This window comes from Temnothorax nylanderi, unplaced genomic scaffold (genome assembly GCF_030848795.1).
Source record: "Temnothorax nylanderi isolate EJ_2023f unplaced genomic scaffold, tnyl_v1.0 TNYL_tig0321_pilon, whole genome shotgun sequence".
In the NCBI taxonomy this organism is placed as follows: Eukaryota; Metazoa; Arthropoda; class Insecta; order Hymenoptera; family Formicidae; genus Temnothorax; species Temnothorax nylanderi.
In genome coordinates this window covers 197-72285 of record NW_027249383.1, presented here as the reverse complement: position 1 = coordinate 72285, position 72089 = coordinate 197, and the positions used below count along the sequence as shown (strand labels likewise).

Below are 72089 nucleotides of genomic sequence, written 5' to 3'. Positions count from 1 at the left end.
GGGTGAAGGGGAAAAGACACGAAAGCCTGAGGCGTCACCTCTCGTTTGTTGTGGGTTAAGTGAATTGACGCCGGACCAAGAAAAGCGTCTACAAGAATTTTTAGCGTCTCAAATTACGATTAATTCGGACGAGCTCGGGGCCACCACGTTAACCGAACATGCTATCGAGGTCGGAGACCACCCTCCTATTAGACAGCGTTGCTATCCCGTATCGCCGAAAATAAAGGAGGCTATCTACGACGAAGTAGATCGGCTGTTAAAAGCCGGTATTATCGAGCCATCTCAGAGCGAGTGGTCGACGCCGATCGTGATGATCAAGAAGCCCAACGGGACGTACCGTTTTTGCCTAGATTTCCGGCTAGTAAATAACGTTTCGAAAAAGGACGCGTACCCGTTGCCGTACATGAACGGAATTCTCGATAAACTGCGAAAAGCCCGATACATTTCGACCATAGATCTGAGCCAGGCCTACTTCCAGATTCCGTTATCGAAAAGGAGTCGGGAGATCACGGCTTTCGCGGTACCGGGAAAAGGCCTTTTTCATTTCAAGCGGATGCCGTTTGGCTTAACGGGAGCCCCCGCAACCTTTCAGAGATTATTAGATCGGTTGATCGGACCAGAGATGGACCCGTACGCGTTCGCGTATTTAGACGATATCGTGGTGGCTACCGAAACGTTCGAGGAGCATCTCGAGTGGTTGAGCCGCGTTTTCAAGCGTATTCGCGAAGCGGGCTTGACAATAAACCCCGAGAAGAGCAAATTCTGTCGCTCTCAGGTGAAGTATCTAGGATTTTTGGTCCAACGGGAGGGGTTGAAGGTCGACCCCGACAAGACCGTTACGATTAGGGAATATCCCGCGCCGCGTAACCTTCGGCAATTGCGGCGGTTTATTGGTATGGCGTCGTGGTACCGCCGTTTTATCCCGCGGTGCGCTACTCGCCTAGAGCCATTGACACGGCTACTCAAAAAGAATCAAGCGTGGGAATGGGGCGAAGACCAGATAACCGCGTTCGAAGCAATCAAGACGTGTCTCACTTCTCCGCCTACCCTGTCGTGTCCAGATTTCAGCGTACCCTTCGTGTTGCAAACGGATGCGAGCTCCGTCGGTTTAGGCGCGGTGTTAACGCAGCAAATCGATGGTAATGAACACGTGGTGGCTTTCGCGAGTCGAGCCTTATCCGACGCCGAAAAGAAATATTCGACAACCGAACAAGAATGCCTCGCAGTCATATGGGCGATTAAAAAGTTTAGGCCGTACCTGGAAGGCTACCGATTTACTGTCATCACGGACCATAGCAGCCTCCGGTGGCTACATAATTTAAAGAATCCGACCGGACGTCTAGCGAGATGGGCTCTCGAACTCTTAGAGTACGATTATAGTATCGAGCACCGAAAGGGTGCGATGCACCACGTGCCAGATGCGCTCTCGCGAATTTACGAACAGGACGTTGAGTTGTGCGCGGTCGCCGCCGTCGAGGACGAGTGGTACGTAAAACGATTAAACGATGTTACCGAACACCCGCGTCGATTCCCGGGGTGGAAAGTAGACGAAGACAAATTATATTTTCGCAGACCCCGCCCTGTCGTAAGCGAGACCGTAGTTGATTTAGACCAATGGAAGCTTGTCGTGCCGAAGGAGTCGCGCGAGGAGATAATACGCGAGAGTCACGATCCGCCTCAGGCCGGACACTTGGGCGTAGAAAAAACGTACCGCCGTATCGCGATAAGATATTATTGGCCGCAGATGTTTAAGGATGTCGCCCGGTACGTGCGCCGGTGCGATACCTGCCAACGAACCAAAGTGGAACAAGACGTTCCCGCGGGATTAATGGGTCAGCGAGTAATCGAGGCTCCGTGGACGGTTATCGCCGCGGATATTATGGGACCGCTCCCGCCCAGTAAATCGGGGCACGCGTATCTTCTCGTGGTTCAGGATTTATTTACAAAGTGGATTGAGTGCTGCCCACTCCGTAAGGCGACCGGCAAAAAGATTCGGGAAGCGATCGAGGATCTCGTCATTTTTCGTTGGGGCGCGCCGCGCGTGCTGCTGACCGATAATGGTACCGAGTTTCTAAATCGCGAAATACAATCGTTGGCTGAGCAATATGGGTTTCACCATTCGACGGTACCGCCGTACCACCCTCAGGCGAACCCCGTCGAGAGGGTTAACCGGGTTCTCAAAACAATGATTACTGCCTTTTTGGGACGAGACCACCGTGAATGGGACCAACATATTCATGAATTTCGTTTCGCGTATAATTCCGCGTATCACACGTCGCTACAAGCGACACCGGCGTTTTTAAATTTCGGGAGGGAACCACAGCCGGTCAATGTATTCCGCGGCCGAAACGGGGCGGCCGAAGTGGAACTCGCGGACCCGGAAAAGTGGGGCGAAAGGATGGCGCGAATCCGACTACTGCGGGAATGGATCGTGGAAAACTTGGAGGCCGCGAGACAAAAGCAAACGCGGTATTATAATTTGCGTAAGCGGGATCGGCAGTTTGCGGTAGGCGAACAGGTGTTAAAAAGACAACACGTGTTATCGTCCGCCGCACAACACGTTTCCGCGAAATTGGCCACGAAATTCCATGGCCCTTTTACCGTTTGCAGGATTCTGTCGCCAGTCGTGTATGAACTCGCCGATTCGTTAGGCAACTCGGTAGGAAAAATCCACGTTAAGGATTTAAAACCTTATCACGGTTAAGTTTTTGTAAATAGAGTGAGATCCTTGAACCCACCCCCAAGACCTCCGCTGTTAGTTTCCGAATTTGCGAAAAACATCACCGTTAGAGTGATCGTCGTATCCGATATTAAGCGTTGCCGCGTAAGCCCGATAATACGTAGTAGAGCCGCGATGGAAGTAAAGTTGCGCTCCCGTTCTGGGGTCGGCGCGTCATTTCGCGTTGGTGTTAGAGTGCTCGCCGAAAGCGGCGTAGCGAACTTAGCCACGGTACAAGCCGGCGTACCGGGCTACTAAGGGGTGCATCCCCGTTGTAGTCGACGCGTCCTAAGAATAGAAGGGCGGTCGACTCTGACGAAAAATCGTCGACGCGTCCTAGGAATAGAAGGACGGTCGACTCTGACGAAAAATCGTCGACGCGTCCTAGGAATAGAAGGGCGGTCGACACTTAGCGTGGTTAAATCGGCGACGCGTCCTAAGAATAGAAGGGCGGTCGACATTTGACATGGGTTTAGGCGGTCGGCACCAAGCGCGAGGCAACTAATCATCGTAGGCCATCGTAAAAGTCCGACTTGCGTCGTGTCGGTACACGAAGGGAAACGGTCGAAACTTGCGTTCCGAACTACGATTCCGAGGTTCTTGCGACGCGTAGGAAGGGGACTAGAATAAGGACTATTATTTTTGTGTGATTTTTTTTGTGTTTTGTATCGTCACATCTTGTGTTGGTCTGGAGCCCTTCGCTGGAGATCTCGATCGCACGAGCGCTCTCACGGTAACCCCGGGGAGGCGAGTGGCTAAAGTGGAGGCAACCGAGCCCGGTATGCTCCCTCTTGGGGTGGGGTGTTGTGACGTTGCAGTTTCGCTGCATCGTTGCAGCGCCCCGCCGCCGTCACAAGGCGCGGGTTTCGCGACCTTTTCACGCCCGAGGACGGTTCAACGAATCGATGCGAGATCTCCAGGGGCATATTAGTCATTGCGTTACGATATACTGATCCCTTTTATTTTGTATTATTGCGTGGCGCCTCACCGAGCTGAGACTGGAGTTCCTGAGAGGATACAGAGGAAGCGGACGCGGAGTCGACGAGAAGGATAACGGCGAGAGCTCGGACGACGGAAAGCGGATCGAAGCGACCCGCGGGCCGCCGAAAGCGACGGAGCGCAGGAACACGCGCGCGGCGCGTGAAACAGCGGCGGGCGGACCCATAATGGCAGGGCCCCGGGACGCCGGGGCAAAAATCAGCCCATCTGTCCTCCTCACACTGCTGACCGGATTCCGGGATGGATGGCCACCATTCCCGAACCGGTGCGGGAAGGAACACGGAGGCAGACACGTCCCGTCCGCCGCCGGGAAGAATCCCGGAAAAGTTGCCGCGCGAGCGAAGGGCCGTTTAGCGCCCTGCGGAAAGCCGTAATTCACGGCCCTACGCACGAATCCGCCGCGAGCCTGCGAGCTCACCCCTCATTGGTCCGCGCTCCAACGTCGCGGGGCCGCGTACGCCCGGGGTGGGGTGCGCTATCGATTCCGCCATCGAGCGAAATTTCGGGAGCATTCGTAAATCGTCCTCGGTAATCGACGCACGTCGAGAGTCAAGTCGCGGTATTGTCTCGCATTCCGGAGCTGAGTACGACGTCCGGCTGCTATCTTAGCGACCCTTGGGACGACGGCGAGGACCCTCGGGAGAGGATCTTCCTACGGTGAGGTTGCCTCGGTAACATTTCATGTAAAGCCACGACACCGCTCCCCGGGTCACGCTCTCGCTCGGGAAAATTCGCGATAATTAGCGTATTCGCCGACAAGGCGTATTTAGCGATCGATAGCGAGAGCGAGGGGCACCGGAATGGTCTCGTGGCCGTGGGATCGCGATCGAAGTATACGAACCTCTGGAGATCGCGGTAGGCGCGTCGATGACGACGTTCGATATCGCGAATGCGCCATTTCTCGCGCCCTTCACGTCCACGACCGCGTGTCTCGTTAGGCGTAGTATTTCGCCCGGTCGAGCCTTAGATTCCGTACGCGTAACTAATGGCGTCAGAGGGATATTCGCGTTGGTGTAATTGCGTTACTCACGATTCGCGTTCGGACATTTAGACTATCCTCGCGATATCGGCTGCGTTGAGAGATTATTCGCGGAAGGTTGTGGTTCGCCTTAAGATACCATTCGCGTCGACCTAATGTTGCGTCTCGTTATCCCTCGCGGTAATTCCGTATCTTTCTCGCGTTAATTCGAGTATTTCGCGTTATGCCGAGTGTCTCGGCGCATCATTTTTCGCGTTGGACGATCGCTGACGATCGCGTGTGTTGCGTTCGATCAGAATCACTGGCGTAATCTCAGTTCTTGCGTTAGGATAAATCGGTCATTTCGCGTTAGTTATAATATTGCTCGCGGTACTTCCGTATATTTTCTCGCGTTAGTTTAGTATTTCGCGTTTCGTCGAGCGCCCCGGCGCCTTTATTCTTCGCGTGAGGATATCCCTGGCGATATCACATGTTGCGTTCGTTCCTTCTTGCGTTGGGACGTTACTCGCGTCGCGTTCGTTGCGTTAGTTTAAGATTATTCTTTGCGTTAGCTTAAGATTATTACTTGCGGTAGATTAAGATTATGATTTGCGTTAGGTTAAGATTATTTGGCGACAGAATCCCGGCACGGGTTTGGAAACTTGCGTTCACGCGCTCCAAGCGTGGCGCATTATAATTTCGCGGTATTGCGCGCTATTATTTCGCGTTTATTTCCGTTATGTCGTAGTCCGTCGTAATTTGTACCGATACTTTATGTTATTTGCCCGCGAAATATTCTACTATTATTAGCTGCGAAATTGTATGATCTCGAGGATTTTGTAAGTTTAGTTTTCCTCACACGTTTACTGAGTTAACGTAATTTTCCGTTTATTTCTGGCGTCCGCGTTATCATATTTGGTATTCGAAATTTGACGCCCGCGTTATCTACCACCTGCTATTTGCTTTTGTTTTGAAAGCCACATTGGCATTTACTGTTCATCCGGGGATCATTACAGAATAATGTTATTCTTTATTTGTTAATGGCTTGAGTTACGACATTCTTTAGGCGTCACCCCGCCGAATACTGCGGCGCACGTCCCGGACCGCTCCGGGAGTGAAAAAGTCGTGACAATATATATATATATATATAATAACAGCTTATGACATAAAATTAGGAACAATAACAGTAATACTAATAGATTTATTACATCAAGTTTATATATATATTGTATAATTGTGTATGTGATTGTAGAATTCCAAAAGACATTCAGCTTAGAAAACTTTGGCTAGATCGCATTGGTTCAGCTATCGACAATGTGGGAGCAAATTCCTATGTATGTTCCCTGCACTTCGACGATGTTGATTTCGACAGAACTTCCCTTTCTTGTGTCAGGCTTGGAAAGAATGCACTTCCAATGGTATTCATTTCTACTATAAAGAATTTTTAAATTACTTATATCTATATATCATATAAGGTAAATAACATAACTGCATAATTACAGATATTATCTATACAAGCAGCTGACACTACTGACACAAGCAACAGTAGTGATCAATTAGGTGGTGAGGAAACACAAGAACAACCCCTGCTAGAAATGAAAGAGGATTCACTTATTGAAGATGTGAGTGAGGAACCATTAGCGAAACGGCGCAAAGAAAGTTCTGAACATTTGGAGAAACTCGAGGAGGAACTTCAAGGTAATAAAATGAAGTAATGAGTAATAATGATGATTTATGCACTATAGAAGTTAATCATTTTTATTTATTGTGTAGAAATTGAGGTAACATCCGAAAGGAAATGTTTCATGGCAACTACTCCAAAACGAGCCACAGTAGGTACATCTGTGTCACCATCGTTCTCCGAGAATTCTCCTCGGAAAGTTTTCCTGAAGACTGTTTTAGAAAATACAAGAGTGATGTATAAACAAAAAATCAAAGCTCTCCAACAGGCTGTGAGAAGAAAAAATAAACGAATTGCGCGGATGCATAGCGTATTAGTAGGCTCTTGTCGGTGACGACAAAAACGAGCAATGTAATTTAATAAATATTACGAATCGTGGGTACTTGACATATCCTTTTCGAGATGTTATCATTATTTATCAACGGGCTGAGGCGGCGGTACGATGTGCTTTAAAAGAAAGCGGTGGCAATCGTTTACTCAAAAAATTTTACAGAGTTGTATTTAGCTACTTTTACCTTAAAATCGTTTATTGGCAATTCCAATGTTTTTGTACATTTAACACAACATTGTGCAAGCCACACGGCATTTGAAAACCATGCCTTGTTGTTAATGAGAGCGATTATCAATAAATATATTAATATTAGATTGTATTCAATAGGACGTTCAATTACTAAAGATACTATGTTAAGCGAAAGACACGCGGCTAATAAACTTATTTTATTCAAAGGACAGTAAAATATTTAATATTGTATTTTATTTTTTAACAATTGGACGTTCAATTACCAAAGATACTATGTTAAGCGAAAGACACGCGGTTATTTTTTAACAATAGGACGTTCAATTACCAAAGATACTATTTTAAGCGAAAGACACGCGGCTAATAAACTTATTTTATTCAAAGGACAGTAAAATATGTTATATTTTTTTTATATTGTATTTTATTTTTTAACAATAAATTGTTATCTTTTTTTATGTATTATATATATGTATTTTAATAAATACAATTGTTTTCCTTTTTATCCCTTTTTTTATTTATATTCACTTATATTATTCATATAAATATATATTATATTATTTTTAAGTAATATGTTATTAGTTGTATATAAGTTATATATAAGTTATACGTTATTTAATTTATACGCTGATTTTGATAATTTTTATTATTGATTATTTTGTTTTTCGGTAAGAAAGCATTCAAAGTCCTATTCATAGTTAGAACTTATATTTAAGATCATCTTAAGTTTATCTTCAGATACTCCGTAGCCACCTGAAATGATCCGTACAGCATTTTAACTTAAGATAATCTTAAATATAAAATGAGTATGAATACCATCTTGCTCGTTTCGTCACCCGTCGCCGCCATCTTGGTTGGCAATTTTCGTCCCACGTCTCCGGCTTCACTACCCCTCTCTTACGCTCCATCCAGATATTCCTACATCCATGATTATAAAGAAATATATAACTTTACCTTTTATTTGAACATTGAAGATTTTGTAAAACAGGTGCAACCTGTAACATAAATTATAAAAGAATATATATCAAAAAATATTCCTAGGTGCAATTAACATCCCCCCAGCGGTCGGGGGAGGCCACCGGGGGCCCTTAGGGGCCCTTAGGAGCCTTTCCCGATACGGGTACTTGCGCACCCGGGGACCCGAGCACACCTGCACCGTAATCTCCGTCAGTCTTCGGGCTGGCGGAGACTGGGGAGTCCTTCGGGACTCGCGAGGTAGGCGACCTCTATAATAAGTTCGCCCGGCTCGGACGGGGCCGTGAGGGAGAAGCCGTAGTCTCCCAACCGTCCTCCCAGGGGTCGGGGGCGGCCTCTGGAGGTCCTCCGGGGCCTCTGGTGGGCGTCCCCGATGCGGGTTTGGCGAACCCGGGGTACCCAAGCTCGGGCAGGCTGGGCTCGTAAGGTGAGGAAGCCAACCAGCCTAGGAGAAGGAAAACTCCGAAATAAAACCAAATTCTTAAAATTATGAGATGTACAATAAGAAACAGAAGAACGTACCGCCCCAGGGTGACCGGACACCCAGGGGCCGACGAGAGGGGGGTAGCGTCCCAGCCCCCCTCCCGTCGTCATCGAGCGATGGGCGACCCGGTGGGTCCGGGGCGAGCCCACCGGGCGAAATGGCGATCGCCGCCATTTCCACTGGGAGTGAGAGTGGAGAGGGTGATGGGCCGTGGATGACCTGACCCATAAAGGGAGTCAGGGACAGGGAGAATTCCGCGGAAGCGGAGTGGAGAGATGAGTGGTTGGGATGGTGGAAAGGAGTTTTGGAGAAAATGCGAGAGAGGGGAGTTTTGAGTGATGGACTAGCGGAGATGGTGGTGGAAAAGTTGGGGATTGACCTGAACGCGGAGGAGACCCACATTCAGGTTGGTATGGAGATGATGGCCTTGGTGGTGGAGGAATTGTGTAAGGAGGGGAGGAGGAGGAAAGATGTCTCGCTGAGACAGGACAAGCGGATCGCTGCTCAGGAGGCAGAAATAAGAAGGCTGAGGGGAGAGCTGGCGGTGGTTGGCAAAAACCCCCCAGAAAAAAGGGTGGACACAAGGGACGCGTGCACCCAAATAAGGGTGCACGCGCGCTTAAGAGGGAGGGCCCTGGAAGCTTGCATGGGGGAGTTCTCCGAGGGGGACCCCATGGAGGTGGAAGGGGAACTCCAAGCGGTGGAGAAGCGGGACGCAGCAGTTCAGGCTGCGCCCCGCACCAAGAGCAGAGGGAGTGACCCCCCTGGAAAGGGGGCATTCGGGGATCGGGGGCTCGACGCGGGACTTAGTTCCCGCGTCGATGCCCTCGATCATAAGATGGATGCCTTGGTGAGGGAGATGTGCTCCCTCACCAGGCAGAGAGGGGGTGCTCCTCTGTTCTTTACATTGTATCTGCTGTAACTAATTAACAATGTCCACGTCACTTTGCAACGGTATGACGCAGATAAGAACAGGTGACGAAGAAAAACCACCCAGATTTCTCTTCTGCGCAAATACTTGCTCGCGCTTCTTTCTTCTTAATTGCAACAATTGGTTTCTGCGTTCATCTTTCCAAAGATTCTTCTCAAAATGTTTAGATGACTTTCCGATAACATTCTGTTTATCTATGCAAGAAAAAATAAGATATATCCTCTTATAGCGTTTTTCACTGGCAGAGCTGGTGCGCACTCAGTGCACATTAAAGCTGTTGTACACTGATTTAATCTCTAATATTCAAAGTAAAATGCAAATATTTCGACTGATAAAATACCCAGTACATATTTTATCAAATAATGCAATCATGATTTAACCTGTTTATACTAAACATACACTTTACGTTGGTTTGTGTACGACGGCTTTAATGTGCACTGAATGCGCACCAGCTCTGCCAGTAAAAAACGCTATTAGAAATCAAAGAACGTTCTGCTTAAAACATTAGCATATAGAATTCTACATTAATTACCTTAATCTCACTCGGTCTCTCGATCGTTCAAACGATGGCTTGGCGCAAAAAGACAGGAATACCACCATGTTTCTTGATCTTTTCGCGATTTTCTGCCGATGTTAAGGCCCGTATTCATAGCCAGTTTTATAGATGTTAGCCTTACATTTATCAAGAGACACGGTAGTGTCTCGCGCCAAGTACGCGCGGAGCGAGACGCACCGTGACTCTTTTACGCGAACGCACGAGTTGCGAGTACCCGAGATTTTAAGATCTCAATAACGAGTGAACGGATCAAATTCTAAGTAGGCTTGATCGATAGCTTGGGTCGATTTACGAATAAGAGTGTTTTTATTTTTCCGCTACGTGCCCTACGAGCGGAGATATTACGATGCAAAGTCCGAAATGGTAAATACAATTAAGATACGTCATCGTCGTCGTCGTCGCCGTACGGTTGCTTTTTTCCTCGATAGATGGCATTTGAGAACTTGTCGAGCGATCCCCCGGGTCCCCTCCATGACAGTGTTGCTACACTGAAAAGAGACAGCATATACGCGTACGTGCGTGTTCGTCGCTCAGTGCGTTCGCACGGACAGCGCGCTGTTACAGTGTCACTTCGACTACGGTCAACGTGACGCTACAAATGATTTGGAGCGTTCTTCTTCTCCTTCTTTCTTCATTGAAAGAAAAGAGAAGAAGAATGCTTCGAAGCATTTGTAGCGTCACGTTGACCGTAGCCCTCGTCACTTAATTATCAGTTATCAGTTATTATAACCTAGAAAACATATCGCGTTCGCGCGTAATAACACCGTGGTCTTTCATCGTTAAATACTACGATCGGATCGTTTAATTCCGAATATCGGTCGCGCAAGGATCGAAGTGTCACGAAATTAGAATGGGTCTCACAAGAGACGAAACATTAGCGGGTCGGATTTATTATCAGTGTAGTGACAGTCGTGATCGTCCCAGATATACCTCGACGCGAAGAACTCGTCGGATCCCTGCCAGGTTTGTCAATATTAGTCTTCCATATTAAACTCTTTACGGTCAAATTGCAAGAGTATTGTTTAATAAAAAGGAAAGTCTATTTTCGATAATAATGTAACTATCATTCATTTCTGTAGATGTCGAATTATGAAACCCTTGTAAAGGTGCTTCTACATTTAGCCAAACACTCAGAGCCAAAAAGTTTTGTCCAAAGAATCAACATATATTTATTAAATTCTTTAGCTTGTCAAGTAGAAGGTAAAGAGACAAGATTACTCGGCAAACTGGGTTGTGTTAAAACTATGTTAAAATTGGTCGAGTACAGAGTGGAGATGAATATATTTGATGATGTATTAGAAGTTGCATGGTCAACTATGTGGAATATGACAGATGAAGCATCTATAAATTGCCAACGATTCTTAGATGAGGAAGGCATGGCACTCTTCCTCAAATGCGTACAGGTATGTCTTACATTGTCTTACAACATACGTTCGATGGTTGAAACACGATATATTTAGCTTAAGCTGCAATTTTTGTTTCTACTGCAATATAATATTCTATCACGTGTCTAGCAATATCCACATAAAGAAGAACTGTTGAGAAATATGATGGGTTTGCTCGGCAATGTAGCAGAAGTCGAATATCTTTGGATCCATCTTATGCAGGAACGATATGTAACCGTCTTCGCCAATCTGTTACGTTCTAATAGCGATGGAATCGAGGTTTCGTATTTCCCTTTTTCTTTCTCTATTTTTTTTCTAATGTGCTCACAAATATATATATTTCTTGATTTATATAGGTTTCATACAATGCTGCTGGTATATCGGCACACATGGCATCTGATGGAATTGACGCTTGGACAATAGAAAAGCCAACTCGTAAGGAGGTTCTTAAATATATAATGCAAGCGATTGAAAGTTGGGCTTAAATGCAGAACGTAATATCAATTATCGCTCGTTTGGACGCCTGTAGATGTTTGATTATTATATAATATATATATATATATATATATATATATATATAATTTAGGATTTAAAAAAATATATATATTGTAAATCGATAAAAATATATTTACAATATATTTGTAAATTATGTACATTTAAATTATTTACAATATATTTTTATCGCATTTTGCATACAAAAATAATTTCGTGCAGACCAAGACAAATTTTATAGAAACTACTGCCTATACCTTAAAATTCCACGTGTCGATCGTGAATGAAAAAGGGAAGGTACAAATAACCGAAAACAGCACAACACAATGTATTGATGAATAATAAAGACTTATTGGTTTATTAATTTCGACAATCTTTTTTTTACTACAAATTTTTTTTTCATTTTCATATTTTCCTGAAAAGCGTTTTGCCTCATTCTCAAACGGATGTAATATACAATTGCGTAAGACAAAATATCAGAACCATGTTCTTTACATGGGAAAGCAAAGTTGTATGTTGCTAACACGTCTTCGAGAGTTAAATTAAAAACATCTAAGCGTGAGGCATGCTTTGCGAAACATGCTTCAACATGCCGTATAAGATCGAAAAATTTTAAATTGGGATGGATCAACCCACCACGAGACTTCATAGTAATGAGTTTAGAAACAGAAGATGCGCAGGCAGAATTTGACCCCACAGCTTCTTGACAAGTCTTACATGCACCATATTTTTTTAGGACCTGCTTGCATAAATATCCTGAAAGTATGTGCAATATAATCGGGTTAGTATGTTGACAAACGCAAAACATGTATACTAAAAAGCGAAGAAAGTTAAGCCCCTTGCACAATAGGCGATAGCGATAGCAACAGTGACAAAGTTGCTGACAAAGCTTTGTCGCTGTCGCTATCGCTATTGCTATCGCTATCACCTATTGTGCAAGGGGCTTTACAAGCAAATCTAAGCATACGTGTTGTTATATTATGTACATGTATGCTTAACTTGTCCTAATTGCTTTACTTGTCTTAATTGCTTTAACTTGTCTCAATAAAAAGAAATGAATCGAAGATGAAGAAGAGTCCACTTCAATAGCGATTGAATTCGATATCATGTTGTATTCAGATTCATGATTTATATTGTGTTTAGATGGAATAATTTTAATTCGGACCTATTATATTTACACATACACTGAGAAACCTATTTCGTTGAATCAACTAAATCCTTGTTTGGATATGGGGAAACAAATTCTTTAGTTAATATAACAAAAATTTGGTTCATATAACAAAAAACTTAGTTATGTTAAAAAATTTTTGTTATGTTAACCAAATTTTTGTTATATTGTTACGCGCGCACTCGCGAACGCGTACGCGTGCTCCCGGGATCGCAGAGATAACCACTCTCGTTATTACAAATAACTCGGGTTTATTCAGGCTCAGAACGGAATACAATAAAGAGATCTGGAAAAACCGGTCCGAACGAAACGAGTCACCAGATCGATCTGACAGGCGGTAATTAAATCAATAATTCTATACGTCCCCGTTGTCAAGGGACGCGCTTTGGCTTGAAACTTCTGCGGAGCGGAGCCAATTTCAGCCCAGAAGTACGAATGGCACGGGCGCAACACTGCCCCCCCTCTTCAGATTGTCGTCCCGACAATCCGGAGGGGCAGTTTCCTGACTGGGCGAACTTTTCCGTACGAATCCAGGGTACCGGGACGGCCTCCTGCCCTACCCTGGGCTGCTGCCACAGGTTACCGGGCACCGTCCTCTCCTCGGTCCCAACCGTACTCTGGAAGTCCAGGACCATGTCCTCTTCCTCATGGAGCGAGTCCCCAATCGACATCTTCCGGAAGGAAATACTCTCTCCCCCCTGCCGACTCCAGGGCGACCCCTCATCAGTTCCCTCGCAGGAGATCTCGCCTCCCAACATAGGCCTCTTCTTTTCAGCTCCCGAAGTCGTCGGAGATGTCGCTGCTCTTCTTCTAAATCTTCGGACAAGGGGGGGGGGAAGCTTACCGTGGACCCAACGTCTCGAAAGACTCCCCAAGTCCCTGCTTCGGCATTTGCCCTTTGTCTCACGGAAAAACCACGGATCAAACAACCGTGAGAGAGGCAGTCTTCTAGCTTCGTAACTTATCCTTCGCCGGTATTAGGTTCGGCAACAAACCAGCTCCCAAGATGTCCAACTCGGCGAGGAGTTACGGCCGCTTCAGCTTCCGTAAATTTCTAAGAACAAAATAACACGCGCAGTAAACAATGCAACACAACAATCTTAATTTCTACCGTAATTAACCTTCCCCACAAATTATCACACCCAACCTAGTCCATAACATCCCTATCAAACTCTAATGTCTTTCGGAAAAGGAAGCCAATCTATCCGCATGCACAATTTTCTTCTTATGTCTCACAGACCTTTGAATACAATAGACCACATCATTCAACTTTTTAACTATTAAGAAAGGTCCTTCCCAATTGCTCTGCAATTTAGGGGCTCTACCTTTCATCCATCGAGGATTATAAAACCAAACTTTTTCCCCTTCTTGAAAAAGAGTTTGCCTGGCCTTCCGATCATACCAAGACTTTGCTCGTGAAGATTTTACATCCATACGTTCCCTAACGTTGGAATGGATCCTGTCCAATTTCTCCTTCAAATTCCCAATAAAACCTCCAACCGACTGAGATCCTTCCCTTGGAGGACTTCCTAAAAGCAGATCTAACGGCAACCTAAGATCTCGGGCAAAATACAGCTCGGCGGGAGTTACTTCAGTAGTCTCGTGTTTAGAAGATCTATAAGCCAATAAAAACATAGGGACCCAGCGATCCCAATCTTTCTGATTTTCAGAAATATACTTTGCCAAATAATTAACAATAGTCTGATGTTGCCGCTCGACTTGTCCATCCGATTGCGGATGCAGAGCAGTTGTTCTCGTTTTCCGAATTCCAAGGAGATTCATCAATTCTGCGAAAAGTTTGGACTCAAAATTCTTCCCCTGATCCGTATGGACTTCCAAAGGGACCCCGTGTCTAGAAATGACTTGATTAACGAAGACTTCTGCCACTGTACTTGCCCTAATATTCCTGAGAGGAAAAGCTTCTACCCATTTGGTGAAACAGTCAACAATGACGAGGAGATACCTATTTCCGGAAGTAGTAATAGAAAGAGGGCCAAGTATGTCCATTTGTAATCTTTTGAATGGTGCCCCAACATTATAAATTTGTAATGGGGACTTTCCCTTCCCCAAAGGGCCTTTTTTAGACACGCAAACTTTGCAAGTTTTGCACCATTCCTCCACATCTTGTTTACAGGTGGCCCAATGAAACCGCTTTCGGATTTTTTCGAGTGTTTTATTGACTCCAAAGTGCCCTCCAGAAAAAGAATCATGCGCCTCCTCTAGAATCTGGTTAACACGGCTTCGAGAAACAATAAGCTGAAAAATACTCGACTTAAGATTCGGTGCTTCCCACCTCTTGTAAAGAACCCCATCCTTTAAACTCAAAGCATCCCAATAAGACCAATATATCCGGGCGGAGACATCTCCAGCGGGTATTTCAAAACGAGACGGACGTATTCCCGTTTCCTTCCCGCGGTAAATAAAAGCAATGCTAACGTCCTCTAATTGCTCCTTGCGCCAATCTTGAAAAGTTTCTCCTATGAAAATAATACGAGCAACTGATTTTCTTGATTCTTCCATCTGCCTGCTCTCTACTCTGACACAATATTCGCAACCAAATGATTCACATTGTCGTCTAGAAAGCCCATCGGCATTCTTGTGAATCAAGCCTTTGCGATGAATAATCTCAAACTCATATTGCTGGAGTCTCTCCAGCCAACGCGCCAATTGCCTTTCTAAATCTTTGAAGGACATCAACCACCTAAGAGAAACATGATCTGTACGGATCAAGAACTTCCGCCCTAAAAGGTAATGCCGGAAAAATTTAATAGAATCGACTATCGCCAAGAGTTCTCGACGAGTAACGCAATAATTCCTTTCAGACTTACTAAGTACACGACTGAAATAAGCAATGACTTTTTCTACTCCCTCTTGCTTTTGTGAAAGGACTGCGCCAATTCCAATATTCGAAGCGTCAGTGTCCAAAATAAATTCTCCCTCCCCACTCGGGAAGGATAACATTGGAGAAGAAGATAACACTCGTTTCAACTCTAAAAATGCACTTTGACACTTCTCGTCCCAAGAAAATTTAACCTGATTCTCTGTTAGAGCATATAAAGATTTGGCCAAAGAAGAAAATTCTTTTACAAATTTCCGATAATATGAACAAAACCCTAGAAAACTTCGAAGCTGCTTCTTGTTATGTGGAATCGGCCAATCCCTCACAGCAGAGATCTTTTCCGGATCTGTAGTAACACCTCCCGAAGAGACTATATGTCCTAAATATTTTACTTCCTTTGCAAAGAGAATACACTTTTTAGGGTTTACTTTAAGATTAACAGAACGAAACCGTGAGAGCACTTTCTTTAAATTCTCCAACATTTCATTAAAATTTTTACCGAAAATTATTACATCGTCCAAATAAACCAAACAAATTTTATATAATAATCCCCGCAATACTTTTTCCATTAAACGCTCGAAGGTAGCAGGGGCATTACACAGCCCAAAAGGCATTACAGTGAATTGCCATAATCCACGTCCAATAGAAAAGGCAGTCTTTTCTCTATCCTCAAGACGAATCTTTACCTGCCAATAACCACTTTTAAGATCCAGAGTGCAAAACCAAAAGTTTCCCGAAAGCTGATCGAAAATGTCATCTATTCTAGGCAAGGGAAACGAATCTTTTTTAGTAATTGCATTGACCATTCTATAATCGACGCAAAATCTCAACGTTCCATCTTTTTTCCTTACCAAAACAGCAGGAGAAACCCACGGACTTTGCGACTCTTCTATGACCCCTTGCTTCCTCATTTCCTCAATAATCTTTTCTACTTCCTCTCGCATTCGTAAGGGAATTCGACGAGGAACCTGCTTAATGGGAGAAGAATCTTCTAAATTGATGACATGTTCGACGACTCCACAATTACCAGCAACAATCTCTTCAGAAAATACATCCTGATACTCCTCTAAGAAATCCGTAAAAATTTCTTTTTGAGCCTCATTTAAATTTGAGGAATTATTAGTATAGAGTTCTTTCAAGAATGGAGCTCTCCCGGAAGAAACTTGAATTCGAGAACAACTCAAAACCTTTTCTTCTTCGGACTCCGAAGAAACGAAAGCAAATTCAAAAACATTTTCTAAATTTATCTTCCTTAAGAAATCTACACCCAATAAACAATCGTCATCCATGTCTATTACATACATAGGAATTTCTACGAAATACCTTCCCAAGAGAACTTTTGCCATAACCTTAAATTCGATGGGTACTACCTCTCCAGTGGGATATCTAAGAGAATTGTCCTTAATTTGAATAATGTGCTTGCCCTCTCTAACCATTCTTCTACTAAGAATCGAAACGTCTGAACCCGTATCTATCTTAAAACAACACTCATTACCATCCAACATCCCCTTATAACTAAAATATTTTGAACTCGACTTTATTCGATTAACAGAAAAAGTTTGAGAACAACTAACACTCGGGGTAATGTTCACTTCCGTTGTTCTCCCCCCGCCGAGAGCAACTAAACCGAGTTTCCCTTGTTCTCAGGACACTCAAATCGGAAATGTCCCTCCTTTCCACAATTCCAACACTCTTTTGTTCTATTCCAATCCCTCCGCCCATAACCATAACCTTTCTTTCCTCTCTCTTCGACTTTTTCATTTCCGTCTCCCTTTTCATTACTCTTCACGCCCCTATCCTTCCCCTTCTCAAATCGCTTCTCAAAATCCCCTCTTCTTTCAAAATTCCCTCCCTGTATAATTTTGACGGTCTTTGCCCTCTCTATGGCCAACTTCAGCGAGGTAATCCCTTCTAACTGAAGAGTCCTTCTAACAAATCCGTCCGAAAGGGAAGAAACAAATTGAGCGCACGCGATCTTGTCTCGAACCACGTAGGGGCACTCAGGATAAGCTAATCGAGAAAGCCTTTCGAGCTCTGCTCCGAAAGAAGCCAGATCCTCACCATATCTCTGTCTACGGCTCGTAAACTGAGTATAAAAATTTTGTGATAAACCTCCCTCACCAAAACGAAGCTCTAATTTAGATTTTAATTCCCCGAAATCAAGGCTCTCTAAATTTTCCACTGACTCTAATACCGCCCGCGCCTTTCCCCTCAGATTTGCGGCCAACGCAACGGACTTCGACGTGTCATCCCAACCGTTCGCGCGCGCGATCAAAAGGAATTGCGGGAGAAATTCTCGCAGCGGGGTCGTTCCGTCAAAAGTGTCGGGCTTTAGCTTATAGCCCATCTCCGAACGCGCGTCGTTCGCTCCCGGAAATGCGGTACAAGCCGCCGGATACGCTTGCGCGCCGCTCACTCCCGGTAACACGTCATAAGCCGTCGGATACGCTCGCGCGCCGCTCACTCCCGGTAACACGCCATAAGCCGACGGACCCGCGCGCCCATCACCCGCCCCGGGAAACGCAGAACGCACCCCCGAACTTCGTATTTTTTCGGTCGCTCTATTAATAGAAGGACTTAGCTGTACAGAGCTTCGGAGACGTTATAGCTCCTCATCGCGGCGCCGCAGCTCCTCCGTATGCTGCGCCTCCCTCTGTGCCCGCCCTTCTCGCAGCAGCCGCACTTCCTCAATTACGCCCTGCAGAGTCGCCGCTAACGACGTCACTTCCGGAGCGTCCGGCTGCGGTGTCCTCGCTCGTGCCCGCTTCCTCAAGGAAGGCGCCGATGAGGCCATTCCGTCTGTCTGAATCACTGTCACTCTCCCGTTCCGCGGTCGCTCGTCTGATCCCGGACGAGCCCCCAAAATGTTACGCGCGCACTCGCGAACGCGTACGCGTGCTCCCGGGATCGCAGAGATAACCACTCTCGTTATTACAAATAACTCGGGTTTATTCAGGCTCAGAACGGAATACAATAAAGAGATCTGGGAAAACCGGTCCGAACGAAACGAGTCACCAGATCGATCTGACAGGCGGTAATTAAATCAAAAATTCTATGCGTCCCCGTTGTCAAGGGACGCGCTTCGGCTTGAAACTTCTGCGGAGCGGAGCCAATTTCAGCCCAGAAGTACGAATGGCACGGGCGCAACAATATTAACTAAAGAATTTGTTTGCCTATATCCAAACAAGGATTAGTTGATTCGACGAATGGGTTTCTCAGTGTAGAAAGTTTAAAAGCAATTCTTTGTACTGGGATGATTGCTTAAACAAAGCTGCTACAATAGAGTAAGACGTGTTAGTATGTTCTACAGTTAGCTATGTATGTTCTACAGTTAGTATGTTCTACAGTTAGCTATATGTATGTTCTACAGTTAGTATGTTCTACGGTTACTTACGTATGTTCTACAGTTAGTATGTTCTACAGTTACCTACGTTGAGTTAACAAAAGATGGATTGGCTTAAGAAAAACTTAATTAAGACAGAAACCTGTAACGTAATAAACTATACAGTCTATAGTGGGGGAAAGGTCAAAGTCATAATCAGAACTGCATTCGATGAGATCGTCGGCCTCACATTCTTCGTGTTCTAAAGCTGCGTCCAATTTTTGCCGAATTTCATCACGATACTTAGCCAGTTTCGTTTTCGACTTTTCGCCATTTAAAGCCTTCAGATCACTCAGGGACACTATGATCTTTGGCTCTGATTTCTCCACGATGGTACAATTACCGTACTTAGGAGGTTTAATTACGCTATAAACTGAGAGCAATTTATAAAGCTGTAAAAATGTAGGGCAAGTGGGGTGATCGTTACATCCTGCTGCCTGACGGATCGTGCCGAAAAATTTCTGCAATAGGTATATAAGTTATAAATCAAGAGACACGGTAGTGCTTGCGCCAAGTACACGCGAAGCAAGACCGCACCGTGACTCTTTTACGCGACGCGACGAGTTGCGAGTACTCGAGATGTTGAGATCTCAATAACGAGTGAACGGATCAAGTTCTAAGTAGGCTTGATCGATAGCTTGGGGTCGATTTATAAAGAAGAGTGTTTTTATTTTTCTGTACATATTACATAATCATAAATTATACAACAGTGTTTAAGATCTACGTATTATGCACTGACCAATAAACGTAATTAAGTTACAATTATGAATTATAATCACCTCCAGATTATCTTGGTTCACTTTGCCGGTCAACAAATATTTGAAATCAAATTTCTGTATGAGATAATGACACATATCCATGGTAGATTTTAACGATACCCTTAATCCGTCAGCTGTTTCCACCGTTAAAAATTCGTCACGACTTATTTTGCCTGTGAGTACACTAGACTGCCAATCGTTCAACCATTGTAGAGAGTCTTGTAGTATCTGAAAGATTAGTGTTCATAAATGTGCGTGTGCTACCTTTACAGTAACTATCGATGATTTTATTTATTTTAAGATCACAAGGAGTATATAAGGAGTAAATAAAGCGAAGCAAGACTACATCGAGGATCGAGAACGAGGACTACGATGAGGATAAACAAATTACCTTAAAATCCGGAGATTGGGGTGTCAGACCTTCGTTCGGCATTTTACGATTTAAGGCATCAAATGTATCATTCATACGTTTACAAAAATTAATTGTTTCCTCGCAATCAGTAAGTGCTTCACATTTTTGAGATAAGTAGAAAGCTAACCCTTGCGCGACAGAATTACTGAAGATCTGTGATATAAAGAAGAATAACATATTAAATTGCATCGGATAAAGATAACGTACGTAGCGTGCTCAGATCGTGGCATTAAAACAATGAGGACAGGACTGGATGTGATATTTACAAACGAAAAAATATTAGATTAATTATTTGTACAGCAAATCAAACATGTGAATGGAGAAAGAAAGTATATAGATACCTGGGTTGCCAGACGAACACGCATTTTAGAGGTGTTATCTAATTGAATGTGTCTCTTAGATAGCTTCGGACATGCTCTGGCATTTCTGACATGCTTGGTATCGAGGTCAAATAAAATCTCGAAGAATCTCCATTCAATGTACTTTTTCTCTGAATTTATCTGCAATTTTTTTCATTGTAAGATCTGTTAGCATTAACATATATATTAATATAATCCTATTCATAAAAGCTCCAAACCAGACATTACGTGACATGAAAGAAATTATTCATTTATTTAATTCATGATTTCGAAGTTACAGCACTCAGAAAAATGGTTAGAGTTTTGATCTTGCTGAAAATCCGTGGAATGCCTCATATATTAATTAAATATATTTAAGATTTTATGTCCATACGACTTACCCTCAAGCGACGTTTATTGTACAAGCGATTCCGGATATTTTTGAACACATGCGGCACGTCAGAAAAGACGAATACTTTACGTTCATTGTCAAGGGGATGAGTAAACCACGTTTTTGTTTCGTGAAGTGAACCTCTAACATCCAGAAGAGACCACATTTTTCTGTTTGTATGAGCACCATCCGAAATGACCCCGTGAATTTTAGCTCCACATTTCTCTAGATAAGCAATTGCCTTCACCACCAATTTAGCGAGCTCGTCGCCACTCACGGGATTTTTTTTATGCAAATACAGCTATAGGTTGGGTATATTTATCCGCGAGCGGTTGGAACATCATGACGAGACCATGAGTTTCTTGTTCGTTTATATCCAAAGATTGTGGTCCATCATCTCCAAGATCCGTCAATCCAACGTAAGTAAGATTTTTCGAACGGACGGCAATAGACTTTCTGAGATTAATCTCATCTAGCAAAAGTACCCCGTGACGTTGCATTGGTGTTTTGGTGTCAAAGTGTTTTGTGAGAAGTTGGCCAAAATCTTTGTCAAATCCACATTTTGTGTTGATCAGAGAGAAGTAACCTCGAATTGTTCGTGTACACGGTAGAGGCATAACATTATTCTTTCGCAAAAACTCATAGTACCCAGGTGACCGTATGTTCATTAACATGCATAACATGAGCCAATCTTCGGTATAACGTCTACCTTTCGGATCTTTCTTCGATGCGGCTGAAATGATTTCTTTCATGGCTATTTTTTGAGCCATTGGGACGGACAACTCTGAGCATCTCTTCTCCAGCGTAGAATCTTCCATCGCAGCAATTTCGAGTTCTTTGGCTTTCAGTAACTCCTTCAATGTCGAAAGTTGATATTTTGCTCGGTTTTTCTCACGTCTCTCGCGAAACATTTTTTTCCGAATCGCTTGTAATTTATATTCGTCAGCTGGGTTTGACAAGCCACAGATTCGATTTCTATAATGCGGATTTTTTGATCTTCTTTCCTTTTGCAGGACCTTGTTCCTCAACTTAGAACAAGAATCGCATCTTCTTCTTGTACACAGCAGAGAACATTCTCGGTGATGCCACTGATCAATATAATTTTTGAATGCATCCTTTGCTTGCATAAAATGGACATTAACCTTGCCTATGCCACAACACAGCCTCATGGATTGGAAGTTGATCAAAATACTTGGGAGCATTGCCATGTTGTCCAATTTTTGCACGAGATTTGTTGCATCAGCATTAACGAGGTTTCAGTAGGTAAGGTATGGGCGTTCTGACCCAAGTGGTGGTGCTCGAGGGGGGGGGGGGGGTGAGGGGCGGGGGGTATACCGCGGGAGAGGGGGTCGGAAGGGTATACCGCGGGAGGGGGGGGTTACCGCGTTTTCGGGCGCCGCGAGAAGGGGGAGGGGGGAACCGCGTTGTTTGCCGCGCCGCGGGCGGGGGAGGGGGGGAACCGCGTTTCCGGCGCCGCAAGGGAGGGGTCCGCGGGGTGAGGGGACCCGCGTTCGCGTTTTCGGGCGCCGCGGGAGAGCGTTTTGCGGGGTGAGGGGACCCGCGTTCGCGTTTTCGCCGCGCCGCGGGATGAGGGGCGACCGCGTTCGCGTTTTCGCCGCGCCGCGGGGAGGGGTGACCGCGTTTTCGCCGCGCCGCGGAGTCCGCGTGCAACGGCCGCGTCGGTCCGCGTGACGTCACACGGCACGCTCCCGCTCGCGTTATCCCCCCCTCGTAGATGTTCTCTCGCGCCCCCGTCCCCCGTTCGCGCGCGTCTTCACGGTCGCGTTATCTCTCTCTCCCTCGCGCGCGGTCTCTCGCGCTCCCGGCCCCCGTTCTTTCTCTCCCGTTCGCGCGCGTCTTCTCGCTTGGGGCCCCCATTCGCGCGCGTCTTCTCGCGCTTTTCACGCTATTACGTGCAAGCTTAATTAAATAAATTTATATTGTACATAGAAAATTTGCTTACCACCGCTGGATTTGAACCAGAAACCCCATGGCTCTTGAGTCAGTCACCTTCAGAATGCGGGCCATAGTCTCTTAATTTTAGACAATAGTATGTATACACTAAAATAGGTAAAAATACTGCAGGCTATTTACACAGGCTATTTACACAGTTAAAATTTACACAAAAACACACATAGGACACAGATTACACGGTGAAATTTGATATAATGGGTCTCCACAAGATGAACAAAAGAGACCATCCATGAGAATATACGGACATATGTCGTGTCGGCGAACAGCGTATAACATTGAGAACAATCCGTGTATTCTGACAATGCATGACGCACAAAACTTCGTATGTCCAGGAGTGAAATAAGAGTATATGCAACACATCTTTGTCAGAGGATTTAACGCATTAATTTCTGCTTGATTCAACACTCGGAAAATTTCGTCCGGAATATCCTCATCAGCCATTTCACTATCATAACATGAATCGTCTGACAATATTGCATCATCATCAACTTCCATTCCTTCCTTTTCATTCACTTCCATTTCTTCAGGCACTTCCATTTCTTCATCGTTTGCTTCAACTTCCATTCTTTCTTCTCCTTCAAACTGCAATTCTTCGAAATCCATTTTATATACACTTTGCATTATATACACTTGCACTCACGACTTTTAATTCTAATGTTTATGGCCTGCGAGCTATACAGCTCTTAAGATGGCGAACCAATTGTCTGTATAAGCCGCACAAACAAGCACGCCAACCGACTCTTACTTCTAGTCCTCGACTACTGAGCGTACCATCAAATTCATCCTTCTATATCCCACTATTGTCACATCGTTTGTTTGTCATATCTAATTTCACCATGATCTCAGCATCCATACATTTGGGCCTCACGAAAAATCTACAATGTGCAGTTTTGCACGTGTGTGATGAAGTCACCGCGAGACACGTATGTTCATGAAAACGATATCGCGCCATTAACTTTCAATGGTTTAATCTGTACAACTGCTATTGAACCGCTATCAAACTTCTTTAAAACAGCTATCAAACAACAACTAAAAACAGCTATCAAACAACTAAAAACAACTAAAAACAACTAAAACAGCTTTAAAAACAGCTATCAAACAACTATCAAACAACTAAAAACAGCTTTTGAACAGCTAAAACAGCTTTTAAATAGACTTTAAACAACTAAAAACAGCTATCAAACAACAACTAAAAACAGCTATCAAACAACAACTAAAAACAGCTATCAAACAACTAAAAACAGCTAAAAACAACTAAAACAGCTTTAAAAACAGCTATCAAACAACTATCAAACAACTAAAAACAGCTAAAACAGCTTTTGAATAGCTTTTAAACAACTAAAACATCTATATTATATTACAAACTATGTGGGAAAAGGAAATAAAACATTTTATATATACATACATAGTTTATTTAAAAAAATCATAATTTTTTCTGGTGTCGCGACCACCAGTTACATATTTTTAATACATTTTGTAATGCGCAATCCTTAACATGTTTTTCACATCTTATAGTATTAGTAACATCTAGATTATTTAAAGATTCGATATCTTCGTAATCGGCATCCAAAGTCTCAATGTTTAGATTTGTTCTAGCTTTATTCTCAAGTAGATCCATCAGCCATTCTCGTTTCTGGCATCCCTTGACGTACACAAGAGTCGACGTCTCGTCGCCCTCTCCAAGCACGGCCGATGTAATTAAATGTTTTGCCATGCTGTATGACACGTTTCCATCCTCCCATCGTAGTCCATGGTGATTTGCAATCAACCAAGAAGCGCATGATTTGTCGGATTTCATGAGGAGACTCCATGGCATGGGACATGTAAAAATGTAATGCGCCAAAACGGTCCCGTTTCTCAGAACCGCCACCTCCTTTACGACAAATTTAATCCCGACGGTGAAGCCTTGCAGATCGACAAACGTTGGTACGATCATGACGAAACGACGGAGCAATCTGTATCTTATCGCGGTACATCAGTGTATCTTATATCGCAATACCCGCTGATATTGCAATTTACATGATTTTGCGCACTACGTTCGACAATGGACAGTATTCGATTACGCGATTATGCAAAATGAGACAATAGGCGGTAGTATTTGCCGGTACATTCTCTTTGCAGTCAAATTCTATTCGCACATCCACGGTGGCGCTCTTGACAGATTCGTTTTGTCGCGAGCAATCGATGACAACAAAAAGTCCTTCCATCAGGAATGTATACAAGCTGCAAAGCGTATCATTGGAATCGTATCCGTAATAAGCTTTACGAAAACGCGCATACATATCGAAAAGGACGGCGTATCGATTTTTGCCAAAATCCAGATTCAAGTCGTCGTACGGATAAAATTCAGAGTTTAGATAAAGTTTCACGTTGGTCAAGTTACAGTCATCGAATACGCTAACATTTTGAGACATGATATTCTTGCGCCCGGTCTGCAGCGCAAAGATAACGTATCGCGGCTTCTCCAGCTGAGTCGTTGTTTTGACGGCCCACGAATGCTTGGTCGTGCTCTGCAACATGGGGTACTCGTACAGATCCCACGAACGGAAACTAACACTAAGATATCGCCCGCTTTCCAAGGCCCGTAGCATGGATAGCTTATTGATCTCGTTTAATGTGACGTGAGGCATTCGCCACTGTACTTTAAACAATTCAATTTCCGGCTCCGTTGCCGGATTTCCCACAATGCAATTGTTGTCGCTGCGCGCTCGTATCAAAATTAATTCGTGACGAGCGTTAACAACCACGCGTTTGTAATCCTCGCAAAAGCCCAGCAACCTCTTGAGCGGTACGCAAAAGTTGAAGTATCCTTCCGGTATGCTCGATGAAACGTCCCATCCAGCATTCCGCATGAGTTGAGAATCATTATACGATAGCGATACATAGTTCTTGATTGTACTGGTTATTCCAACGTTTCTATTGCGATCAATCTCCACACCGTTGAGCTCGTATCGAATCTCATCGAACATGAACGCTGCACAATTATTCGCAAGCGTTGTCTTAGACTCGTCATTCCTTTTCTTTATCGTCAATCTTCCTTCAACGTAGAGAAAGCTCTCGCACGGCAACGTGTATAAATCCTGCTGTTGTATGGGTATTCTTATCTCATCGTTATGTCCAAACGTTGTGTTGGCGTACGGATTGTACGTGTGTGTCTCAATCTTGACGACGCTGTCGTCAAAGATCGGTTCACCTCCAATGTTTAAGATATTAGCCATTTCGTACGATGAAACCCAATGATTTCAGAAATTCAACGTTCGACGCAGTGAGTTTCTTCTTTGGCGATCGGATTGTCTCTCTAATTTTGTTTCTCGTCTGTTGCACCTGCTCAGCTTCGTTCAGTACGAGCATCTCACGTTATCGCTGTCGTCTTCGTACATGCAGTCTAACGGTGATCTCCTCTCCACGAAAATCAATCAATCGGCCGTCCTGATCCACGACGCGAAGCGTCAAGTCCGAAATGCTCCGTACGATGATCGGAAGGTAAATGATCTGTGCCGGCGTTTCCGATATCTCATATCCTGGAGGCACACTCGGTGAAAACTCGTGTATCGTGTGCACGTACTTGTCGTTGCTGTACGCACCCGCGGTCACGTTACACTCTATGCGAATGATGTTTACGTTGATGATATTTATCGGAACATCCGATTCGTGCCATTGTCGCGACTCCAGCACGCGATTCGCTGAAAATCCCAGCAGCGATCCAATGTTGTTCGGTTTGGTGAAATTTATCCGATAAGCGCACTTGATCTCGCTCTTCATCGTATTGTTATTAGCCCGAATAATAATCAATGGGTGCGGTTCATCTTCGTTTATCGAGACATTATTGGATTGATTCCATAAAAAAGCGCGTTTCAGATACATGTCTATATCACGCAGTTCGTACGATCCTTCGGGAATGGTAATCTCCTTGTCGTCGTCATAGTAGAATTTATTGTTCGACGAATTTACATTCGGTATCGTGTGATAGGTTTCAAAATCTGTCAGACCGAGCTCGTAATCGCCATCGCTCAAATCAACGGCGGGAAAGTAGCTTACCGCGAGGATGCTGCTCTTGCCGGTGAGCGTAAATGTCAGTGACATGTTTGAATGAATACTGAGATTCAACAGCGTAACGCCGGTCTTTAAATTGATTGTCAGCCGACTGTCGAAAACGCAGACACAGTTGTCCACAATTGCTCTGATCGTATCGCTGATATGGCGTGCGATTGTACTCTATTACATTGTTCTCTAGATACTGCGCCAATTCTCTCGGTGGTCGAAGATTGCCAAAACTGTCGAAATATATGGCACGATCTCCCCTCTTCGCGTACGCCACCCAGTGAGTACCCGGTCCCTCATTATTATCCAAATTCACGATACCGCTTTCGTTTCGACGTACACCGCCGATCGGTAACGAGTCGCGCATGAAAATACCTCTAAAATATGGAATGCGCATACGTTTTGCCAATTGTTGCAGTTGTACGTTAGTAGTTACACCCTTGGGGATTTGTAACATCTCTTCGACGTTTTATTTTCTCGAGACTCCCCGTCCGCGTTTGTACGGAGCGAGATAAAGTCCGTGACCTTCCATGGCGCGATTGTGACGTTGCATCTCTTCCAGCTGACGCCGCGCGGCTTTGTTATCGTTCACGGCCTTTGCGACTCCCGCCGCTCCGCCGACCAACGAGCCGAGAACCCCTAATAACGGCAGGATCGGTAGGATACCGCCGCGTTTCGCTACCGGAAGCTTGTTCTTCTTCTTTTTCTTCGTTTTCAAACCCATACCGAGTTTCGTTTTAGCCTTCATGGCCGCCCAGACGGCTGTAGCTGCAGCTCTCTCTCCGAGAGTCGAATCGTTCGCGGTGACACGTTTTCGCGCTTTCGCGGCGAGTATATTGTCTGCCGCGTGTCGTTCTGCAAGATCGCTGCTACGCGAGTAGGCTATGTCGTGCTCGCGACACGCTGCGTTCAATGGATTAATACCCCGATCACCTCTTGCCAATCGTGTTTCTAAATGAGTTCCCGGACCGCAAAATTGATAGCCGGGAATGTGTAATTCGATCGGAAGCGCGTTTATCGCGCGATTCAACAGACCTCGACCTATCTTCGGCGGCATTCGCCGCAGTTTTTTATCAACGGCGGCGGACCGTCGATGTGCGTTTGCTGACACGGCAAATTATAATGTATTAAACAGCGACGGTATTGCTGAACCTCCGAATCTGCCTTGATATGTTCGGGAAGCTTATCCCACAAATAATCTATATGATTATAAAACTGCCGTAGTAAAATGACCTTTGGTATATACTTTAACTGCTCGACGGTTAAATCGTAAATATCGCTGTTATCCGACACGAGCGAAAACATTTTAAAGACTGAGCATCTCAGCTCTACGCGCCTCTATAAATAGGCCAGCTTTCTCGATATTGTTTTTCATTCGTTGTGGAGGGGAGGTAAAATGCGGTTCGTACGACAATCGCGGACGATCAAAGTGACAAACTTTGACGATAGGATACAGTTAACGAAAGAGGTACGCAAACATGGAGACATGCTACCGATTTCTATACGCGGTATCATCTGCGGTCCGTCGAATTGCGGCAAGACAAACGTCTTGATAAGCTTGCTGGAAAGTCCGCACGGTGTACGTTTCGAGAACGTGTATGTGTACTCGAAATCGTTGCAACAGCTGAAATATCGATATTTGGAGAATATACTAACACCGATAGAAGAGATTGGTTACTTTACGTTCTCGAATAACAGCGACGTCATTCCACCGAGCGAGGCGCTCCCGAATTCTATTTTTATCTTTGATTACGTGGCGTGCGACAAGCAGGATACGATAAGAGAATACTTTGCAATGGGCCGGCACGCGGACGTTGACTCCTTCTATCTTTGTCAGACGTATGCAAAGATACCGAAGCATCTTATACGCGACAACGCGAATCTATTGATTCTGTTTAAACAGGATGGTACCAATCTGAAACACATATTCAACGATCACGTAAACACAGATATGTCATACGATGATTTCAGTAAATTGTGTCACACATGTTGGCAACAAAAGTATGGATTCGTGGTGATAGACAAGGACAGCGCGATTTCAAATGGTCGATACAGAAAAGGATTTAACGACTTTGCGATACCGAAACGTGGTTAGTTGTTGTCGACGCGCCGATTGAACAACGTTATCGCAACATGGACAGCAGCGAGGAGATTAGAGAGCGCGAGAGGATAGCAAATCAAATTGTGAAAACGAGCGATTCGATTCGCAAAAAATATCACGCCTTGAAAACTGGTAAAATGGAGGAAGATATCGCGTTGGAGAGACACTTTAAGCCCATCATCGAGCCTCTAAGGCAGATTGCCGAAAACACCGTTGGCAAAGAATCTGACGTGTCAAAGATTGAGAATGAAACGGCGTGGGAAGACGAAGAGCCAAAGTTTAAACGAAAACGACCAAACGCCTCGTTTAACGACTCTGTAATGGCTTCAACTCCGGTTATGTTGAAACGATCGATAAATGTGCCATCTAATTTGAGCGAAATAACCAAAATTTTACAACCGCATAAATCGAAACGATCGACAGGTCCATTGAATGAACCACCGATAACCTCTGCGCCTTCCGTGCAACCCACAATGCTCGAATCACTCGCAAACGAAGATGTTTTTGAAACCACGGATGACTCAATCGTGACGTCCGTTCGACAGCAGTTGCAAACATCCGAGGGTCGAGAAACGTTGCGAGATCACTTTGGTCTATTGGGCCAAAAGTACGTCGGGGCAGTTCTGAGCGGCGATCAAGAAAGCGGTATAGACACCATGTACGGCGTTTATTTCAGCAACGATGGAATGATGCTCGGTAATAAACGTTTTGACGTGAACAACGCGGACAACATAATTATCGACGGCATACGATACGCTGGCACACGCGGTCTTTACGAGTTGATTTTTAAGAAATTTCCCAATGACGATATCTACACGGAGGACGATATGCAAACATACAAGAGCATTCTGTTGACGACGAGTGCTCATAAACGCAATTATGATGCTCACGCTCAAATAAATGGCAACAGGGGATACAAGCACACACAAATAATCGCACCGTTGATTTCGGGTAAAAAAGCTGGAAAAGGTATACCGCGTGCCATGACATTAAACGGCAACAAGATCGACCATATAATTGCATCGTCGATTTCGGGTAAAAAAGCTGGAAAAGGTATACCGCGTGCCATGACATTAAACGACAACAAGATCGACTATGTTCATTGGGACGATCCCAACGAGCTTGTAGATCGTCTCCGATTGCTCGAAGCTTCGCGCCTAGCGGGTCACACCGGTCACGATAACGAGATCCTGTCGATTATCGAGGAACTTCGCGAGGCTGGACCTATTATAAATTAAACCGCGCGTCGGCGAGTCATTCAATCAACATCGAAATGCCGATCAACAAGTTTGGTATATCGCTCGGAAGAGGCGGTGCGGAACCGTACTATCAATGGAGCGGATTAATCAGAAATTACGTGCGCGATAACGCTCTTTGCATGGTCGCCACCGACTTTGACGCGAAATCGCGCAAGATTCGACGGATAGCGCCGCCTGTAGATGATGGCGATGCAGCCAATAAACGTTACGTGCAGCAGAGCGTGCAAATTTTGAAAGATCAACAGGGGTAAATTGAGAGAAAGATGGCCGCATTCCAGAACAACGTGCAAATTACCCTAAACGAACTTCAAAAGATGATTTAAGATGTAATTGCGAATCATCGCGAATAGATAAGAACGTACATCTGATCTCTGCGTCAGTTGCGCGTCAGCGTCATGGCTAGTAAGAAGCAATCAACTGAGAAACGGAGGCTGGTGGAAGAATTACACGCTCCTGCGAGAAGAAATTTTTCGCGAAGACGCGTCATAGTGCACGGATACGATGACCTGTGGCAGGCGGATATGGTCGAGATGCGTCCATACACGCGATTCAACAGAGGCTATTACTACATACTCACCGTTATCGACGTGCTGAGCAAGCACGCATGGGCCGTACCGCTCAAGGCCAAGAGCGGAACCGAGGTTACTACGGCGATAGCGAAAATAATTCGAGACGGCGGAAGATGCCCGAAAAATCTGCAGACTGACAAGGACAAAGAATTTTACAACGCAAACGTGCAGAAACTCTTGAAGAAACATAATATCAATCACTATTCGACCTATTCCGTAATGAAGGCATCGGTCGTTGAACGATTCAATCGCACGCTCAAGAACGATATGTGGAAAATGTTTACGCTCAACGGAAATTACAAATGGATCGACTCGCTGCCGGGTCTCGTATCGGATTACAACGCGCGAAAGCATCGAACTATCGGCATGCGACCCATCGATGTTACCCCCGCGATCGCCGACAAGCTCCTAACAACGGTGTACAGCCACGTAAAGATCGCTGCTTCCGCGCGATTCAAAGTGGGCGACTCGGTACGCGTGAGTAAATTCAAGACAATCTTCGAGAAAGGATACACGCCAAATTGGACCACGGAGGTGTATAGAATCATCAAAGTGCAGAAAACTAATCCCGTGACGTATCTATTGGAAGATTCCTGCGGAAAACCCGTCGCCGGCGGCTTCTACGAATACGAGTTACATCGCGTTGCTAATCCCGACGTGTATCTCGTTGAAAAAGTTTTGCGCAAAAGGGGGGATAAGGTTTATGTAAAGTGGTTAGGATTTGATAATTCACACAATTCATGGATACACAAGAATAATGTATTGTAAAAATTTATTACAATATAAAAACATATTATACATACAAATGAGTCATTTATTTTCATACATATCTAAATGTATTTACAATTGTATTTTACAATGGTATTTTATAATGCCCCCATGGCAGCGTCTCGGTAGAACCGGGTATAATGTATCGTTTATCATCGTACGGACTTAGAGCTATTTTCGTTTCGGACACGGTGTATACCTCGTGCTGTTTGGATCTTATGCAGGTCTGCTGTCGCGTCATTTCAATTTCGTCGCGCAGACACCGCGTGTAATCGTCGAACGTTATCGACCTGGCTACGACGTTACTCTTAGCTTTTTTCGTATCTTTCTTACCGTCTACTCGCAAGGCGTACATCTTTGCTCTAAGCCCGACGAATTCGGTCATTATCGCACCGTTATTTTCGTCTTTCATTAAGCCCGGAACTTTTTTATTGGCGAGTGGGATACCGTACGCATTATCGACCGCGTAATCGCTAGTGTCAAATCTAATAATGTGGCGCTTCATGGTGTCATACACATCTTCGCACTCGATGTGATAAATTCGACTGTTCGTATCGGTGTACGTGACTTTACACTTGTCGCGATACAACGGTAACATGTACTCGTGATGAAATTCGTACAAACATGTCTTGGATATATCGAGGATGCACATACCCACGTAGATTGGTTTGTCGAACTTCACCTCGAGTTTTCGCATTTCTATTGCTACTAAATTCTCCGAAAAGACGCTTCGGCTATGAAAATTTGTTTTCGCGATCAATGCCTCCGCGCCGTATCTACCCTCTTAATGAGTCACGAGTCGCACGTCAACGTGATTGCGCACATTCTCCATGGTTTTGCCAAACACAGCGTTGTTCATCAATTTGTATAAATTTTTCTCGAAATCATTTTTGGCCAATGTTCTAAATTTCGTATTAAGTTCTATATAATCGCGAAGCCATGGAGATTGCGCGAATTTCAATATGCGGTGAATCTTTGATATACGGAGACCGTGACGAGTGCACTGCTGCAGGTTGCGATAATGTATGACATAACGTTTTTTATCGTATAATGTTGCGAGGAGCTTGTCCTGCCGCTTACCGGGTGGTTTATCGCGCGTCGGACAAAACGGTAGGTCAGTGTGCGCGTCGTGAAGATGTTGCGGATATTCCAAGTCGACTTCGAGAATGTAGCCTATCGTGGAATCCACCGCAACATCCATAACATTAAAATCGGTTACGTCGTCGACCCATTGAAAATCTGCGTAAGGCAATGGTTGACACATTGCCCAGCCGTATAAGTTGTTTACGTCAAAATACATCAGATATGACGACGGTTTCGATGGATCGTACGACTGCATGTACTTGTTGTTGGCCAGCGCGTATCTGTTTGAACATTGACTCAAACCGCCGCGTATACCGCGTTCGATAAACATGACCATGTCAATGTCGGTGAGCAAATCGAAATTGATACGCGTATGCTTCAACATAGCGTCCCACGTAAAACCTGGTAGAGTATAATAATATGCCGGATCGAGTCCATAACTCGCGACGCAGCTATCGCGAAAATTTTCAAAGATATCGGCCAACAGCAATACATCGGTTTTGAGATATAAATCGCTGTAGTCACCGAGCGTTCGAATGGAGAACCGCTGCCAGACGTTGACGGCGTGCGCGTAATCGCTCTCGGATACGGTGCCACCTGTCAATGAACTATAAAACGAGTCGCGCGGTGGTAAACACGAGTCCTCCAACTTTTTGACGCAGTCAATGTACTCATACGGAAATACGCCTTTTCGTGTCAGCAAATCAAAATTTTCTGCGGATATTTTACAAAATTCGCGTTGCAATATTCGCAGTTTATCCTTGCTGAGATAAGATGCCAATTTGTCGAGACTAGCGGTGAGAAACTTGTACGAATCGATAAATCGCAATTTGACGCAAGTTTTCTTATCTTTATCTTCGGTGCTTTTAACGTTTTTTGTAAATGAAATGTATTTCTCTTTTGTGATTGGGAGCAAGTCTACATGTCCTTCGTACGCTGTTGCTATTTCCGTTATAATAAAATGCGCGTCGTAGCCAGATAAATTATGAAAAACTATGGGAATGCAATGCGAATCTTTGTAGTTTAGATTACAGTTTGAGTGCGCGGGACCTCTGTACTGACCGGTCAGATGACAATGATCGCGTACTCGCACGTCGTCTGGCTCGAACGGTTTTTCGCACACGTGACAGTGCGTTGCGCTGTTAAACTTTTCCCACTCGTCTCGCGTGAAATCCGCCATGGGTATATTAGTGGACAAGATTGTCTTTACGTCGTGAGCTAAACGTCTTAGCTCCTCGGCGAACCACGCGACGCAATCCTTATCGCGACGAAACCAATACATTGATAGCGAGTCGTCATACGAGCAACGCACGTAGTACCCTATGCTAAACACGCGATGATGTTGATATGTGTACCTGGACGTTTCCGGATCCGCTTCCATCTTCTCCAGGGTACATTCAAGGTCGGCGTATACGATAAACGGAACTCGTTCCTTCCTGCCGTGATTCTTGAAAGCCAACCACTTGTCGTTATCGCTCGGTAACTTGATCGCGCAGTCGTTCATCTCCTGACAGTCGACGATGTGGGCTTCCAATTTCTCGCTCGTGTAGAAATAGTGCAAACATCTGTAAATAAAGAATTTTTTTTAAAATATATTTTTTACGTAAAAATTATTATTTATTAGGATGTATACTCACCGATCGCAAAAGTATTTCCGACCATGGTGCGTGCTCAGTTGCGAGCTCACGAGGCGGGACCAGTGATGTGATACCGGCCCGGTTTTTGGCGCATGCGCCCCCCTCCACTACGCACACAGAGTGACGCTCGGTCTATCGGTGTGTCGGCAGCGCTCGGCAGTGCCGAGCGAGAGGGAGAATATTACTCCCTCCTTGTCGCTCTCACTTAGCTCGCGCGCTCGACTGTCTACAATGCGACCGTTGGGCGCAAAAGTCTCGGGTCTTGGCGCGAAAGTGACGGGTTCGTCGAAGGAGGTTAGAGACCAACAATACCTACACAAGGTAAGTTAATAAGTATAACACTTATTTATATATTTGTGCAAGCTGCATGATGGATTCTGTTAGTCAAGGAGCTATTAAGAAACGTAGAAGTAGAGAATTTCAAAATGCCTGGCTAGATGAAGATATCTTTAAAGGATGGTTAGCTCCTCATCCTGCAGAAAATAAAGCATTTTGTATTGCATGCAATAAAACTATCAGATGTTGCAGAACAAATTTAGTTGAACATTCACAAACGGTCAGACATATCGATAACATAAAATCTTGTAATTATAAGACTGCTGATAATATTGATACCGAAAATAGCTTGTCACATAAAGATAACGTTAAACGCACAGAAATTAAATTATCAACTTTTTTTTCCGAGCATAATATAGCCTTTCAACTCGCGGATCATTTATCACCTTTGATAAAAGATATTTTTAAAGATCCCAAAGTTGTGCAAGATTTTTCATTAGGTCGAAATAAGTGCGCAAGTATTGCTAAAAATGTCACTGCAAAACGGGAAATTGAGACAATAGTAAAATATTTAAAAACTTGTAAATTTTCTATTCTAATAGATGAGAGTACGGATATCTCAGATACTAAATTAATGTGCCTTCTTGTTCGATATGTATCACCTTCGAATAAAAAAATTACAACTCAATTATTAGAATTATTATCTTTAGATGCAAGAGATTGTTCCGCGAATAAAATTTTTGAAATATTTAAAAAATGCTTAGAAGAAAAACATATTCCTATAAAAAATATTGTTGGAATGGCATCCGATAATGCGTCAGTTATGATTGGACGTAAAAATTCTTTTATGAGTCGTCTTAAAGTAGAAGTTCCAAATTTAATAACACTAAATTGTATTTGCCATTCATCCGCGATTGTAGCCAGTAAAGCTTGCAAAAAGTTACCTTCTTCTTGCGAAGATTTGATTAGAGGAGTTGCCACTTACATTTTGGGCAGTGCGAAGAGATGTGCAATATTGGGTGAATTCCAAGATTTTTTTGAACTTGAACGAAAAAAAATATTAAAATTGTCAGAAACTAGATGACTTTGTTTACAAAAGTGCGTTGTTAGACTCTTAGAAAATTGGGAAGTCTTGAAAAATTATTTTTTGTTAGCAACAGTAGAAGATAAATTAAAATTCGCGGAAAATATATTACAATATTTAAATGATAATTCCATTAAAGCATATTTGTTGTTTCTCAAATACGCATTAAATTATTTTAATAATTTTAACGCACTATTTCAATCGCGTAACATTTTAATCCATAAATTATACGAAAGCAGTCAACAAATAATTCGTCAATTAGCCGACAATTTTTTAAAGTACGATAATGTAGAAAATATTTCAATTTCAGAGTTAGATAATAATGTACAACATATAGATAACATACGTATAGGACCGGAATGTGAAAGTTTTTTAGAAACATTATCTTTGGAATGCGCGCAAGAAATTAAATTGAAATGTTTGGACTTCTATGTTACGGCAGTTCGAGAAATGCTAAAGCGTCTACCTTATAACGATGAATTTTTTAAACAGTTAAGTTGTCTAGATCCTAAAATTGCTCTTTATAAAGAAGGTAGAAATAAAATTAAATATCTAACTCATATTGCTAAGCAAGTAGAACATGTTAACATATCAGATTTAGCTTTCGAGTGGGACATATTACCATCAAGTTTTGACGAACAACAAAAAATACAGTTAGCTTCTTTACAAATAGATGAAATGTGGAATAATATATTACAATGTAAAAATTTTGACGGGAAAAAGTTGTTTCCAAATTTAGAATTATTAATTGAAGTAGTCCTTTGTTATCCTCATTCCAATGCCGAGGCTGAAAGAATATTTTCTATTGTTACAGATGTAAAAAGTAAGAAAAGAAATCGATTGTGTAATAATACTCTTTCTTCAATTTGTGTAATTCGATCAAGTTTTCAAGCTAAAAACATTAATTGTATTAACTTTCAACCTAACGCGAGGCATTTTGAACTGCATAATGCGCAAAATTTATATAAAAATCAATGCACATCTGATAATGCTTAATATTTTTTGTATTATTTTGCACAATACTTTTGAATTTTTACATCTAGCCCATCTAGCCTATATTTTCTTTCTGCATGCTGCACATTATTATTAATTTTTATTTTATTTTTCAGCGTTCAATTACTATATACATATTAAATGTTTATTTTGTTTTTCAGAGTTTATTTTTCATATATTATCTATATATTTTTAATAAAATATGTGATAAAAATGTGATATAAAATAGTAATAAGTATGTGATAAAAGCCAAAGATGCAATATTTTATTTTGTAAATTATTATTTATTTCTGTTATTGAACATGTTTTAAAAATTTATTGTAACATGTTGATTACAAATAATTTTTATTTTATTACTAAATGTGCTATTTCTCTGTATTAATTTGCAAATTTTTCTACTTATATTAATTTATGACAATATTTATAAAATATGTTTATTTTGTACTTTAGAGAAATGTATTTTTTTTAAATGAAAACTGGTAAGGTTTTTGGCAGTTTTCCTTACCCTTGCAACGAATGTTGGTTTTCTTTAATAATTCTGCAAAATTAAATATCCTATTGTAATGAAAGCCCTTCCGTATCGAGGTTAGGCTTGGTGTCAGGATTGAGGGCAGCCAGAAAGGATTCCACGGGGACGTAGTAATTAGAACACACAACTTAGGCGCGAGGACTTTATTCAGTATCTCCGCGTTACGTGCGACCTGGTCGGTGGTCGTGAGGCAATTGTTGCAGCCGCTGCTGCCGAACGCGAGAACCCGCGCAGAGCCGATCGCTGTCGACCAATCATCGGCCTTCGCCAATGGGCGTTGCCGCCGCGTACGCCCTCTCGACCGCGCGCGCTACCTGAGCGCCACCAACGTCTCCAGCCAATGGGCGTTGCCGCCGCGCACGCCATCTTAACCGCGCGAAATACAAACGCGGCCTACGTCCTTGGCTGACGTTTACAGCTCGGCCATTCCTGACGTGGCATGCGACCCGAATGCTCAGTATCGCATGAAAAACATATTATGATCTGATAACACATACATGAATCTGAAAACATTTGTGGTATTTATTACATTGCGGATATACTTATAATCTAAATCGGATTCGCCGATTATTCTAGAAATAAAAATAAAATATTAAATTTCAAAAAGAAAAAAAAAACAATAATAATTGAAGACATGGATATTTTTTGGTAAAATAATTACAGCCATTTGTCAAAATTTATGATTTATAACGAACTTAATATTATTTAGTCTTATATTTAACAAAATAGTATTTAATTTAAAATTAATTGTAAGAAGAAAAGAGACCTAAGGTTTTTCCTTTTCCAACGGTTTTACCCAAGGTTTTATTCTGTCCGGGGACAAGATAGAGTTATAAGGCTTCTGCGTAATGTTAAAACCTGGAATATCAGTAATTACATAACGATTTTTGTTAAGCACTTTTGATATTAAATAAGGACCTTTGTATAGTGGCTTAAGCTTCTTTTCTTCACCGGGTTTTAAAGTAGTATCTCTAATGAGAACGTAATCGCCCTCATTATATTTGGACGGTTTCTTATGTCTTTCATCGTAGTACATCTTGTTGTAGTTCTTAATACTATTAGTCGCTTCTATAGCTAATTTACGACTAGCTTCGCGATCTTCTTCCAATTCTAAGTCAGATTTTGCTATGGATCTGAGAAAATTAATCAACTCTACATCGGGATGATTTTTTAATTCGTATCCGAGAAGAATTCTTGAAGGTGTAGCTTTTAAAGCTGCATGAAACGTATTATTAATGGTATATTGCACCGCGCTTAAATGTTGATCCCACAATTGCAAGTCGTCTACAATTTTACGTAGGGAAGATTTCAGGAATCTATTTATGCGTTCCACCATTCCATTAGCCCATGGAGCCGCGACAGCAATTAGATGATGAATTATGTTTCTCTGTTGTATAAAAGAACTAAATTCTTGGGACGTAAAGGCTGTACCTCTATCTGAAATTATTGTATGTGGATTCCCAAAAACGTTGAAAATGCTGATCAAATGTTTTATGGCCTCCTTAGTGCCAGTCGATTTAGTTGCAAAAAGCCATGTAAAACGTGAAAACGCGTCAATTACCAAGAAAATATGTTTATTCCCTTCCTCCGATTGATTAATAGGACCAAAATGGTCAATATGTAGTATCTGCAGTGGACATTTAGGGGTATCCGTAATCTGAAGCTCGCCTTCGCGGCTGTTAGTTGAAGAACCAGCTATAAGGCACGTTAAACAATTTTCGATGTACGTCTGTACTTTTCTGCGAAGCGACGGAAACCAATAGTTTGAAAGGATACCCTGTACTGTTTTGTCCAGACCACAATGAGACATATTGTCATGATATATTCGAATAATGTTCGTAATCATAGAATCTGGAATAACGAATAAGGATTTACCGGTATATTTCCTAAATACAAGTCCATCTATGAGTTCAAATTTGTCATCGTCCCGTATTTCCAGGGACTCCGCAATTGACTTAATCTTTGCATCTTGCAATTGTTTAAATTGTAATTCTTTTTCTAGAGGAAATGACTCGGTAAGAGCTACAACACGACTAAGCGCGTCCACATGCGCCATGCGGCGACCTTCCCTATGGATAACCCTGAACTGGTAATTTTGAAGTTTAAGTGTCCATCTCGCAATGCGAGGGTTAAGATATGCTTTATCGACTGCGAAAACTAAAGCGTGGCAATCTGTGACTACTGTGAATTCTAATCCATATAAATAAATATGGAATCTTTCGATTGATCTAACTACCGCTAGTGTTTCCAGTTCGAAACTGTGATAACGGGACTCAGCGTCATTTGTGGTCCGACTGAAAAAAGCCACTGGGCCCCATTGTCCTGATTCTTGCTTCTGAAGCAAAATACCTGCGATTGCAACAGCGCTCGCATCTGTATGTAACTCTGTCGGAGACGAGGGGCTATAGAGCCGTAAAACCGGGTATGCTGTGAGTAGATCTTTAAGCTCATTGAAAGCTGTAAGACATTGATGGTCAAATTTAAAATTTGTATTTTTCCGCAGAAGTTTTTGCAGAGGACAGACTATAGTCGCGTAATTTTTAATAAATTTACGAAAATAATTAGCGAGACCTAGAAATCTTTGCAACTCAACTAATTTTCTAGGCTGAGGGAAATTTCTAATAGCTTCCGTGTGCCGTGCACTTAATGTGATACCCTCCGGTGAGATTTCATATCCCAAATATTCTATACGTTTTCTTAGAAATTTACATTTCTTATAGTTCAATGCGAAACCGTAACTTTTTAGCGCGATTAAAACTCGCTTGAGAATTTTAAGATTTTCCTCAATAGTCGCAGTAGCAATTAAAATGTCGTCCATGTACATTAATATTAGGTCTAATAATGCTCTCATCGCTGTTTTAAGTCTGCTCTGGAACTCCAGTGGGCCGTCACAGAATCCAAAAGGAACCTTGACGAACTCGTATTGCCCATCGGGTGTAGCGAATGCAAAAAATTTTGTACTGTCGGGATCGACATCTAACTGATGGAATCCATCCTTTAGATCTAATAGGGTGTAAACCGATTTACCCTTTAACCGAGTGAGATGATCCTCGATGACAGGAAACGGACCTTTCCGTTTTATTACTTTTTCATTTAACGGTCTAAGATCAATGCACAGCCTTAACGAGCCATCCTTCTTTTTTACCAATATTACTCGCGCACAATAGGGTGAAGTGCTTTCTTTTATAATTCCTCTTTTTAATAAATCATCCACAATTTCACGTAACTGTAAGCGTTCTGCCCACGCAAAACGTCTTGGCGCGAAGGCATAGATAGATTCCTCTTTTAGCCTAACCTTAACCGAATAATTATCCTTTATCAAAGGAATATCAGAGTTCTCGACCCCTTGCACAACTTCAATTAATTGATCCTTCACAGCTTGCTCAAAATCTATTTGTATATCGTTCAATTGGTCAGGTGAATCCTCAATAATCTCCGCTGAAGCTACCTCAGAGAAAAGTCTGACTCTATCATTTACGTCTTCGGAAGACGGATTAATTACCACCGTGATTTTGTGACCTTCAATGAAGTCGCGACCAATGACGATGTCTGTCATGGACAATTTATCGTTTAACACATGAAGTTGTACAGTAGCCGAAAAGTCCGGTATAGCTTTTAACTTAAGCGAAGTATTAATTATTTTAGAAACTTTAATAGGAATGTTATTTATCGCCTTATACGCACGTTTAGGGATTTCAACTGATCCCGTATTCGCAAGAAATTTTTTACAAACAGTCGGATTTACAAATGAAATAGGACTACCCGTGTCCAATAACGCGACAAAGTCACAAGTAAAGCCATTTAATTCTGTTACCTCGATTAACGGGCTATTCGTAATAACCTTCCTACATGGTTTGTCCTCCACTAACGCAACGCAATCTGATGAAGACTCCTCCTCGTCCGATGGCTCCATCACTGCAGAAACTTTGGAAGTAGCCGCTGATGTGGCACCGGTCTTTGACGAAGGCTCCTTCTTCTTGAGCTTTGAACACTCATCTCTCGTGTGCCCTTTCGCTCGGCAATAAACACAAAAGGCGTCCTCCGGCATCTTCGCGTGATGATCAGTTTTCTTAGAAGTACTCTCCTCCTGCTTAGATCTCTCGAATTTCGGTTTTGCCACGGGTGATCTTCTTACACTACATGTTGTGGTAATATGATGCATTTTCTCTAAACAGTCGTCCACCGTGTCGATGTCCAGTGAAGCTGCTGTGCTCTTAATGGCGACATTGGTAATTCCGTCGATAAGGCAGTGAATAACACTATCTTCCGGTAGTCGTAGGCATTGCAACATGGCTATCTTCTCCATTGCATACTCCTGGAAACTTTCCTTGGAGAAGAGCCATTTCCGCTCCTCTACCTTCTTTATTACATTGCCAAAAAGGATTCTTCTTTTGAAGCGTCGAACGATAGCCGTTTTGAAGTCCGGCCAGGACCTGACTACACTGCCTGAACTCAGGTCAAACCATTTGCGAGCTACTTTATCTAATTTTGATGTAGCCGCTGATAACATCGCAACAGGTGGCAGCTCGTGAATTTCGGCAATGCTCTCGATTTTTTCTATCCAGAGCTCTACGTTTTCTTGTTTGGTGCCCCCGAACTGAGGTATTTGCGACGATAGAAATTTGGAAGCGTTCGTCGTTGCTGATGAAAACTCTGACGCCTGGGAGTTGAAACTTCGCGGCGTCTCAGTTGCTGGGCCTCGACGACGGTCATTCACTATGCAAGAGAGTAACCGGTCTAAATTTTCTTGATGTATCCTATCTCGCTCTTGTTGCGTCCTCATCTGTGCCGCAACCAAATCGCATAATTGAGCAACGACCGGATCCCTGCTCAAACTCAGCTGGGACGTTATTGGAGGATTTGTCTGTTCCGCCTGCGTGAAATCTAAAAACGGTGGCGTTGATGTATGAACAGCCGGTGTGGAGGGACCGAAGGCTTGCTGTATTTCTACAGAAGCTGATGTCTCACGGTTTCTTCTTTCCGCAAAGTCGATGAGTAGATCCATACATCGACCATGATTGTCGGGCACATTTTGTATCCCTTGACTACGTAATTTCTCTTGAATCTGAGGCAGCGTAAGAGTTTCTAACCGCTCGCGCGTGTAGGAATCCAATGCTCTTGTGCCTGGTATTCTCCTTTCCAACGCCTCTATTAATTTATTTATACACCCCTCTCGATCATTAGGAATGTCTGTGACTCCATGCTCTTGAAGCTCTTGTTGCAATCGGGGCAGAGTATATGCCTCAAATTGCTCACGCGAAGCCATTTTGTTGAACGAGCACGAGTTGATCACGAGCCGATCACGAGTCTCGCGCGCCGTAACTTGTCCGAACGTGTCCGTGTCGGTTACACCGATTCACCAAGATGGCGGACAACGAACGCGGGAACGGTGATATGGCGCGCTTCTCTCGCGCACTCACTTATGTGAAATGTCTTGAAATTAATGTTTCCACAGACCGAGAACGACCGTCGGCTCACTTTTGCAATATGATGACTCGGTCAACGCACTGTAACAGACCCGATATGTGTCTATACGGAAATCTTCCGTAATGGCGGTCGGCCAACGCAGAACAGCGTGGAGACAATGCGCACTCGCGCGAGCTTCACGAACGTTCTAGCTCACCGACACTGAGCTGTAGACAAACGATGCGAGACTGCAGGAACAACGGCAGAACGACGCGCACTTGCGTACTTCTCCGTAAGAAGTTCCAAAGTCGGCACGGATACCTCGATTTAGCGAAGCCGTAACGTGTTCGAACCGGTTACCCCTTGATATGGCGGTGAAACCGTTACCGAACTGAGAGTCAACGGTAGAACAAACGCATACGCGCACTTCTCCGTAGAAGACTCGAGCTCGTACGAATTACTGAGTCGACGTCCGCGGATGCATCCCACTTCTGAGCTGTAATGAAAGCCCTTCCGTATCGAGGTTAGGCTTGGTGTCAGGATTGAGGGCAGCCAGAAAGGATTCCACGGGGACGTAGTAATTAGAACACACAACTTAGGCGCGAGGACTTTATTCAGTATCTCCGCGTTACGTGCGACCTGGTCGGTGGTCGTGAGGCAATTGTTGCAGCCGCTGCTGCCGAACGCGAGAACCCGCGCAGAGCCGATCGCTGTCGACCAATCATCGGCCTTCGCCAATGGGCGTTGCCGCCGCGTACGCCCTCTCGACCGCGCGCGCTACCTGAGCGCCACCAACGTCTCCAGCCAATGGGCGTTGCCGCCGCGCACGCCATCTTAACCGCGCGAAATACAAACGCGGCCTACGTCCTTGGCTGACGTTTACACTATTTTGAGTCATTATTTGTTTTCTTGAAATTATTTCAGCTCCCTTTCCCTTCTTTCAGCGTATCTTTAAGTCTATTATTATTAAATATACATTATATTTTATAATAAAATATAAGTTGCAAATATATTAAACTTTTTGCTTTCGTGAAAAAAATTTGTTTTCAGATATCTTTGGCAAAGTGTTTAGAATGTTCTAATCTAAAACGTCGAAAAATCACTTATGTACAAAATGTCCGTGTGTATGTGTGTGTGTGTGTGTGTGTGTGTGTGTGTGACGCTTTTGTTGTCCGTTTATGCTCTAACTTTCGTAATTTTTGAGATATCGGGATGCATTTTTTTTAATCGATAGAGTATCATGTAAGGAAGGTTGGGATTGAATTTGGCGATGATTGGTAAAACTGTTCTTTTCTAATAAAATTTAGAATTTTTGTTGAAATGTTTGTGGTTGCTCTAACTTCCGCAAATTTTAAGATATTGGGCTGTTTCTAATTTTATTATATTCTTCAGTCTTTTCTACCTCTATTTTATATACAATTTAAGATTTATATCAATTAGAAACAAAGCCATGCGATCCAAGCCTAGGTCTTTTTGGCAGCCTTATATTAGTTTGTGTATACATATATACTATATACTATATACTATATATATATACACATAAATTTTCCAAACTACTGCGCGCCGATTAAATTTTCGGACTTAAAACTCAGTAATTGTTAGAATTAAAAACCCTTCCCTCCCCGGAATTAAATCGACTCGATTTAATTAATCGGCGCGCAGTAGTTTGGAAAATTTATATGTGTATATATATAGTATATATGTATTCACAAACTAATATAAGGCTGCCAAAAAGACCTTAGGCTTGGATCGCATGGCTTTATTTCTAATTGATATTATCGTTACGATCCTATTTTTCTTATTATAATTTAAGATTTAGTTGATTAGATTCAGTTTTATACGCGATCAAAAAGGTCCATATGCAAAAGTCCATATATGGACCATGTATCCTGAACTCCCAAAGTTAATATCGATTTAACATTGCGTCAATTGTTAAATTCCACTTGTGCTACTAAGCTGACCTTTTTTCAATTCATAAAAAGGTTAAATTTAAAATGAAAAAGAAATTGTGCAAATTAGAAATTTGCACTTTGCTTCTTCAACAAATTGAAGTGTGCGATTTGGAAATTTGCACATAGCAAAGTCACAATTTTGAAGTGAGAGAATAGGAAATTAGCAAATTGAATTCAATGTATTGTTACGCGTTTAAAGCTTCTTTCTGAGGAACCTTGTATTTTATTAGATGCATAATTTTTAGTTTGGCTTCCTCATAGAGGAACCTTTTTGCGCGTAACAATACGTTGTGGATTCAATTTGCTAATTTCCTACTCTCTCACTTCAAAATTGTGACTTTGCTATGTGCAAATTTCCAAATCGCACACCTCAATTTGTTGAGGAAGCAAAGTGCAAATTTTTAATTTGCACAATTTCTTTTTTAAAGTTTTTCATAAAGTTTACAGGCTGCATCTTCTTCTTGCTGTCTTCCTGTAAGTCTATCTGCCCCTGTCCTTCCTTAACTTTTTTAAATTATATTTTTTCGTTTATATTAATTTTATTCCGGAATAAACCAAATTTGACGAATTTTTTGCAATCATTTCTAATCAACCAAATCTTACAGAATTATATATGAAATAGGGGTAAAAAAGACTGAAGAATATAATAAAATTAGAAATACCCCCCGCGAATGCGCTGTTAGTTCGTTTCGGCCATCCATGTGAAGACACTGCGCTCTGCAAGATTTTCTGCTTATTCACTGTAATTTTGCTGGTAGTTTCGATAAGAGGTGAGTAATATAATATTTACATTACATAATTAAATTTGACGCATTTGATAGGCTAAAACACTATAAAATTAGATTGCAAAATGATTTTAGAAACACACGTTTCTTTTCTATATATTTTAAGGTTGTAAAGTGAAATGATTGAGTTTGATAATTTCGCGCCCAAAGTTGAAATTTTGAAACTGATTGAATTTTGGAGACTGATAAAATTTTAAAGTTGTTTTTGTAATTCATAGACAATAGGTATAACGATAACTGTGTGTTAAGAGTTACCAAGACTGTTTAGTTTACAATGTAAGGTGCTTGCAGAAAAAATCGTTGCTTAAGTTTTGATTTGAATTTATAATGATCGTTATTTGTTAACACATTCACTTATTTTTATATGTGGGTACTTACTAGAGTCTAGTAATTGCATTTGTCGGTAACTGTTACTTTTAAGTTAATTAATATCTTGCAAATATTTAATTTTATATATACATATATATCAGGTTATTCGACATAAATAAATATATAAAATATAGTTTTTATATAAATATATTTGTTAACGAAAATACTCCATACGTATATATAAAATTAAATATTTGCAAGATATTAATTAACTTAAAAGTAACAGTTACCGACTAATGCAATTTCTTACAAATATTACACTCGGAAATATTAATTGTAGGCCAAACAAAAAAATACGTGTCTTCTCTTTTACGGAATTTTTTTCGGAAAGGAATTGTCAAAATAATAGGATCGTATAGGTCAAAGCATGAAAATTTCTGCAAGAGGGATCAACATAATTTTTTACTACAATTTTTTTTTGTTTATTAATTATTTTGTTTATTAATTAATTATTTTTACATTTTTACATTATTCCAAAGATCGTTCTTTGATTATCGTGCAACGGCAACTCAGATTCACGCCGAGATACCGAGGAAGCATTTCCAGCGTAAAAACATCGTCGATCGCGCGAGCTAAGTGAGAGCGACAAGGAGGGAGTAATATTCTCCCTCTCGCTCGGCACTGCCGAGCGCTGCCGACACACCGATAGACCGAGCGTCACTCTGTGTGCGTAGTGGAGGGGGGCGCATGCGCCAAAAACCGGGCCGGTATCACATCACTGGGCGGGACAGGTTCTTGATCCATGCAAAATGTCCCACGTTGTCGTCCTGCACGTACAGCAGATTTACATGCCTACCCATCTTTCGACCAGTAACCCGTATTGGCAAGATAGCAAGTTCCTTGTTTTTTTTCTCGATGCTGTACACGTTGATGGAGATGTCGTTGTGATCTTCAAACCGTTTAATTTGATCCAACGTCATTGGAAATTTAATGTTTGTAAGATTTAGCACCGACGTGTAATGAGGATACGACGATTTCCGTTCTGCATGTCTTTGGGCTGGATGCAGAGTAGCCGTCACTGACCATGCGAAATATGCATTGTCCATTGATCGCACGTTTATCACCGCCTTCTTCAATTTAATTTCTCGCGGTATTTCCACAAAACACCCCGCGTGCAATGGATTGTATTTGTTTACGTTAACAGTCAAATTAAGTATACGCGACAACGCCCATCCGCTATCACGTTCCTGGAATTCCTCCAGCGATGTTAGGGTAGGCTCGATGACGTGTCGCTTGTACCACTCACACAGATCGGACTCACGAAAGAGTTCATAGTTTCTCGTTGCGATACTTTTATTCGCGCGTTTGTCACCCGTAACAAATTCATCATTAAACATTGTGTTTATTTTTACATTGTCATGTCGTTGCATGACGTTCCGCACACGATCGAGTACAATGTCTCTCGCATCTTTGAGAAATTGATAACGGTCGATGTGTTTGGAATTTATTACCACACCGGTCAGTATACGACTTTCAAAAGCCGTATCTATCTTGCGCCATCTGAGTCCTGTCTCACTCGCACTGTATCCTGCACCCACATGCACAAAACGTTGACGTACCGAGTCTTTCAGACCTTCGAGTCGCGCGATACAGGCGACCAACGACTGTTTGAGACCGATCGATGACTGTTTAGGATCGATCGATAATCGCGGCCGTTTAATTCGGCTTTGTTCTTCCAACGATTCGATAAACTCGTCGCATCGTTGCTCCCACGCGGCAAAGTCTTCCCTCGAATTTAAAAGGGTGGATTGGTCCAACAACTCTTGCTCCATGTTCCTCTTTCTGACACAATTTGTTGCACTCGCGACTTCCAGTCCTCGACTACTGAGCGTATCACCCAGATTCGTCCTTCTATATTCTACTAATGATGCATCGTTTGCTTTTTTATCATATCTAATTTCATCTCAGCATCCGTACATTTGCGCCTTCCGAAAAATCTACGATTTGCAGTTTTACACGTGTGCGATGAAATCATTGCGAGACACGTATGTTCTTGAAAACAATATCGCGCCATTGACTTTCGGTGATTTGATCTGTATCAATGCAGCAGCCGTACATCGGCGCTATTTGCAAAATTTGCAGTTTTGCACGTGTTCGATGAAATCATCGCGAGACATGTATGTTCTTGAAAACGGTATCGCTCCATTGACTTATGCGAAATTGCAAAATTTGCAGTTTTGCACGTGTTCGATAAAATCATAGCGAGACACGTCGCGACATGTTCTTGAAAACAATAACGCTCCATTGACTTATGCGAAATTGCAAAATTTGCAGTTTTGCACGTGTTCGATGAAATCATCGCGAGACACGTATGCTCTTGAAAAAAATCATATTTGATGCCCGATGAGGTAATCTCATCACGAATGTTCTTGACAAAGATATCACATTTAACATATATGTGGTGGTGGTCACCATGCAGCAGCCATACATTGGCGCTATTTGCAAGATTCGCATTTTTGTACGTATAAATGGTCTGCGAGGATTCTAGCGCGCAGTCAAGATTTACACGTGCAGTTGAGAGTTGATTGATATATCTGTAAAAAGAGAGTATGGGAACGGACGGACGTTATTGCTCGTCGATAGTGCGTTTGCTGCGTGGCAAAGAAGTTGGATTTCGAAACGTGCTCACTTGCACTAACAAGCGGTGTCCTAAACATTCTGTATTGCATATCAGTAAAACTGCAAACAATTGTGTGTTTGCACAAAGCTACCTTAAAACATGTTGCTGTACGATTCAAGGTAGTGTTCGTGATGTTTATAATGAAGGATCAACGCATGGGATTATCTGGAGATCAAACTTGTCACATCTGCCTATTGGAAACGCGCTCTGTTTACAGTGTGGTGGGGAGTGCAAAATAAAATGGGGTCCGCTAATATTTGTATCCCCATTCGCTCCGAGGATTCTACAGATACCACTTCGATATGTATGAGGGTATAATGAACTACTATGTTCCGATTCAGGATGAAACGTGCGAGAAGCAGCACAATGAGTAAGTACCGCTAATTTTCGATACTTGTGCAAAAAAAATCTTTTATAAACATAATTGTATTTTTTCAGTTTTGATAAACCCCGCTACACGCCTCGTATTTTGGGAAGAAGATTTGCCTTGACATCGACAGCGTATAAATTTTTGGATGTTGGAATCAACGTGGGACCTATGTCCTCTGTGGATATACTTATTGGTGATAACCGAGGCAATCGGATAATTCTGCCTCATGCAACGTGAGTGACATTCATCGAAAAACGTGCAGATATTCAGCGACTCGTGCAGTCACCAGCGCCATCATCGCTAGCGTTTTGAGATCTGGAACTCGTTAAAATACGTGACGCAGATATTGTAAAATTGACATCGTGCGCCACCAGCTTGTACATGAAACCATCAACCGTACTCTTCCTGTTCGAACTAGAACATTGCGTCGAGAATGTGTATTTTCAACTATGCCAAAATGTTCATGGCGTAAGTGAAAAATTTAAACAATTTGTAGCCATTTTACGCCAAAATTGTATCGCCGATAAATGTAATGCAGTTAGAATCTTGCGTGAATTTTATGATAAAAATTCGATTATTGATTGCGAACTGTTGGCGTATGCTTCAGATAATATTATACACGATGCATTACATGAGAAATAAATGTATATAAAAATGCATATTACTGTATCTAAAATTATCTTTCCTTCTGTCTACCGTTCCCTTGTCCACCGTCAGCGGTTTAGAATTACAGAGCGGTAACTCTCGATAAGAATGCGCGTGCCGCATTCGTCGCGCGATCATTAAACGTTTTCTCATCTGTCTCGTATAAATTATTAAATATTTTTCCTCTTATTTCCAATAAATAAATCACCTAACTTAAAAAATGATCTAACTATAATGGGTGACGGGAGCGAGAAAACCGTGCGCGAGGGGGAGAGAGATGCGCGCGACCGTAAAGACGCGCGCGAACGGGGGACGGGGGCGCGAGAGAACATCTACGAGGGGGAGATAACGCGAGCGGGAGCGTGCCGTGTGACGTCACGCGGACCGACGCGGCCGTTGCACGCGGACTCCGCGGCGCGGCGAAAACGCGGTCACCCCTCCCCGCGGCGCGGCGAAAACGCGAACGCGGGTCTCCTCACCCCGCGGACCCCTCTCCCGCGGCGCCCGAAAACGCAAACGCGGGTCCCCTCACCCCGCGGACCCCTCCCCCGCGGCGCCGGAAACGCGGTTCCCCCTTCCCCCGCCCGCGGCGCGGCAAACAATGCGGTTCCCCCCCCTCCCCCTCCTCGCGGCGCCCGAAAACGCGGTAACCCCCCACCCCGCGGTATACCCCCCCGACCCCTCCCCCTCGGTATACCCCCCCCCCCGCGGTATACCCCCCGCCCCTCACCACCCCTCGAGCACTTCCACTTGGGTCAGAACGCCCATACCTTACCTACTGGTTTCCATATACGTAATAACGTAGGTTTTTTTGCTCGTCGAGAGTTACACATTTTTGGATTACCGGAGTGTTGATATTTTGTTTTTTCATCGTTATTGAATACCAAAATACCAGTCCCTGATCTGGTTGTGTGGTTAACTGACCAACAATCCACGGCGTAGGTAGCGTTGTAGAAGAGCCTCCGCTGTTGTCGGGATGTGCACTTGATTCATCTGCAAAAATACAAACAATCGATCACATCACACATTTTTGGTAAGGACAATGCGACGATAAAGACGAGGATGGCATAAGGAACTATAAGATAAGTTTCTTCTATAGTTTTTAAGTATTCTAGTACATGTCAAGATGCGTAGCTTTTAATAGCAGTAGCTATGGAAAATTCACATAGTGCTAAATGTGCTATGTATTGACTAAATAAATGTTTTAAGGTATATATAGTTCTTTTTTTTATTCATAAAACTTACTTTCGGTGACAGTGACTGATGAAATGTTAAAAGTTATGCCATGAGTCGCCAGAACTGGAGTTTCTGCAGCAATTGGCCCATTTACGATATTTGTAGCAAGATCGGTTGCTACTTCTGTAATAAAATTCCAATATATAAATGTTGATTTATTTGAAATAAAGTACTATGCAATATACACCTTCAGCGGCAACATCAATTGGCAGATTAATAAATCCAGTTACTGCCTCGACTTCCAAGATCGATGATTCATTGATCGCAACAGTAACATCAGACGAATTATGTATTGGAGACACTGCAACTTGATTCCCTAAAGCATTGACGATGTCAGACTCTTGTATTGATTCGACAGTTTGCTCATTGTTCTCGAATATGGTTGGAACGGCTGATTCGTGTAGACGAGGATGTTTATATGCAATCTTTAACAGCAAAACAAAAATAAAACGTACAGCATTCAATAGATAAATAAAGTAACACTCGTATGTCAAATAAATAAGAAACAAGGGCCAACAATCGAGCAAAAACAAAGATGTCAATATAAAGTTAATTTAATAAACATACCTATATACAACGGAACGTTTCAACCGCACAGGGTCTTCTTCAGCCGTTATAAATTACAAAAATACATAGAGTCGCGCAAAGTGAAAAATTAACATGTTAAAAAGTAATACGGTAAAAAATAAATAAAAGTAGCCGTTTCTCGAAAGCAAATGACAAAGCCATCTGGAGTCACATCTAACATGAGAGCATTAAATATTAAAAGTAAAATTGTATATAAGTAATAAAATTGTATATAAATAAATATCTGTGAATCTATTGTAAATTGTAAAATTATAAATATGAGAATGTCTAGAGTCAATTCGCAAGTATGCAGTCAGTGATGAGTCCATGATCTATTATTCGTTGGTTGGCGAAAACGAACCAAGTCAGCAGTTAAAAAGGCAGAGAATCTTATGTCCATCAACGTTGTAGTCACGTATAAAAAACGTTCTGAAATTCGATATCACGATAGTGGGAGGACGTCTATGTGGTTGTTAAAAATAATCTCCGTATGGACTTACATATTACAGAATTGAATCGTGGTCCGAAACTAAGTGCTCTCGTGATCGATGTTCACTCCTATACGTCTCAAATAATAATGACGCGCATTCACATTAGGTTAACCGCGAAGGTTAGTCTTCGCAATAATAAGAAATAGTTAGATGTCGGTGAGTTCGCTAAGAATACCGTTATATGACTCATCCAGATACTCTGTGTCCTTGTTCAAATTAATGCCACTTTTTTGTTCTTTAATATGTAGCATTTCCGAGACGAGTCTTTTATAATAGTTAGGTTCCGTATCCATTATTTTGACGTTGTCCCAATCAAAGGAATGATTCAATTCTTTAGTATGTTCGGAAATGACCGAGTGTCTGGATGGGTCCATTTTTATATTATTTTTATGTTTGTTAATTCTAGTTTTTAATTGCCGCTTTGTTTGTCCCACATATGAAGCCTCGCAATCTTTACATGCAACCTTATATACAACATTACTATTAGTGGCTATTGAGTTCTTGTCTTTTTGTGCTTTGATTATGCTACTTAATTTGTTAAGGCATCTATAGCCAGTTATGTGTTCCTTTTTATTGAATAATAATGTTGCTTTTTCAGATATGTTGTTGACAAATGGGATCACTATAAATTTCCTATTAACATCGCTCGAATCTATCGAGTTATTTACATTATTTCTAAGTTTACCATTAATCAGATTGTCGAGCCTGGTGTTAATTTTTTTAAAGATTAATTTGAGGGGATAACCGTTGTCCAGTAATATTTCGATAATCATTTCTAGATTATTCTTATGATATATAGGGTGAGATAACAAAATTGCTCTGTCCACTAAACTGTAGATAGAGCCTATTTTATGGCAAATCGGATGATTTGAAAAATATGACAAGTATCTACCCGAGAACGTTTTCTTGTGAAACCAATCGATTTGTATGGCATTATCTACTACCTTCAGCGACAAATCTAAGAAACTAAGACAACGATTATTCTCATATTCTATAGTGAATTTTAGGCGCTCATGATAGCTGTTAAAAGTATCCAGGATACGATCAATCATGTTCAACGGCGCGGACATAAATATGTCATCAACATATCTGCGATAAATAGACAAACGTACATTTAAAGAATTTAACGTTTTTTGTTCCAAGTCTTGCATGACCACATCAGCAATTATTGGGGAAAGGGGTGATCCCATTGGTGATCCATGGGTTTGCTTGTATATAACGTTATATTGAATGTGAAGAAAGTTGACGAAAGAACAAATTCTATCGCCATCATAAATTCTTTTTTTGATACCTTCGTTCTTTTTTTTATGTGATCCCATCTATTGCTGATGCCCTCAAGTGCCAAACTTATGGGGACATTCGTGAAAAGCGAAACTACGTCCAACGACACCAACACTTCGTTGCTTAAAATCTTTTTGCCGGAGAGTTCGCTATACAAGTCAAAACTGTTGTTAACGTGACTGTCAGTCTTAGGTATGCTTTCAGAGATAATTTGGTGTAAATAGTTAGCAAAGCTATATAGTGCAGTATTAACGGAAGAGACAATAATTCTGAAAGGATAGTTTTCTTTATGGATTTTCGGAAGACCATAGAATTTAGGAAGGATTGAATCGCTCGAGCGGAGAGAATAAACTTCCTTTTGGGAAATGTATCCTCTCCTTACCCATGTTTTTAATAGGTTATTTAACTTGTTTTCAATAATTTTAGAAGGGTCTTTTTTTACAACAGAGTACGTACTAAGATCTTGCAACGCGTTTTCCATCTTCTGTATATATACATTTTTTCACTTTGCGCGACTCTATGTATTTTTGTAATTTATAACGGCTGAAGAAGACCCTGTGCGGTTGAAACGTTCCGTTGTATATAGGTATGTTTATTAAATTAACTTTATATTGACATCTTTGTTTTTGCTCGATTGTTGGCCCTTGTTTCTTATGTACAGCATTCAGTTTTGTGAGCAATAAATTGCAAAAAAATGTAACAATGTTTTTTTAATTTTATTTATAAGTATATGTGATAATGTCAGATATAACACGAAGGAATTAGAGTTCGAAGGATATTCAATGTCTGTACAGAATTTTGTAAATAAAAAGTCTATAATTAATTAATTTATTAGTCTTTAATTTCTGGAATAAGTTTAGAATTTATATATAAGCTATTATAAATTTAGCTTTCAAATTAAAATCGTTTCCCGGAATAATTTAGGATTAATTTTACGGATTTTATAGATTTAATGCGTTCGATACCGAACAGATAAGTACGTATGATAATGTCAGCTACGACAATATATCCAAACTGCCGAATAAATTAAGGAAACTGGAACTTACCTCTGCAATAACTTTCCCGTTCGCATCATGCTTGACGTACTTTCTGAGAATATATTTCTCTTCAAAATGTTTCTCACAAACATAATGCGAAGACGTCAGTTTCTTGCTAGGAATCGCGGCTTGCCATTTTTTGAGCCGTTCACTATGCGTTGGCACTTTAAAAACCGACCGTTTTATTTTCAAGCTTTTAAAGCCTGTTTTGCATTTCGGTACAATGTACGGTTTTGTCATCGCGTCAAATTATAGAACGCGTGCACGGTGACGAACTATCTAACGCAATGACAACACAGGTTACGTAGGCACTTTCAAATCGACATCCCTCGATAGCAGCGACACCACACAAAATGACTTCGATATTGGAGTCACCCCCACCACTGAAATTCTATCGAGTTGAGAGACCTGTATGTAAGACCGTGATCGTCGCAATCGTGACACGAGGCACGATGGCACTAGCGGAAGCTGCGGAAGCGGAAAGAGACTTAGGGCCGGTTTACAATCAGTCGTATGTCGGAGGATATTTTCCGTTTCACGCACGATGCGCATAATGCATAATTTATCCTTGTTATTCATCGAGTGTTAATAAACAAGGATAAATGATGCATTATGCGCATCGTGCGTAAAACGGAAAATACCCTCCAACATACGACTGTACGACTGATTGTAGACCGACCCTTAGGGTATTTTCCGTTTCACGCATGATGCGTATAATGCATTATTTATTCTTGTTTATATTAACACTCGATGAATAACAAGGATAAATAATGCATTATGCGGATCGTGCGTGAAACGGAAAGTATCTCCTAATGTGCACAACGTGTTCTAACCTATAATAGCTCGATCAAGTTATCTCTCGTACGAGGGCGAATCAAAGGCACGTCCTCGACCGTCTCTCGCTGGCGTCGCATCCTTTCACGAGCGACGGGCCGTCGCGCACACGAGACACCCGCGAACGCGGTTCACGATTTCCCACGGACGGGCGCGGTCTTCTAAATGTATCGTCACGATCGTGGCACGATGGCACTAGCAGAAGCGGAGAGACCGCGAACTTGCGTGCGCCGCTATGGCGCATGCTATCGAGGTATATAATATCCGGCGGTAATTAAATTAGTTATTAAGTGTATTGGGCCGAATAAGTATACCGTATGGAGTTGATATAAGTTAATATATTTTTAAGAATACACCTTTTTTATGCATATATATTGCATAAACACTTGTATAATTACTAGTTTTATAATGTAACTTTTCATTCGATCATGTATCAATTCATCTACTGATAAATGTAAACAGTTCAAGATTTGACTTCAGTTGACATTCGTACAAGAGAAATGTCGGCAATGTCGCGACATTGCATCTCTTCGCTGTAGGCAGCTATCATGCCAGTGCCATGTGTTTGAGTGAGGTTATGTATTGTGTTTATGTTGAAAAATAATGGAAGGTAACAAACAATTTCGATAACGGGAGATTTGCTTGCAAAAGAATAGTGCTGTGGAAAGAAAACACTACACGGCGCGGCGTTGCCACATGTTCACGTCGCGTACAGCTCATCGAAAGGCCGACAAGAAACGCGACAATTCATCAACTTTTGATTGAATTTTTGGCCTTATTACACGTCAACGTCGTTTTGTCTTATACTTAACAAGTGCTAGAAGAATCAAATAATGTTATTTTCAGTTTTTTGAACTTGTTTCTTTACAGACAGTGAGTGAAATTCTCGAAAAATGTATGTTTCCGGTACAATTTCCCATAAAACCTATGTTAAAAATGCCAACTTTGAGATTTAATATCTCAAAAACTAGACGTCAGATCTTCTAAAAATTGCAAATTTAAGCGTATTTAGGTTTTCTTTATAACATATTTTTAATTCAGATTTTTTTCTTTGACATGCTCTGATGGCCCAATCACCTTAAGTTTGCCTACATTCAACTGCATTCAATCATCGTATTTTTTGTTTGGAAATTTGCTCTTGAGGAAATTTGCTCCGCATGCAAAATTATTTAATGTATCTAATAGAACATATTTCTCAGTGTGAACATTTTTAATATAATATATAATGAATACAAACAATGAACATTTTTGGGCATATATGTTTTTTGTTTATTGCAATTAATGAGAACTTTTTGTTATTAATTAACAGGCAATATTGTTATACCAGAAAGTGCTCCGAATGCAGAAAAGCCTTCCGTACATGTGCTCAAAATCGTAGACGAAAATTTGCAGAAATTATTGTCTTCAACAGAAATTTCTTCACCGGATGAGTTCATAAATGTTGAAGGTTTTTTTAATATATGTTTGCAATAACACTTTGTGAATTATTATGAATTTTAATTTTTTTTTATTCATTTTCTTAGATACCCAAAATTCTTCATTGTTTTAGATTGTTCACCCAAAGACAATTATGTCTATCAAGTTTTAAGTGAATCTGGAGAAGGAATGTTCCTATTAGAACTGTTTAATTATGAAAAAGACCCAGAGAAGCGTGCTGCATTATTGAAAAGAAAGAAATGTACATATTTTGACGTTCACGCTGTAGCAAGATTGCTAATTTTTCACGAATATAAACGTACCAAATCATATTAGTAAGCACTCTTTTTTTTAAAGTAAATATCTATTTTTTTTTATTGTAACATTGTAAATGGCAATTATTTTATTATATTTAACATCCTTGAAAAATACAATAACATTTATTAATTTCGAGTTGTTTAAGTTGAATCAGACGAGCGGAGAAAGGGCAATTTCGTTAAAAAATATTGGTAATTAATAGAAGTGTCAATCAATGCTGCAAAAAATTTTGCAGTGTCCCACTATTCCCAATCATTTTTGAGAATGTCAAAGACATGTAACGAAAAACAAACTGGATTAATGCATGTACAACGAAATCCATCTTCGAAATTTGGACAATTGTCCATTTTTAAGCTAGATTGGACCAACAAAAAAACGTGTCTCACTGTTCCCCATGTTCCACTACATTACAAATATGACGATTGTTCTCCAATATTTTGACATTTTTGTGCAGCATACCACCCTCAAGATTGGAATTACTGGCGGCAAGTGCAGCAGACCTATTCAAAGGTTACCTAAAAGAAACCTTTTATAGTCCTGGAAGCAGTGACAGTAATGCCCACGGTGCATTGCAAATGTATTATAACAGATTCCGTGAAAAGTCCATAGCGATCGGCAAAGTAAACATAAGAAAACGAAACTACTCAGAATCAGGTTAAAACTGTTCATATATTTTTCAAATTTTTAAATTTTCATATATTTGAAGATGACATGTAGAATATATTAATAGTACTTTTGTGTGATGTAGTAAGTGTAAAATTCAATTTAAAGCAACATTTTTAGACCGTAAAATATGTTTTTGCCGCGGTCAGCGCACGTGTGTGACATCATAAATGACCCACAAAAAAAAAAGACACGAATTTCAATACTTTCGGTCAAATAACTCAATTGGAAGAATTGAAATTTTGTATTCGTTTCCGTTTGTTGGGACATGCATTATACAATATAATAGAACTTGTCATCCCTCCCAAGGACAATGAACTCTATTTTCCGGTTTGTTTCATAAAATATCATATGCCCCGTGAAGGAGGATACTCAAAACACTCGTACAATGTTTTCAACACTCGTGTTCGGCTCGTGTTAAGGAATATTGCACTCATAATATAAATCTCTTCTTCATCTCCCATTGCCTATACTATGATTTATGTACCGAACAAAAGAACATTAATGTTTTATTTTAGAGGAAAATTTATCTATTGGCTCACAAGAGCTTCAAAATCCAGTTCAAGTAATAGATGAAGAGTATATAAAAAAATGGATAAGTACGTCCCAAAATGAAAGGATTGCATATTACGAAAAAAATGACTTCAAAACAATTTTTATTACCTTCATCAATTTAAGGAATCAACTTGGATACATATTAGTAGGTCAATTTTTTATTTTTGTTATATTATTATTTGTATATGTATGAAATTATTATATTTTATTTGTAGCTAGAAGCTGATTTTTGCTCTATTTTCAACAAACCAGAAAATTTATTTTCTCAAAATTGGCCACCAATCGCCCAAAAAATCTTACGTCTTGCGAGAACAAAAGCCGACAAAGAGTTGAAAGAACTGTTAAACAAAACAGAAAACCTCGTGAAAGACGGTAAATTACGTTGTCTCTAAATCGTTCAAAAATTCACTTTGATCATTTTTGTTAGGTTATATATGTACGTTTAGTGCTCGTATAAAAGCGTGCATCACATTTACATGTGAGATATCATGCAGGGATAGAAATTGCATGGAATAGTATCAAATCGCATTCAAAATTTTTGTATGCGATCTCGTTTAATGGGTTATTAATTTATGTAAAATTTTTTAATGGAAATTTATCTTCTTCAGAGGATAAAAATTTATTTGCCTTAATCGTACTGCCGTACATTTTTCGAAAAATCACGAAATTAACGAGTCGATCAAAGGTTGGAAAATGCTGGAATCCGAACAAGTCTGAAGTTTTGAAAACTTTTATTTATCACGTGAAGGTATATAATATTATTTTTCTATATAACTATTGTACTGCATATATTCTTCTAGTTATTGTACCATTATTTCATTTATTTTATAGGAAACTGAAAACTTCTCAGAATCTCTGAAATTTGTGAAAGATGATTTGGAAAAACTACACACGGAACAACATCTAATCGTCGAACCGTACGTGGTTATAAACGGACCAAGCATCTACAAAATAATTTCGGCGGTTGTCGTCATTGGCGATCAGATTTACCAAACTTCCCCATTACGTGCGGTGGACATATGTTTCCAGGCTGTGAAAGTTTGCAAAAAAAAGTTTTCACACGTGTCAGGCCACGTGTGGCAATTTTTAGAGAGAACGGTGTACGAATTCACCAACATTAATTTGCATTCATGTGTAACTGCAGTTATCGAACAAGTTAATAGAATGTAAATTTATTAAAAACAAAGAAAGTTTTTTCGTGAATGTAAAAATTGATTACATAGTATAAAGGTTTATTTATTTAACCTGATAATGGATTCAGGAAACGTTTCAAACATATCCGAAATCGGTAGAGACATGCTTGATAAAGAGATGTTAAAGTTGACATTATCCCTTTACAATCATCCTCTTCTATCTCGTAAAGCGGTTAACGATGTCATCGATATGTTTGATAAATTTGTTTCGCAATCGTTCCTTACATTCATTCAAAACAGAGTGAAAATGTGTAAAAATGAAATAAATGATTCGTCGTACGCAAAAATACAGTACATATTAGAAGACCTGAAAGAATATGTTTGGAAAGTTTTCAAGTGAACATTTTCGGTTCCAAACATATAAACAGGAAAGTCTGTACATCTCTCCAGAGACATTTGAAATCGGAAAACAGCCTGTCGTTGAAAATGACAATGAACAAAATGAACACACCGTAATGAAACCAGTATTCGGTGTTCACATCCCTCTAAGAAAAACGTTGCAAACAATATTTGCCATTCCTGGTACGTTCGAGCAAATTCAAACTTACATGGATGAAGTATCGAATGAAAAAATACGACTTTCGAATTTCATTCAAGGTGATTTATGGAATAAAAAATATAACAATACAGATAAAGTAGTTCTTCCGTTGTATTGTTATTATGATGAATTTGAAACCGGGAATCCGTTAGGAAGCCATGCGGGAGAAGGAAAATTAGGGGCAGCATACGTTACGTTCGCCACATTGCCACCTTATGTCTCTGCTAAATTGAAGAACATTTTTATTTCTTCGGTGTTTTATGCGAAGCACCTAAAGGAATTTGGCAACGAAAAAGTATTCACGAAAACAATCGATGATATTAAGAGTTTATCCAAAGAAGGAATAAACCTCAACATCAGTGGACAGAATATCGTAGTATTCTTTGAATGCGTTTTAACGTTGGGGGATAATTTAGGACTGAACTCAATACTTGGATTTTCGGAAAGCTTCAGTGCAAATTATTATTGCAGAATATGTAAGGCTTCCAAATCTGAATGTAGTGATCTACTGGAAGAAAATGATGCAGTTTTGAGAACGGTCCAGTCGTACAATGTTGATGTTGCAAAGCAAGACTTCCAGCATACCGGTATTAGAGAAGAATGCATTTTTCACAAAATACCGAATTTTCACGTTGCGGAAAACATTACGGTTGACGTAATGCATGATGTGTTTGAAGGCGTAGCCGCTTATGACCTGGGGAACATTTTGACTGCATTAATTAAGGATAAAGTGCTAACATTGCAAACTATTAATTTCAGAATCGATACATTTCCTTATAACGAAATCGAAAAAGGTAATAAGCCAAGAAAATTATATTTTACTTCAAGTCAAAAGGGAGGGCAACGGATAAAAATTAAGCAGTCAGCCGCCGAATTGCTATGTTTAACGCGATATCTTGGATTAATGATAGGAGATTTGATTCCTTCGAACAACAGATATTGGGAATTATATAAAGAACTCCGGAATATAGTTGGCATAGTAACATGTCATTCACTTGACAGGGGTCAGATAATGCTTTTCAAAGAGTTTGTTAAAAAACACCACGCTTTATATTTGGAATGCTTCGGACCATTAAGCCTAAAATGCACTTATTAACCCATTATTCAAGAATAATGCTTTTAAATGGTCCCGTAATTCATTTTTCAGCCATGAAGTTTGAGAGAAAAAATAAACAACTGAAAGAATTTACAATGGGAACCACGTCTGATGTTAACTTGCCACTGACCTTAGCTATCCGACATAATTTAGAATTATGCTATATACATGAATTCAATAAAGAAATCCACGGGAAGATCGTAAATGGACCAACAAACAATGTTGATGGCTGGAATCTTTTGACAAAAATGATCGATTTAAAGGAAAAGATACCAGTCACAACGTTGAAATATGTGACAGTAAATGGCATAAAATATTCACCAGGAACAATATTGGTGACGCGTTTTGCAGAAGATCCTCAATTTGGAAAATTAATAACAATTTTTTATTTTTTACAACAAGTTTATTTCCACGTGCAAGAATTCGACACTATTTGCTTCAACGAGTATTACCATGCATATCAAGTACATTCTAAGGTCTCGAAACCGCTATTCGTAAATGCGAACTTAGTACCGGAAAAGCCACCTTGTTTGTACATAACAATTTATCAGGATGAATTTGTAGCATGCAGATATGACCTGTAAATATTATACTTTTACATGTATTTACGATTGAGTAAAACATATTTTTATGAGAAGTTATTGTCGTTTATTTCATTCCTGTGGCAAACAAAGATGTTTTTTAATGAAGTCGGTAATTCTCATAAATCTTTAAGTATCAAACTCGCACTACTAATCGGTAAGTACCCATGTCACTCTGTTTAGAGGTTATGTTATTTAATATTATTTTCATAATCATTCACTCCAATTTCACGAATTATATTAAATAATTAAAACTATTAACGCTATTTAAAGAAAGTAACCGAAAAAACCAATACTCGTATTCGCATTGCCACACCTGCACGGTGTCTACGGACGGACATGGACACGAATGGTCAATCCACGCGTTTCACAGTCTCAGACTGTGAATGCGTTAGGATGGAAGTATGGCTCCGATCACACTTTTGCAATGATATTTGGTAAGTATCACACCTACTGAGTGGCGGTATTAAATCATACTCTGCTAATTCCTATCCTTACGCAAAAACTACACTAGGGTATTTCCTATCCTGAATTCGGAAACCAGTCAACAACAGTATACTAGCGAGCGAAAGCGGTTGGTATGATTGTAAATAAGTAACCTACAGTGTGAAACTTGAACAGTTCTCTCCGTGTGTGCAGAGGTCTTTTAGTTCGCCTTAAGGCAAAAATTATAATTTAGAAAATATATAATTTATAATTAATAATTATTAATAATTTACAAGATATTTATAATTTATATGATCAATTTATATAATCCGGGTATCCATCCGTATCGGTAAATAACGTAATCATCATTATGCATATTAAATAGATATAATGTCAATATTAAAAATTTGTGCAGCTATATACTCTTTTTAAACTGAATTTGTTTCTTAAGATGATTTTTGACAAATTATATATTTGCGCTGGTTGTGACATATGTAGACTATATAATAACACTTACATCAAATTAAGAAGTAGTCTACCACGTAAGGCAGTTGGCTCACGATCCAGAGGTTCCGAGTTCGAATCCCACCATGGTAAGTGTGTTTTTCAAATACGAGAAAATATTTATAATCATAGACTGCATCTTAAGAAACAAATTTAGTTATAAAATGGTAATAAAATTTCGAAAAAAATAATTTTTTTACGGTCATTACCTTATTATAACTGTTACGTAATAGTTAAATAACACGTTATGTAACATGTTATATTGCTGAGTCGGAAATTGTAACTTACACGTAAGTTACATGTAACATTCTGGTTTATATAACCTGTTATATTCGGTTACATTGTCGTTACATTACTGCTATATTACTGTGTTCACTGGGATGTCTAAAAATACATTAATTTTTTCGATACATATCTAAACATATGTCTCTAGGTATATATTGAAAATACATAAATCTAAACAATAATCTACTTTGATAGTGATTTTTCAAGCATTACTATAAGCAAAAATGAAAAAAATTAAATTTTTTTATCGACGGTCCGTAATTCCGTAAATCATCCATAATTCATATTATAATTATTATTTACTATTAAAACTACCTACTTATTTTTTACATTAAAATATACAAGATCTGAGTATTTACCTTAGATGATATATTTTGTGTTATGTTTTTGCTTATATCATTTTGTAAACAATGCTACCATCATAACAAATATTAAATTTAGACTTTTTCTGTAAAATTTTTTATAGAATCGCAAAACGTGAGCGAGTATATTTTATACGCTTATATTTTTATATATTCATCATTAACTGTTAAAAAAAATAATCAATTTTAGGGCAAATATTTATAATAAGCATAAAAAGTTACTTTAAATGGTATAAAATAAAGGAAATAATTTTTTTTTCGTGAAATTCAATTTGACGTATGTCGAATGCGGGTTTGGCTGGAGAATAGATACACAGTCGGCCCGCGCTATACGTACTAACACATATATATGTGTTTAAACGTGTATACTTCGCGCGAGACATACAGGTGGCGCTATGTTCATTTCTAGTGACATTCTAAAATACTCTGTATATTTCATAAGTTTATAGCGTTTTTTTTTGGCTGCACTACTGCCCACTAGTGCAACACTAGTGGGCGATAGTGCAGCCAAGAAAAAACGCTATTACTATTTCAATTGTGTTACCAGCTTTAATTTCAATTATTGTAAAAGCGTGGTTTATTGTATTTTTTAAAGTGTTACTTGCAATTATATTAAAATAAAATAAAAGTGTGTAATATCAAATAAAGTATTACATTGATAAACAAAATTAAAATCGTTTTTAAGAATACAAGGTAGGTTAAGCAATCAACATAAACAATATTTTTTAAATTATTATGTAGATTTGATTTAAAAAAGCAACCTTTTCCAATACTTAATCAAACTTTTTTCATGATGATAAATTGATAATTAACTAATTTATAATTGTCATGTACGCAAATCTATCTTATCAGTTATATATATTCTTTATAACCTAGAAAACTATCGATCATAATATTATGATCATTAAACTTCTAGGGTATATTGACTATTAATTGAAGCATGCTAATTAACTTTTGTATCACTATTATATTGTTATTCACAAAAAGCTAATTGTAAGCCATAAAAGTTTTTTAAGCTTACAAATATTTTAAAATTTTAATACTATAATTGTTTTTTAAAGTAATAAAAAAAGTTGATGAAGTAATATCAAACAAACATAACAACCAAAAGGATCTTTTCCAGATTAATTATTGATGTTAATAAATTCATAATTCAGTTATTAACAGTTGTTTATGAGTTCGAGTCTCGCGGTCGCTTCACAGCGCGGGCGGCGACATCGACATCCGTTTTTCAAATCACGAGTGCACGAATTTGAACGTCCCTCCTATATTGAGTCGAGAAGTTTGACCATTCAAAGTGTCGCGTGATTCGCTTCGCTTGAATACGATACGGCCAATACGCGACACGCGTGAAGTTGCAGTGAACTGTGCGCTCGACGCCGTCGACGCGGAAGAAGGACGCCCGTCCATTGCTCCGGCGAGCGGGCGAGCCGCATCGCCGCATCATCGTTCGGTGACGGACAGGACGTGATAACAAGAACGATCGAGCGACTGGCGTCGAGGATCAAGGTGCGTTTCGGGACGGGACATTTCGGAGTGCGAAACGTTTCGCGAGCGTGAAAAGCCGCGCTTGTTCGCGTAGCCTTTCGTTTCTTTTACGCGAATTCACGTCGAATTATTTCGCTATTCATGGTACTCAGATACAATTGAAAATTTATTTTTATATATATGAACTCTCATTTTCTAAATCTTTTTTAATTCAAAGATAAAATGTCAAGCGAGAATGCAGTTTCTTCAAGTCAAGGTCGTAGTGAAGACGATGATGATGACATGTCTGAAGCAATTACTTTGGGTGTGGTTCAAGATGTAGACGAAATAAAAAAGGCATTGTTGGCTGAATGTAACACTCGAGCTTACCTTGATGGTACATATTTTAAGCCTGATTTAGACAATTCTTCAATAAATGGTACAATAATTGGTATTTGCCAAATATGCAAAAACGAGCATAATAAAATGCATACCATCAAAGGTTCATTAAAAGCTCCGTCAAATTATTTTACTCATATAAAGGTAAATATTTTAAAAAACCAGGGTTGCCAAAAAAATTTTTTTTTTACTTAATTCGTTGTTTCTTTAGTAATATTTTTAACTATCAATGTTTATAATGTTAATTTTTCGATTGAAAAAAATTAATTAATAAATCACCTTCAATTTTTAATAAACAATAAATGTGATGTAAATTTAAATTATCAATTGTTAACAAATTTTTAGTTTAATTGATTTTATTTATCGATTTTAAAAAATTGGTCAGTTAAATTGATTTCATTTATCAATTAAAAAAACAATTAATAAATTTTAATCAATTTAATTATTAATAAAAGTAAATTTGCTTGCAAATTTATTATTATTATTAAGTTAAAATTAAAAGTAAATTTGTAAATAGTAAAGTAACTTATAAAGTTCCGCATTTTTAAAATTATTTTCATTTTTTCATTCAATAAAAATTAAAATGTACTTTAAACAAATAACAATGGCCAAATTTCGAGCAAAAATAGGTGTTAACATTTATATATTCAAAATACAATAGTACAATCGAATTAGTTTACGTTTCGACCATACTTGGTCTTCTTCAGAACCGCATATACATAATTAAAGTCGAATTTACAAATAAAGGAATCGGGTACGATCCGGCGCTACGAATTTACAATCAAATCTACCCATGTCAGCAGAGAAATAGATCATATTGAATATATATTATCGGATGTTAGTCAAATTTAAAGCTGAGTCGATCGTTTGTTTGTTACGTTGCAATACTTATGTGTGTCCAAGTTGATGGTACAAGCGAGGCCATTGTCTCCAAACCCTCTTAGTGGCAACTGAATCAAATTTTGAAATTCAGTAGGAGCACGTGAATTTAATAATTAAGTTTGACTCGTAAAAATGGACTCACATAAGGGGTCAGTGCAACCAAACGCGAGAGTAATCTTTCCATCGTCAGATAGCTTAGTGACAAGTTTAATTTACCGTTTTCTATTAATAAAAAGAAAGCCATACATGAGGTTATTAAGGATTTGGAAAGTAATGGAAGTAAACATACGATTGACAACCAAATTAGAATTCGTAATGTGGCGATTCCTCAGTTCTATATACTCTTACAAAAAAGACCACACACTACACCGATCGAACGTAGTCTCATTGCGAAGTATAATTCCACGATTCAATTCCAAAAAAACAATCCGGATGTTATCTTTACAAGGGCTGATAAAGGTAATGTCACCGTAGCATTAGACCAGAAGGAGTACATTCAAAAGATGGAGGCGATGCTTGGCGACAAAGATACCTATGAAGTGATTAAAAGAAATCCATCAATCAGAGTCGAAAGAGAATTAAATGCTTTGATTAAAGTTTGGTTGCAGAAAAAATATATCTCCAAGCAACAATATCTTTTCCTACACTCCAGCGATTCCATACTTCCCAAAGCTTATGGTCTTCCAAAAATACACAAAAAGAATGTTCCTTTCAGAATAATAGTTTCATCCGTTAACACGGCCTTATATAATCTTGCATCGTATTTACAGGAAATTCTAGCTGACAGTATACCGAAACCAAAGAGCCACGTAAACAATAGTTTTGATCTGTGCACCGATCTGTCGATGATGAGATTACGAGGGTCTGAGATTCTCGTCTCATTAGACGTTGTTTCATTATTTACTAACGTTCCTTCGGAGTTGGTCGTGGAGGGTATAAAGAAGAGGTGGAAGTATATAAAAACCAAAACGAGCTTAACTCGTGCTGAGTTTATCGCTGCTGTAAAATTTGTTTTGTCTTCTACCTTTTTCACATTTAACAATGTCATTTACAAGCAGACGTTTGGTTCCCCAATGGGCTCCCCTTTGTCTCCTACAGTGGCTGACATTGTCATGGAGGATTTGGAGGAAAGGGTTCTGGGCGCATTGAGTATCCGGCCGTCGTTTTATAGGCGCTATGTGGATGATATTGTTATGATGATTCCTCGGCATTGCATTCAGGAGGTTTTAGATCACTTTAATAATTATCATGACAGACTTAAATTCACAATTGAGTATGAAGTTAACGGCCAACTTAGCTTTCTGGACTTGATGTTAATTGTTAAAAATGACACAATTATAACAGATTGGTTTCATAAAGAAACTTTTTCTGGGAGGCTATTGTCCTTCCATTCGAATCATCCTATTCAACACAAAATAGGAACTATTTTTAGTTTGGTTGACAGAGCGATGATATTGTCTCATCCTAGTTTTTATAACAAAAACTTAATATTTGTTGTAAATGTATTACTTGGAAATGGGTATCCCATCGATTTTTTATTCTCGCATATCAATAGGAGACTGAGGAAACTTCAGTCTATAAAGAAGAATGACTCTGAACGTTCACAACAAATTAAAAGTTTTATCGTTTTGCCATATTTAAAATCTACTTCTGAAATTATCACCTCAACGGTTATCAAATCAGAAAATTCCGTGGGATACCGTATTCTCAACAAACTTAATAACATTATAAAGGTCCAGAAAGATAAGAACGCTCATTTCAATAAGAATAATGTAATTTATAAAATCTGTTGCAAGGATTGTGATGCCTCTTACGTCGGTCAGACTAAGAGGCAACTACGCACTAGAATAAAAGAACATAAAGCTAATATCAAATTAGATGCGTCCAAGCATTCGGTAGTCTCTGAGCATATTATCGGATCTGATCATTCTTTCGACTGGGACAATGTTCGTATCTTAGAAGTGAAGCATAACTATAAAAAGAGACTGACTGCAGAAATGATACACATCAAGGAGCAACCTAACGGCATAAATTCAAACAAGGACACAGAATTATTAAACGAGGCTTATTTTGATGTGTTGAGGCTGTTGTCATAAGTGTTTTAATAACAATGATTTGGTTGCTCTGCCCTTGCGACGCGGATATTTTCTCAGTCGTTCGCAATCTTTAGTTACGAACACACGCTCCTATCTGACGATGGAAAGATTACTCTCGCGTTTGGTTGCACTGACCCCTTATGTGAGTCCATTTTTACGAGTCAAACTTAATTATTAAATTCACGTGCTCCTACTGAATTTCAAAATTTGATTCAGTTGCCACTAAGAGGGTTTGGAGACAATGGCCTCGCTTGTACCATCAACTTGGACACACATAAGTATTGCAACGTAACAAACAAACGATCGACTCAGCTTTAAATTTGACTAACATCCGATAATATATATTCAATATGATCTATTTCTCTGCTGACATGGGTAGATTTGATTGTAAATTCGTAGCGCCGGATCGTACCCGATTCCTTTATTTGTAAATTCGACTTTAATTATGTATATGCGGTTCTGAAGAAGACCAAGTATGGTCGAAACGTAAACTAATTCGATTGTACTATTGTATTTTGAATATATAAATGTTAACACCTATTTTTGCTCGAAATTTGGCCATTGTTATTTGTTTAGATGTTTGCTTCATCGAGCGTATTTATTTCGTTTTTTGTAAAATGTACTTTGTATTAATTATTTGATGACTATTATTTCGATCAATTTGTTAAAAATAAATTTGATTAGAAGAAAAATCAAGCTATATTGACTAACATATTTAAAATACTACTTTTGATAATTTATTTTTATCATCACATTAATTAAATTAATTTTTTAACATGAAATTATTCTAAAGTTTTCAAGTTTATTCCTTTAATAAAATTAATCATTCAAATATTACAATTCATCAATTAAAATATTATTAGTTTATCTTAAAAAATTAAATTGCTGATTACAATAATATCAATTGTCCATTCAAATTCAAATTTCTAATTGAAAAACTTCAATTAGAAGATGGTTTAAAATCTAATTAAAAATAAAATTTTTTGATTAATTTTAAGTAAATCTTAATTATAATTCCCAGCAATTTTGGTTTTAATTTAATATTACGTTGAATGCATATACTACAATTATTTTCTAAAATTATTTTTCACAATCTATAAGGTTCTCTTATATTATTTTTATTCTATTCAAATGCTCAAATCAAATCAATTTTTATTCATAAAATAAATATTTAATAATTTTATAAATCCAAAAAAATTTTTGATTATAAGATTTCATCCTAAAGATTAATTTTATTTATTTTGTAGGCGGTTCATTCAAATAAAAGAAAAGAATATGAAGAGTATGTCGGACAAAAAAAAACAAATAATGAAAAAGACTCAATCAAAAGTTATTGTACTTTTTCTCAGCCACTGTTTAAAGATAATGTAGTTAATTATATTTTACAAACATTAGCACCTTTCAATACTGTAGAATCTCCAGCATTTCGTAAAATATTTGATGGTATATATATATAACTAGCTGGTTACCCGGGCTTCGCCCCGGAGGACATATATAATAAGACACGCAAATACTCTCTCTCTCTCTCTCTCCCTCTCTCTCCCTCTCTCTCCTTCTCTCTCCCTCTCTCTCTCCCTCTCTCTCGCTCTCTCTCCCTCTCTCTCCCTCTCTCTCCCTCTCTCTCCCTCTCTCTTTTTTTCGTTTTCTTCTCAGTTTTTCTTCTCAGTTTTTGATATAGGGCTTCTAGTGCTTTCTTACCTTGTTATAAGTTTGTAGATTGCGATGCGCCTTGGTTCTTAGTTTTATATACACTGTTTAGTTTGCTTAGTATTACTTGCTTCTTATCATATTCTATTTTCATTATACTTATTAAGTTGCGTTAGTTCTTAATTTTATAGTGTATATATTATTGAATTTAGTTATATTTTATTACGTCGTACTCAACATCCTATTAATTGTTTGTATGCTGGATCATTGGTTGCTCGCCTTATGAGAGAGAGCATGCACATGCTTTGTAATTACAGTACTGTATTTCTATCAAACTCACATCAACTTCTGTCTTTAATATTTCGCTCTTGTTTACATCATGTGTATCTTTGTATTATGCTTTGTAATTACAGTACTGTACTTCTATCAAACTCACATCGACTTCTGTCTTTAACATCTTGTAACTGCTATATTGTTATAACTGCTATAATATGTAATTACCATATTATTGTAACTGCTATATTACTTTTTTGCCTTTTAGCCTTGCTTGGGCATAATAAATCTATCTATCTATCTATCTCTCTCTCTCTCTCTCTCTCTCCCTCTCTCTTCCTCTCTCTCCCTCTTCCTCCCTCCCTCTCCTCCCTCTCCCTCCCTCTCCCTCCCTCTCCTTCCCTCTCCCTCCCTTTCCCTCCCTCTCCCTCCCTCTCTCTCCCTCTCTCTCCTTCTCTCTAAAGTTCAATTCCGTCGTATACAATTCTTTGAGATTCACTCAATTATTCCCTAAAAAATTGGAAAAATTTCGTAACCGATTTCCAAAAAGATACCGGTTCCCAAAAAGATTGGTAACAAAAAACTATACAGTTTATAGCACTCCCCTTGAAATTCTACCCCTGTTTTATATACAATTCTTTAAAATTTGATCAATTATTTCCCGAAAAATTTGAAAAACTTTTGATACCGGTTTCCAAAAAGATCGGTAACGAAAAATTATACACTTTATGGCACTCCCCGGAAATTTCCCGAAAAATTCGAAAAACTTCTGATACCAGTTTCCAAAAAGATCGGTAACGAAAAATTATACACTTTATGGCACTCCCCGGGTAATTCTACCCCTGTTTTATATACAATTCTTTAAAATTCGGTCAATTATTTCTCGAAAAATTAGAAAAATTAAAAAAACCGGTTTCCAGAAAATCGGTAACAAAAAACTATACACACAATGACACTCCCCGGGAAATTCTACCCCTATTTCATATACTTTTGGTAAAAATTCGGTCGAATAGTTTAAGAGCGTATAAAGGACATACATACATACATTCATTTTTATATATATAGACATTTGGTTCACGCACTCGGTCGAGCGGCCGGTGGTGCGAAGCTACCATCCGTGGGATTATGCCTGAACGCCTCTAAGGCCGTATCCTCTCTAGTCAAAGGTGGCAATGATATCTCTAGGAGTCTCGTGAGTCGAAAAGCTCAAACAATGTGACACACTACTAGGCGGCCGGTCCTCGCGGGCCGGTCGTCGCACGAGCCCGGTTTGCCGTACGGCGCCTCTGCCCGTCGTCGGGATCTCACCGCTTACGACGGCACGGCGTCTAACGGTCGAACATGAGTTTCGCGAGTTCGATGTCGAGACTCGGAATCGTCTGTAGACGACTTAGGTCCCCGGAAAATGACACTCCCCGGAAAATGCTACCCCTGTTTGATCTATAATTCTTTGAAATTCGGTGAATTATTTCCCGAAAAATTAGAAAAATTAGAAAAACTGGTTTCCAGAAAATCGGTAACAAAAAACTATACACATAGTGACACTCCCCGGAAAATTCTACCCCTGTTTGATCTATAATTCTTTGAGATTCGGCGAATTATTTCCCGAAAAATTAGAAAAATTAGAAAAACCGGTTTCCAGGAAATCGGTAACGAAAAACTATACACATAGTGGCACTCCCCGGAAAATTCTACCCCTATTTCATATACTTTTGGTAAAAATTCGATTCAGGGGTTTGGGCTGGGCGTTGATGAGTCAGTGAGTGAGTGAGTGAGTCAGTCAGTCAGTCAGGACATCTTCCTTTATATATATAGATTAGACTTATCAAAAAAAATTTTTATCATGTATAACTTAAAAATCTTATCACATTATCATTGGTTATAGAGATGCAAATTCGGAAAGGAAGGATACCTCTTAAGCATTTATCTGCTCGTACAGTGGAGCGCCGAATAACGGAAACATTTAATAATAATATGTTATCGTTGAAGACAATGATCGGCAAAGCAAAATATATTTGCACGACTGCTGATGTGTGGTCTTCGAAAAGTCGTCGATTTTTGGGCATGACTGTCCACTGGGTAAAAATATCACTATAAGATTTTTTTAGAATTATATACTCTAAACTTATTAATTAAAGAATTGAAAAATTTTCTAAAATTTTGCAATAATTTTCAACAAGCTGCATCTTAGCGAAAAATGGTCGTAAAAATATGAATATAAAAAGGATTTGAAGCTGAAACTCTCTAATAGTTTCAAATTTTTGCATTCAATAATTTTTTTAAATGACCGTTACTGATTAATCACATAAAAATCAGCAGGAAAAAAAATTTTAAAAATTTTTTGTTCACTTTGAAAAAGTTCATGGGCAAAAGAAAATTTTTTAAATGAATTTTTCTTTGAGAATAGTCAAGATTATTTCTTCCTCTTTAATTTAAGCCCCTATGAAGTCCCCTTACGGTGATTTATTGCTAAGTTATCAGTTATAAAAGTAAATTGGT

At 40.2% G+C, this 72089-nt stretch overlaps 1 protein-coding gene and 5 long non-coding RNA genes across 6 annotated transcripts; 3 read left to right on the top strand and 3 right to left on the bottom strand.

The window, feature by feature from the left end:
• Positions 1 to 31681: 31681 nt before the first annotated feature.
• On the bottom strand, positions 31682 to 34744 carry LOC139781185 (uncharacterized). Its single transcript, XM_071720018.1, has 2 exons — positions 34415 to 34744; positions 31682 to 34342 (listed from the first exon to the last, which is right to left on the bottom strand). Exon 2 carries the CDS (start codon positions 34279 to 34281, stop codon positions 32479 to 32481), a length of 1803 nt encoding a protein of 600 aa, XP_071576119.1. The 5' UTR covers positions 34282 to 34342; positions 34415 to 34744; the 3' UTR covers positions 31682 to 32478.
• A 15448-nt stretch (positions 34745 to 50192) lies between these two features.
• On the bottom strand, positions 50193 to 54561 carry LOC139781187 (uncharacterized). The gene is made up of 3 exons (XR_011720453.1): positions 50867 to 54561; positions 50689 to 50802; positions 50193 to 50436 (listed from the first exon to the last, which is right to left on the bottom strand). It is a non-coding gene; the product is annotated as an uncharacterized lncRNA (long non-coding RNA).
• Positions 54562 to 57694: 3133 nt separating this feature from the next.
• LOC139781188 (uncharacterized) lies at positions 57695 to 59248 on the top strand. Its single transcript, XR_011720454.1, has 4 exons — positions 57695 to 57986; positions 58057 to 58213; positions 58450 to 58589; positions 58673 to 59248. It is a non-coding gene; the product is annotated as an uncharacterized lncRNA (long non-coding RNA).
• Positions 59249 to 59892: 644 nt separating this feature from the next.
• Positions 59893 to 61305, top strand: LOC139781196 (uncharacterized). The gene is made up of 2 exons (XR_011720460.1): positions 59893 to 60366; positions 60720 to 61305. It is a non-coding gene; the product is annotated as an uncharacterized lncRNA (long non-coding RNA).
• Positions 61306 to 65318: 4013 nt separating this feature from the next.
• Positions 65319 to 65763, bottom strand: LOC139781199 (uncharacterized). The gene is made up of 2 exons (XR_011720464.1): positions 65717 to 65763; positions 65319 to 65642 (listed from the first exon to the last, which is right to left on the bottom strand). It is a non-coding gene; the product is annotated as an uncharacterized lncRNA (long non-coding RNA).
• Positions 65764 to 67108: 1345 nt separating this feature from the next.
• LOC139781192 (uncharacterized) lies at positions 67109 to 68210 on the top strand. The gene is made up of 2 exons (XR_011720456.1): positions 67109 to 67812; positions 67887 to 68210. It is a non-coding gene; the product is annotated as an uncharacterized lncRNA (long non-coding RNA).
• Positions 68211 to 72089: the final 3879 nt, after the last annotated feature.

Coding starts and splice junctions, on each gene's coding strand:
- LOC139781185 (XM_071720018.1), bottom strand. CDS start 34,281: ATGAACGACTGCGCGATCAAGTTACCGAGCGATAACGACAAGTGGTTG.